Here is a 72,089-nt window from a genome sequence, read left to right on the forward strand (position 1 = left end):
GTCCGTGACATCACAGGCATAATTCAACATCTTTTGGGCAGGAAGGAAGATATTCTTCTTCTCATTATACTGATGGGTAAGCTGAAATGCAAAGCAGTTAATTCAAAGTGAAACAGCGATAAAGTCAATAGTAAAACTCACCACAGTTTTGTTTACCAACCCAAGTCCTTACTATCCCAAAATACTTGAACAGCTGTAAAAGCCTTGTGGTTTCTTAATTTTTTCCTATACCTACATGGGAGGGTAAGGGATAAATGATCCCAAACAATGGTAATCCACAACAAAGCATTCTTGACATCATATTCAGCTTTTGCGTAGTGAGCTCTTCACCTGATCAAGTTATTCCATTGCAATAGTTTGGGGAGTATCTTAGAGGGCTGGCTGTTGTTTGCTTTAAACCATCTTGATCATTCAGGAACCCAGTAGCAATGAGAAAGTTCAAAATAAGATAGTGCTACGCAGTGATTTTCCTATATGACAGACGTATTTCTACAAGACAGAAGGCTGACCTAATGCTTCCCTACAACATGGCTGAAGTGGCATCCTGTTCCCCATAGGTTTTTCCGTTTAATTTTAGCAGCTTTCTTACTAGATTAATGAGCTGAACTAACTCAAAAAGGAATCAGATAAGTGCCAGAGCTTTAAAACAAACAACAACAACAACAACAAAAAAGATGCAAAATGGTGATTTGTGGGTGCGTTTGAAAACAGAAATTTTTTTGTATTTTTCATAGAGACATGGCATTCTCTAGAATGATATTGCTCCAACGGTTTGAGTTTGGTTTTCTTTTTCCCCCTCAATTGTAAATGTTATGCATTCTTTTTGGCCAGTTCAGTAAATAGATTTAAATGCAAACATGCATTTTCCATGTTTTTCCCGGAACTGTTTAAAAAAATAAAATTCTATCTGGATTCTCTCTAGCCCACACTCATCATTATACAAAATCATTTAAATATTATATTTTGACTTTACATGGTGCAATTATATTCAGAAATCCAAGGCTCTATTGTTAGATTGTTTGTATGGTTTTCTGGCAATTCTAACTTCCCACAACCACTCTTGGCAGCTATATATTTTTGCAGCAAGGCATCACAGGGGTCTGTGAGAAGTTTTAATGTGAAGCAGAGCTAACATTAAAATACACGTGACATACTCAAAATATTTCACTTCAGAAAGTTACAGTTTGCTTAGATGGAATGAAATATGAAATAAATGAACCTCACACAACATTTCTAAATCTTGGAAATCTATTACCTGAACTTTGAGTCAGTTTGCAGGACAGGACTCCGTAGAAATGCAAATGTGAAGTCCAAGGAATAGAGCAGAAGGTGTATTGGGCAGGGGTACAGAAGATTGCTCTGAAGGGTGATGTAAGCAAGATTGCATCCTATAAAGATAGCAGCTGCTTCTGCTGGTGCCAACATAGAGAATTTGCGCCACCAGCCTAGTTTTCTGGGGACATTTGACCTGTACACTCTTGAGGGCTTGTAGATGTGAATGAATCTGTCCTTTGAGCTGTTTTTTTCTTTTCAATGTCTATGACCTGACTTGCTATTGTGTACTGTACTGTATCGTTTTATAAACAGACATGTTTCTTCTGTTTGAAAGCTGTAGTTGAAAGTGAGCTTGCAATCATGAGTTGGCTGTCAAAAGAATTAATTTTCTGCTTTAAGCAAAATATCAATCGAAACATTCCATCCACTCCTATGATACAGATTCCTTTTGAATTTACAGGGTAATTTGCATCAGTGAGTATACTGCATGTGCAATAAATACACCTTGCTTGGTTTCTAATGATGATAATAGTCCTCTTTGTATTACTCTAAGGATTGAACTCACCATCATTATTTTCCTGTTCTCATTGAACTGTAAAGGAAAAATAGTTTTGCATTAACCAAGGAGTAAAATGCATGGATTTAGCATCATTCTTGCAAGTAGTCCTCGATTCTGAAAATACCTCTCAGAAGCTGCATCAAATGGGAAAGCTAGACAGATGGCAGAATGCAGAACCTGCCATTTAGGATCAGGTACAAAATAACACCCAAGAAATTCTTCATGGATGCTGCATAAGTACAAAGACGCCGTTATTTAAAAGAGAAAAATAGTCAATGCGAAATGTGTTTGATGAATAAAAAGCTATGCTAATCAAGAGACTACAGTGCCAAGTGTGCTACAAGGCTTTTTTGTAATTCACATCATTCCCCGCATGAAAAAATACTATTTTTATTGTAGATTGCTTAAGAGTGCACAACAGTTTAGAAAAAAGTGCTTTGCTTTTTCTATTCATAGGAACTGTGTATCATGGTAAGAGATACTGTAGACAGGTTTTGGAAAACAATGTTATTTTGAAGATTCATTCCATTCAGAAATACTTCACATGAAAAAATTTGATCTGCTCTCCATCCTGAAGACTCTTAAAGGAAAATGCCTTTGTTGCATTCTCTTCACACTAGTTCAGGAGCTCAGTCTTACCTGCATTCTAATGCTTTTTTGTGTTCCTGATGGCATGGCTTAGACATCCTTGTCTCCATTACCATCATGATTTCCAGATCAAGTGATGAGAATTTTTCTTCAGGATTGGTGAAGTTAAGTGTCATAACATTTTTCTCAAGTCAGTTTGAAGGGTTTTTTTTTGCCAAAGGAATCTCTTCCTTCCTAATGAAAACCATTGGCAATAGCAAACCTACTCAGTTTTTCAGGAAGTCAAATAATACATCTCCACTGTACAAGGTCCTCCCTTTGTTTTTTTTTCACCAGAAGAAAACTGCTGTTTTCTTCTTCTTCTATCACCTTAGACTTACTTTCTTCCAAAATCTTTTTAAACCTTTAGATTTCTCTTTATAGCTAATTACTTTCACAGTGGGCTATAGCATATGTATTTGAAAAGACCATTTGTACATATCCAAATGGCTTACTTCTATTCTATTAAGAAATGGCTGTACTTCTATTAAGGAAACATAAAGGTGCAGTAATATTTTTTCTTCTACAAAATTTAAAAAACCCCAACTATTAAAAATGATACCAGCAAATGATGTCTGTAAGACTGAGGCAGGAGGCTTTTTCCAGAACAATGTGCAGTTCTTCCCAATTCTATTTTTCCCTCCGATTACTTTGAACAAAAATGGTTTTACACAGTCTTCTAATAGTGGCATGTTACTAGTGGGGTAGAGTATTGCCCTGCCAGCATTGGAATTGACTCGACTGTAGTTGTGTTCAAATTGGCTGATGAGACAAGGTTTTTTTGCTGAACGCACTTCAGCAAGCAAGAGAGCTTCTTCGTCTTAAGACGCTATGAGTCCCAGAAGAAGATGAATGAGGTGATGACATGCCTTGTGTTCTGAAGAGAGATCAAAACTTATTTCTGGGGTCACCCCCCCTCTTGGTACAGAAAGAGCACAGAGGGCTTTGAAGCAGCACTTTCACCCTCTTTGCATTCACTAGTAAATCGGAGACAGAGCTTGCCCCAAGGTTTGGGCAAAAATACTCTTTTGATGCAACTCTTCACCAGACAAAATCTCTGGGAAAATTTGCAGTGGCAGAAAGCAAGCCCTTCCTGGGAAATCTACTGAAACGGTTCAGAAGTTACTCCCATTCCCTGTTGCTAACCTCTGCTGTCTAGCTGTCTGATATGTTTGGGACCATGTTGAAATCATTCTAAACAATGTACTGACGCTGCACTGTTGAGTAAACATAGGTCTTTTCCATAGGTGTCAGGGAAAAATATTTCTGTTGGTAAAAATGATAGAAAACAATACCAGCATGGCAGAAAAACAATTACATCAATAGAATGAAGATGCCCAGAATTCTCCTTTTGAAGTTACACACAGTCAATATTTTCTAAAGAAGGTTGTGAAACTTAATAAGGAGTACAGTCCACGTGACTGGTGCACAAGTTCATGTTTCCAACTTACAAAATACATATTATTAAAAGAAAAATGTTCTGCCTTGTAGAAAAGTAACCCATTAGGAATTTGATCAAAGATAGGATTAGATCAAGTATTCCTACAAGACAGTAGTAGTACTAGGAAAAGCCTTTTGGCGTCTATTTAACTACAGGAAACTTGAGAAAGCAGAAGAGTGTCCTTCCCTGCTGCAAGCTGTACTTCCTAGTTGCTAGTGCTGCTTCAACATTGTCTAAAGAAAACTTGCCAAAATAAGACTATTGTATACACGCAACTGTAACTATCCATTCCGCTCCAGCTAATTTTAACTAGCAAGTATGAGTCACACACTCTAATGGAATATTCTAATGCATAGATAGAGTATACCTTCACTAATAAATGGGGACTCTGGAAAAAGGACCAAATGCAGATGAATTTCAGGGAAGGAAATTATTGGAGTGCTAACTGCAGTCCCTCGACTTCACAAGAAATGATGCCTGGTAATCCCAACCAGAAACATATAGAAATCCATTTTCAAATGGGTTGCATCTATGGTCCTCTGTTCTTCCTATATGAAGAAACTGTGGTTTGAATCAATCCTCAAAATAGTATGCCTAAAGACCTTAGAAGCCTCCAATTCTTTTCTTTTTTTTTTTTTTCCAGAAGCAACTGTCTCAAAACCTTTTTAAAGCTGACATTTTCCCTTAAGATGCCATATTTTAAAAGAGCACCTTGTCATTTAACAGGGTATTCCAAACATCATTTACAAGTTTAGACTGAAAGTAACACTTTTCCTAGTAATCTTTCCTTTTTTGCAGCTCAGTGCTAACATAGGCAGCAAAGAAGAGAACAGACCACAGCTCTTTCTGGAGCATCTTGAACAAATGCCCTTGCTTATGTTCTAATCATTCACTTCACCAAAAGACCTAATGATGAAGAAAAGGTTGTGGAAGCATTACTAGTAGTGCTACATGGCAATGTACGGGTGTGATTTCTCAAGTAGAATTTGTATCACATAGATGATACTTGGCAAACAGCAAATGAAGGGGTTTTCTTCAGCTCTCAGACTGATGTTACATGGCAGTAATTTAATAAAAAGATAACAAGAACAAGGTTATTTTTTAACATGTGAATTTAATTACACCCCTGCCATGGACATCTGAATCTTATGAATAGACAGTGTCTGATCTAGAAAAAAATAAAGAATTATCACAGTTTAAAGAAACATAGGATCATAAACCCTTTGCTGATGGAACGTAGCCTATTCATTGGTTGAAATGAAGCAGGTAGACAGGACATAGGAAATATTGTTTTGTGGATCAAACATTTATTTTCGAAAGTGATGCTGACAGATAGTGAACTCACCAACTTAGATATTGCATGGTAGATAAGGGTACATAACTTGCTCCATCAAGTAATCCCTTGGAACCATCATCCAAGGGGATTTTCCCCTGCATCTGTGAAAATATGCCTACCTTTTTCACAATACTTCTGCAGCAGCATTCTTAGGCCTGATCAGCTGCTATGGAGAGTGAATTATCGGCAGCAAGGTGACTGGCCAGGGCAATTTGCTTCAATGGATTTTGATCTCCCAGATATTTTGCAGACCTGCTTCAGCCCTGCTTGTCAAACACAGCCTCTAAAGGGTGCCAAACAATTGTTAGTCTGTACTGGGCCATATGCTCTTTATTCTCTCCCTCAACTTCTCCATCGCCTCTCATCTGTTTCACATGAGCTATGTTCAAGGTCCACAGGCTACTTTTCACAGAATCTTCAGGCCTGATGCAGTAAGAATGATGACTAGAACACAGCTGGGATCAATTTTCCAGTTTGCATAAAATGCATTCTGCACACAAATCCAATGAGAAGGTGTTCCCCCTATGCCCAGAAAAACCTTCACTAGTACCAGTGTTCTACGTAAACTGCAACTTAGTCTGAATGAAAAGCTTTTTTCTGAGAGTGTCTAAGAGCTTTGTACGAAGCACAGATATTTGATAGATGCAATTTTGAATACCAGAGGAAAAAGAAAACGGCACAAAGCTTTTAATGGTACTGGTTTTAATTTTAAATTCCATGCACCTTTTCAAAAAGTGTCAGCTCAAATGCCCATCCACATATTTTAGTCATCTGTAAGTCAGTACTCATATAAAATGTGATTCAAATCAAAAGAATTTCAAACCTTTCCTCAAAGTTTATATGCCTAGATTTAATACTTCTGACACATATTAGATGAAAGGAAGACTTTTTTTACTGTGGGGGTGCTGGAACATTGGAACAGGTTGCCCAGAGAAGTAGTGGGTGTCCCATCCCTGAAAGTATTCAAGGTCGGGTTGGATGGGGCTTTGAGCAGCAACACAGGAGACTCTTGATGGTAGAGAAACAAAGTTTGAATCTAGAAGAAACTCAGATTGAAGTATAGGAGCAAGTTTTCCCTCAGCTCTTGGGGTAAAATCAAAGTGTTACAACATTACCTTGATCTGTGATTTTCACTACTGTAACAGGTTAATGAAAACTATGCAGAAGATAGCAAATTTTAAAAGAGAGAAGAATTACAGCATAAAATACATGGGATGGGTTTCTACACGGGACAAAATCTCTGTATTTCAACACTTCCTCATGTTAGGATTTCATGAAGTGCCAAAGAAGGTGTTCATCATCTGCTATGCTGACCTCTGTGTGGGCCTAGGTGTGTGTGGAAGGGGGGCATGTGAAGGGGAGTGTGTATGTTTGCTTAACACTTGTTGTGGCAGATTCATGCCTCAGCTCCATCATTTCTTTTAGAAACTTCACAGAGAGTGGATATGAAGTTTAATATCAACAAGAGATCAATTCCCAAATCATCCATTTTACCCTACCTTATAAATCATATGCTTTGTTGCATATTTTATCAAATAGACTTTCAAGCCACATGGAGAAATGAGAATGTGGAGAATCCCTCCAATGTCTTGCAACTTTTATGCAAATAGAGTTTCAAGAAAGGATAATTTCTTTTAAAATACATCTGGGACAGGCATGATGGTGGTGTCAAGCTGTTGGGGTTTTTGTTGCTGGGAGAAGTTGTACAAAAGGATTGGTTTTTACATTGACTAGTTACTGAATCAAGTGCATGAATACATTGGAAATTCAACTGGGGGTTCCTTTTTCTAGCAGATTACTTCTAGAACGAGCTTGCAGACTGAAGCTGACTCTTTTGCTCTCTTTTTGTTTCTTACCTATTTTCTTGGCTTCTTTACCACTATCTACACAATTCTGGAACTTTTTTCCCCAACTAAAATAGTTTCATAGTCTGATAATTAGGATACATTTTTTACAAGGAATTTTTAAAAATCTTTGCTTGAGTTAAGAAGGTTAAGGACTAAGGTCTTTTTCTTACCTCATCAATATTGCGATGGAATTGATAAATAAAGACTAACTCTTTCTTTTTATTTTCAACCCAAGTAGATAGTTCCCATACATTAATACATTTTGTGGACCAAAATTTGCCATTCTGATGTAAGTTGTCCCTTCTTAACAATATACATTCTGTGACTATGTTGACAACACTCTTGGTGAAGATCCTAATTGGTCTTAAACACACATAGGGAGAAATTTGCTCAGCCAGTGTCAGTCTTAAGCATGCCTATCAGAAGATCTTTCTATAGCTGGGGAATTTTCCCGTGAAAGGGATTCAGTTATGGAAGAGACACTTATCCCAGAGTTTTGCATTCTTCTTGAGCACTACTTAAGGAACTTAGATCCCATGTCCATTTGGATCTCTCTCTGCACAGATCTTTGTCATGCCAGTGCTTGAAATGCATCTCTAAGAGAATTCACTAGCACAGAATGAACGAGAGTGGAAGGCGTCAGTGGGGCTCACCAGGTCCAACCCCCCTGCTTAAACCAGGATACCTAGAGCCTCTTGCCCAGGATTATATCTGGGTGTACTTTTAATGTCTTCAAAGATCCAGGCTCCACCATCTTTCTGGGCAGTCTGTGCCGTGGTTCAGTCGCCCTCACAGTAAAAAATCATTTGGCCATGTGCACAGGCAATCTCCTGTATTTCAGTGTGTGCCTACTGCCTCTTGTCTTTTCACTGAGCATCCTTGAAAAGACACTGGTTCCCTCCTCTTTGCACACTTCTGGGATGTATGTGTGCTGCCACCTAGATAAATGTCCAAAACCTTCCTGAAGCCCAGGCAGACAATATTCCCTTCATCTACCGGGCAAGTTGATTCATCAGAGGAGTTTAAAAAGTTGTTCAGCATGAAGTTCCCCTGGTAAATCCATGCTGACTAGGTTATTTTGTCCTCCTTCATGTGCCTGGCAATGCTTTCCAGCAATAGCTGCTCCATCAACTTCCTGGGGATAAAAATGACGCTGGCTGGCTGGCTTCTACTTTTCCAAGTCCTCCTAGCTGCCTTTTTCCAAGATGGGTGACATTTGCTTTCATCCAGTCTTTGGGCACTCTCCTCAGTCACTATGATCCATCAAACATCATTAGGAGTGGCCTCAGAATAACATCTGCTAACACCCTTGAGACCTGTGGCTGCATCTCAACAGGGCCTGTGGACTTCATGGAATACATACCAATTCAGTGACTATGCCCATAAAAGTTTGCAAGGGATAACAGAACATATTAACAGCTACCTGAAGAGTGAGTGAAAAACTATGGAAGCAATCCAAAAGGACAAAGACTTGAGTTCCCTTTTCAGACAAAGCATCCTATCGTGGAGCTGAGCAGCTTTAGATCTAGGGAAGCTTCCCCTCTGAAAGGATGCAGAAGACATTCTTGTACCCGTATCCACTAATAAAATGTATTGACCATTCACTTGCAATACAAAAAAACTAAATTCTTTCCAAAATTGTTGCCGCCTAACTAGACAATCATGTACTGGCTGCGTATTCCCCTAACAGATGACAGCACCTGCTTGATGCCTCTTATGCCTACAAACTATTTGAATTAGGTCATTTGAGTGGGGATTACTGGTCTGGGAACTTTCTTTCTGATGAATTTGGAATATTTACTGAAGCAAGGAGCTGGAGATGAAAACTTCATTTCCCATCAGTGCACTTTAACATCCACGGCTGTAATGCCATTGTTTCTCACCAACTGAGTCAAGAATTTATGACTACAAAGTGAATCAGCTCCAAAAGGAAAGATAAAGGCTGGAAAACATTCTCTCTTGGTAAAGCAAATGAAGTGACTAAATTCTAATCACTCGCTGGCCTAAAGCTTCAAGGAGGGGGAGGTGGACCAGGTTTCCTTCCACTGCTGTTCTCTTTGTCACCTCAGTGTTTTATAGGGGTATGCAGACATTCAGAAAGAGAGCTTTGCTGAATTCATAAAATTCAGTCTTAAAAAATAACTTGAGAGCAGCTGAAATGAAAAGAACAAATAAAATGCAATTAATTCCACGGAAGCTTGAAATGATTATTTCTTCATTTTGCATTTGAGGATGTATATTGTGTGAGTTTGTCTTGTATTGTTCTACAGGTTTTCTAACTGGCACACCTTTCTTTATGAATGGACTGTCCTTTCCTAAATACTCTCATATGGAGGAACATGCTTCTGATAAGAAGAGCACTAGGGTGTCTTTACTTGACCTTTTATTTTTACTGATGTTTGCTCCTTGGGAATGAATGGGGTTTTTCAATTGAAATGTCTTACTATTGTTCCCACAGGATAAGCCACAGACTCTTCTGCTCAGAGCTGTCACTAGTCAGCTATTCTCCTAAACGATTCTCTGCAGTTGAACACTACTTATCTTTGCCGTGTTTCTTCAACTCACTTGCAAGTCATTCATGCGCTACCTTATTGTGAGAATTGCTTGGTTTGAAGATGATTTAAAAGGGGATGAGAATACTTTTGTGCCTCTGCTAGAAGGATGCTTTTCAAATCCACACAAACTTCCTGCAAATGCAAAAGCATTCATCCTGTATTGTCCTAGGCTACAATATAAAAATGTTTTCTGCTCCCAACCTCAAGAGCTGCTGAAACCGGGAGGGGCATCGTTTTTTCCTTATCTCCTTATCTCTTAACGGGGCCATCCATGTCTTGCCACATGATTCAGAGATGACTCCCTCCAGGAGCCATTTCTGTTTAAAGGCTAATCAAGGAACCACCGCATGACTCAGAACAATTTGAGCCCATTGCAAGATGCTCTGCCCAGGGGGCAGGAGCTGGATCCCCAGCTGGATTATAATCTGAGTTTTGGGACACCACAAGCAGTCTTTCCACTGGCTTCCTAGAGGAACGGCCACCCTCACCCACTGGTCTTCAGAGGACAAGAGCTACCAGATGGTTTCTACAGGATCACCACTTCAACAAGGCCATTTCATCCGGACTGCTGCCACCACCCTAACTAGCAGGGTGACAGGTTGTATTCTGTCCGTGGCTTTTCTTTTGTATTATTGCATGTATTTGGTTTTTCCCCTTTTCCTAATAAATTGTATTTCTGACTTGGAGTCTTGCTGCCATGCTGGATTTCTTCAGACCGACTAGCTCCTGACACCAACAGCCAGAGTGGGCTGCCCCTAGAAAGCTGTCGAATCCAGGGTGCAGCTGTAGGGCACAGCTGCTCTATGGCACAGGTGGACTGCATTGGGGATAGGACTGCGCCGAGGGCGGGGACAAGGAACAGGGAGAGGTCTTCTGTATGTTTTCCAAAGGAGTTTCTTCCCTGGAGGGTCAGGGACACAAAGACACTGACCCAAATGCATACATCAACTCAGAAATGGGGAGAGGTCCCAGAGGAGGATACAATCTTTAACACACTGGGAGCAACTGGGGGTGGACCACAAGGCGGGGAATACAATGTTTAAACCAATAGGGGACTACAGGGGAGGAGAATAACTCAAACAAACCAATGGGGTTTTGAAGACTATAAAATTGATAGGGAAGTTTCTAGAGAAAGGGGCAGGCTTGGGGAGGGATTGACATTCAGTGGGAGGAGGAAAAGGGAACAAAAGGGCAGGTCTTTGGGGAGATGGACAACTAGGGCAAAAACTAACAACACGGGGGGAAAGGAACAATCCCTTAATAATAAAATATGCTCCAACAGCACAAAGCAGGAAGTATTATCAAACTGACTACTCAAACTGCATTACAATCAAAAACACACACTGCAACAGCGACAGCATCTCTTGCTGGTTTTGCTTTCAAACCAGAAGAGGTGCCAACCAGAAAATTAGCAAACTTAAAAGTTAACTGGCCGCAGTTTTGATTTCCTTCTTAAATATATTACTGCTTCTCTAATTGGCTTAGCAGCATGTCTGTTCTTAGTGCCAAGCAGGGATTCACTTTGCCAGGCATGGAGGAAGCTTCTAGGAGCTTTTCACAAAAGATTCACTTCTGTGGCTGGCTTCTTCCCTCCCCACCAAAAACCAAGCCATGCAAAACCAACACCTTAACTAATCCCTAGTACTTAGTACGCATCCAATAATTCCTTTTAAACTATACTTTACATTTTTTACCAAATGCCCTGAAAAGAAATGGATCCATAATATTGATCAAAATAGTTCCAGTTCAATAGAAATACTGGGTCATGCAACTCTGGTTTACATCACTATTTTTTGTACAATCAACAGGAGCTTTTTTCGCCTCTAAAGAAATGTTTCCCGATGGTTTGGATCAGAAGATCCAGTATTGCCATCGTGAGATTTTTGTTTTGAAGGCCATAGGCTGTGCTCAGTGTTTTGGGTATATTCTTTGTTGTGCCTTGCATGTATTTTGGATAGAAAGCCAGTAGAGATGATGTCCTTGCTGCAGTAGCCATGCTAAATAAGGCAGAGCGTCTGGCTGATGTACTGGAGCTGTAGACTATCCACCAGTCGCCCAGGGCGGTGAGGATCTCTAAAGGAATATAATAGTGGCTATGCTCTGGAAGTTTTACAGAGAGAAAGAGCCTCATAGCTCTAATGATTTGTCTCCTGGAGTTCTGAAGAATATGTTGTAAAGAAGAAGGCTGCTGTCTTTCGCAACAATCTTCCGTGCATTCAAGAGGATAATTTAACTTCTTGTCTGAGAATGAAAGAAATATTAGTAGTAATGAGTTCTTTTTTCTCTGTCGGTGCATCACTGATTGAGTTTGGGTAGGTTACATTGTATTTCTTTTTTTTCTTTAAATATTACATCGTAAGGTGTTCCAAATTCCCAAATTCTGCTTCACTTTATTTTGTAGGCCAGACTGGTTCATCTTCTCTCGGCTCTATTATTGCAGACCATATCTGAATGAATTTTTTTTGTTTTTCATTTTGAACATTATTAGATTTAAACTGTATGAACAGAACACTTTATTTATCATTATTTTACCAGTTTGGAAGGAAATAGAGAATTTTTAAGAAAATGACGCAACTCCACTTGTGGTTTTCAATGGAAGAGAAGAATAACAATGTCCTACATTCACAGCATTGTTTGCAGTCATATTGCAGCTAGTTTCCAGCAACTTAGGTCAGGTTCTGGAAGCAGGCACCCATGATAGTATAGAAGTCTAAGCAGTTTCATTTTGGCGGCTTTTCTTGAACAATAGCTAATATGTCTCAACGTTGTGCTGAATCTTGTTGTACAGACTCTTCTTTTGAGGTCTGAACTCCTTGCTGGACTACTGTATCTCAGAATCAGCTACAGTAAACCTGTGTTTCCTTATAGCTTTAAGAATTTGGTTCTAATCTATAAAAGCAAGAAAAGGTTGCCATATTAATACAAGAGAAAGAAAGTGTTAGGAAAGCAGTTAATGGCATGGGGTTTTTTCCTACAAATTGGAGCAGAGATTTAGTTGTTTGATGGGGTTTTTTTTTGCTTCTCAATGGAATTTTAGAAGTGGTTGGGAAAGAAAGTGTGGATTTTTCAGGTTTGCCTTTAAAGAAGAATAACAGGGGAAACTGTTGAAAAGAATTAATCCAGAACTCTATGCCTTTCATACAGAGTTTCAGAAGTGAAAAGCAGGAAGAGACAGTCCAGACAAGATGATTGAATAGAATGAATTCAAAATAGCTTTCTTTTCCCTCTGAATTCCAGCTCTAAACCTTATTAATATTAAGGTATTAATAGGAAATGCATCTGTCCTAGGGTGACGTTATGATGCATGTATCCCCATTCATGTGTTCTGTGAATGTTGGATATTATGTTCTGTACCTTTAAGACTGGCTCTGAAGAGGGAATGTTTTGTTTTGGTTTTCTTATCAGCCTGGCGGGACACAGAGACTGCAGCTTTTGCTTTTCCTGCTTTTGCTTTTCGCTTTGCTCTCTCTCACTCTTGCTTGCTTCGCTTCTGCTTGCTTTTGCTCATTAGCTAGTTTAGCTAAACTGTCCAAATTTCTTCCTGGACCATTTCTCCTTTCCTTTTACTGACCATTTTGAACCTGCTCTGGACTGGGACCTGGGAAACACCGAGAGTTTGCACCTTGTGGCCTGCAGCAGCTGGCCCAGCTCTGGAGGGACTGAGAAGAGAGTGAGCACCCCCCCAAGAGAGACTTTCTGAATTTGTCATCTTTTTCAGAGCGGTGTCATCCGGAATTGTTCCTTTTGCGTGCTGGGGGGTGCTGTGCCTATTAAATAAACAGGTTCGTTCCACTTCTCTCTGAGGAATCCTTCCCGAACCAGTTGCGGGGAGGGGGCCCTAATTTGGAAATTCTCCTCCAAATTTGCCCTAAACCAGGACAACATCGCAATCTCTAAGATTTAAAAATGGATGATGAAGTTTTATATCCAGTAAAGTGTAAGGCTTCACATTTTAATCTGATTTGCATTTTGGTGAAAGCCGGGCATCCTTTGCAATTTACCAGATAACAAGGGATTTAGAACAGTAAGTATGCAAGTAATCTTTTGGACCCTTCATCTCCCTTCTTATGACAATGAATACATTTATTAAGCTTGTTGTCCTGGCATGTTTTTATTCCATCAGGGGATTTGATCATACAAATGTCTAGTCATTCTTTCCTTGTTTTCAACCACTCTAAGAGCATTCATCAGAACTATTCAGTAGTTCTTGATCTGCAACAGTGACGAGCACTAGACTGGTAAGAGTCAGTGGGCATCAGCAGATCCCCTATGACAGCAGGAGGCGGGCTGTTCTGGCAGGACTGATGTTTGAGAGGCTCGAATTCTGTGAAATAGAACATTCGAGGGATGGGAAACATGGAAACAGATTCTGAGCTTTCAACCCACCACATGAACAAGTAATAAGGCAGGTAATTTTCTGTGGAAATTTCTTTAGCCCCAGTGTTGTGGATGATGATTACTCTTCCTACCTCCTTTGGCCAGCTACCAGCTTTCCCCTCCATTACTCTGCTTCTGGACAGAAAACCAGAAGAAGGGATTTTTGACCAAAACACCTATCAGGACCTTAGAGTGTTTTTTGCTCCAAAATGTTTCAAGGCAGATAGGGAAACAATTCCATTTTCGAGAGTGTGTTGAGAAGACAAGGTTGAAAGTTAAAAACCATGGGTTCTGTTTCTATATAGGTTACTGATTGTGCTTATTATCTTAGTCATGTAATATATATATATATATATATTTGGTAGGGTTTGTTCTTTTTTATTTTTCTTGGGGTTTTTTTCTTTTTTTTTTTTTTGATGCATCCTTGAGATAAAAGGCCAAAAGTACAGAAAAGTTCTGTACGGTTAAAATACTTTTGAGATGCCTCATGCTGAAAAACTTGTAGCTACTGCTAAGGCCCATTGGCCAATTCCTGCTTCATTTCTGAGAAGCTATAAAATTCCCATCTGTATTTTAGTTCTAACAATTTGTTGTTATGGTGGAGATGCAACTTAAGAACAACCATTTTTGAATCTGTAGGGATGTATTTACCATTTCGTAGCTGCCTTTTCAGTTTCTGAGCCACTATTGAAAAAAAGGAGAAGTATCTACACTGTTTTCAACCTGTAGACCATCCACTACTGTCCACATGCTCAGATTCAAAGGCAAACAAGCCTGTCTGGCCTCATTGGGAGGAATTATTTGCATTCAAAAGACTAGACTAGTATTTGATTTCCACCAGCAGAGTCCATTGGGCAGCTCCTGTCATCTGCATTTCAATATTTAATTCTCCTCTATGTTTACTGTGCAAAGCTCTTTCAGAATGATGGTGTGCCCACTGTCTCACCAGCTGTGACGTTTGCAGCGAGTCTCCCACGGAAAGGAGCTGTAAAAAAGGCAAGCCAGGGCAGTGATTTCTGTTGCTCAATACCCACAAATCAAAGCTATTTAGTCTAATTTAAGGCTGAAAAAGAATTCAAAATGCCTTCAAAGGATTCAAAAAATCATCAGACAATACTGCAGTTCAGTATTCAGGACAAGAGCATATCCCACAGTGTGGTGGTTTGACAGGAAATGTGTTTTCTGGGATGCTGTGGTTAGGCCAATAAATGTTCAGATTTTAATATTGGCACCTAAGGTGGCCATTGGGACATTGGATGCGCCTCTGAGAACACAGGGTTAAAAGCAGGGCTCTCCCCTGGGAGGCTCTCTTGGGTTCCGGTCAGGGAAAGGTTCAGATCTCCCCTGCCTGGCTGCGGGCTGGGCGGGGCAGGGGAAGCCACCCGGCCGGGTGAGGTAGGCTGGGGCCCTGGCCAGAAGGGAGGTGAAGGCCCCTGCAGGATGGAAGGGTGGAGGAGCACTGAGAGGCATCGGGCAGCCCCCCCCCGCCCCCCCAGGAGAGATAGAGAGAGAGCTGGTGCCTGTTCTTGGCCGGCTGAGAAGGAGAAGAGGGGAGTGCAAGAAGGTGCCTGGCAGGGCAGCCATGGGAGTTCTGGACAGACAGAGCCTCAGATTTTTAACCCTTTTCTTGGATGATGGAAAAATGCTAATCCTCCTGGAGTTGAATGAGAAGAGAGATATAGAGGAGATACGAGGAAATGGGCCACGAGAGAAATAGAGAAGAACGCAGGTGGAAGAGATGATGGAGTAGCTTATGCTGGACTCTTTGTGTGTAGCCATGGACAGAGCCATGTTTCCTTGTGATACAGGGACTGCATTCTAGGGGGAGGCAATGCCTCAGGACCAAGAGGGTTCGGTGTGGGTACCCCTCGGCCCCAGGGGGTGAAAAATATGGGGGGGACAGATGTCCCAAAGTTGAGACTGTGCCTTTTTGCAGTGGGACGAAGAATCCTTAAAAGTCGACCCTAGAAGCAGCTCTGGTCTGTGTTCAGTGGTGAGAGCAGTGGACATGAAAGGAAGAGGTCACCACTGGCACAAGAAGGACTCCTTCTCCTCTTGATGAACTGAGGATTGAGTATTCTGAAGGGTGGTGCTGGACCGAGAGTCGATGATTTGGGGGATGTATTGTATTGGGAATTTGGGGAGGAGGAGGAGGAGATGTATTTGTGAAGTTTTCATTTTCCTTGTGTGTTTCTTTTTTTTTTTTCTCCTTTCCCTTGTAGTTTAGTTAATTTTTTTTTTTTTTTTTTCCTAAGTGGGAGCCTGCTTTGCTTATTCCTGGTCACATCTCACAGCAGAAACCAGGGAGAGAGTATACTCATGGGGGCAATGGCATTGTCCCAGTGTCAAGCCATGACACACAGGCTGAGAGAATTAGGGCTGTTTAGCCTGGTGAAGAGAAGGTTGCATGGAGACCTCACAACACCTTCCAATATCTGAAGGGAAGCAGGAGAGGGACTCTTCATTAGCAACTCTGGAGACAGGACAATGGGCAATGGCTTCAAAATGAAAGAGGGCAGGTTGAAATTAGATACTCGGAAGAAATTCTTCCCTGTGAGGGTGGTGAAGCACTGGCACAGAGAGCCTGGAGAAGTTATGGACACCCCAACCTGGTGTTCAAGGCCAGGCTGGATGGGGCTCTGAGCAACCTGAGCAAGTAAAAGGTGTCCCCGCCCATGTCAGAGAACTAGATGGCCTTTAAGGTCTTTGTCTACCCCGGCCATTCTATGATCCTGTGATTCTGCTGTGGTAGCGTTCAGGATGGAGCGTGTTCTGCATGTTGGCCATTTCCAATACACCATTGGTTCCAGGTGCCTTACACTAGCTTGCTCCCTGAAAATTCTGTCAGAATGAAGAACATCTCTCTATATATTAGACACATAATAAATGAAGAAATGGGTTTGCACATTTGTCCACTAAGTTGTGGATGAGATTGCTGTGAAGTTTCATTTGGTTTTCTTGTTTGCTCATGAGGCCGACGGTCCTCGTGTCAGCTGCCTCAAAGGCAGCATTTGGCTCCTCCGCCTCCCTTCTCCCTCCTGCCTCTTTCAATTTCTTTCCCTTGACAATTTAATGTCGTTTTCCCTTTCATACCTGAAAATCCCTGCATGCTTCTGGGCTTTCTCCCTTTTCATACAGATCTTCTTCCACCCTTGACAATCCATACTTTTCATACCATAAGGGCCTGCCCTTCAGGCATAAAAGACTTTGATTCCTTATTATATCTATGGGAATTTAATTAATAGCTTCATGCCTTTTCATAGAAAGAGTAGGGAATTGAGAGCTTGTTGCCTGAAGTACAGAAGGAAGAGAATGAAACATGAATCATGTGGAGTGGAAAAGTTGCTATCTATTTTCTTCCAAGAACTACCCCAAAAGATGCAGGGGGTGATGAAGCCTGGCTAGATGAGTTTCCCTTCTAATGGAAGGAAACAACCACGCCACTTCATACAAGTCAGTCCTATAGAAGAGAGAAATTCACTTCTGGGAACATTGCAGGATTTGAATGCAGAGTCACACTCATCCTTTGTTGCTTTGTTGTCTGCTTGGCATGGAACACGCTGCTTTGAAGAGGGAAGTGACTAACAGACAGTCCACTTTACAAACACATCTGCTTCCCTCTTCTTCTGAGACCTCAGCACAGAGCCCTCTTTGGCATGGTACTTCAAGGTAAGAAGGAGCGGGCAGAGGGCACTGGGAACAGACAGCCGTTTGCAGGTTGTATAGGAAAGAGGACTGCCCCTTGAATGTGGTGCAAATACAAACTTCCACCAGTTTCAGGGGTACACTTCAGCCAAGCTTGTTGTCCTGGCACATTTTTTCTCTGTGAAAGGCTTTGCGGTATGATCTGGACGACAAGAGACGCAGAATACGGGGCTACGTAGTGCTGAGAAGGTAAGTGCCTGGCCCCAGGGTCTTTTGGCAGAAGCAGTGCACTAGAGCCGTTGGCTGCTGCCACAATGATCTGTGTGAGAAACAGATGCCTAATCCCCTCCGGGAGAGTAAAAGCAGGATTGGTTACAAGAGTCGAAGAGCACTGGGCTGGTGGCTGCCGCATACCAGCTGTAAAAGGAGCATGACTCCTACTGGCCTACCAACCAAACTCATGGTGGCAGTGGTAAGGATTAAAGTTCAGTGAGAGCTATTTGTGCCGCTACCTATGGCCCTTCTGTGGAAACAAATGTGCCTACCTTTAGGTTCCGAGATCCAGAGAACACAATGGTAGTTGCAGCGGAAAAGGGAAGGACAGAGCACACTGGTGAGCTTGATATGGCTTACACAGGGCAGGCAGAAGGTGCAGCCCCAGTCTCGCTTTTCTTTCTAGAGCCTTTTTCTACGCAAACAGCTGCTGGATGTTTGCAACAAAGATGTGAGTGTGAAAAAGTGAGGGCAGGTCTATGTGGGAAAGAAGATACAAAGCGTTGTGCGCAGTTTAAAAGCTGTTTAGAAAAAAAAGGAGTTACTTTGAGAACATCTTCTGTCTTGACACTTCCACCTGTGTGATCTTTAGCTGCTTTGGACATGGCCACAATGAAAGAATGTGAAAATATTTGCGCTGCCAATGTCAGGTTGCACAGGAAAGAGGGTAGGTTGGCAAATGCCTTCTGTCCTGGCACATCTGTCAGTCAGAAGTGCAGCTGAAAACGCTTGGCTGTAGCGATAGTCTCTGTCACTTTGAGAGAATGTGCTGATGCACGTATATATATCATTGAGAAAGTACGTGAGAATCGCTAGTATGTTTCGTTTGGTTGACAGACTGCAAAGGGACCGTTATGGCCAGCACTGCCTTTTTGTTGTAGGACTTTTTCTTTGAGAGCAGCCGCTGGACATTTTGAAGCTGTTTGGGATCTTCAAGCGTTCGAGTGCAAGATGGTACCTAGATCTTGAGGGAAAGTGCATATCTCCAGGAAGCTGAATGCAGTTCAGTGGGTGCAAGTTACATGTTGAGCAGCTGATGGCCCAGAAAACTTTCTAAAATGAAGAGGCCATGCTGCAATTGCCTTTTATTTTGAAGCTTCTAAACTGTGCAGCCAACAATGAAATGATTCTTTGTAGAGAGCTTTTTGGATAATTGGTTAGCTGAGAAAGGACATTTCGATGTGAACACCGATGGATAAGGATAGGGGATACAAGCTGGGAACTAAGCAACCAGTGTCCAATCACTGACAAAGGTCACAGTGACCTTCTCTGAAACGGGAAGACGGGGGAGAAAATCGCTTGCCAGAAAATGTAGATATCTTAGGTAGAGAAGCTGGAAGAATGCAAACATAGAAGCAAAATAATTATTAGAAGATAGAAGTAGGTGTGGTTGATCCAAGTGTGCTTTAACCAATAATGAACTCAGCTTTTGCAATATGTATAAGCTTCATTAACACCAATATAAATATGTGTGAGTTTTCAATAAACTTCGGGATTTGCCATTCACGCATATGGTGTGTCGCATTTCTCCCGCCGTTCATGACAATTCTTCTTCCTTCTGGGCTACATGCAGGATCCCATTCTGTCAGTACCCGAGAGCCAGGATCCACAGCGGAGCTCTTGTCCCTCCACTGCTCCCACACGAACGGGGCTGGGCTAGAAAAGTGCTTGTCTTTTTCCTGGGCACTGCCAGCGCTCTTCTAAATAACCACACCACAGCACTGTCAACTCACAAAACCAGGACACGCACCGAGCCCAGCTCACAACTACCCCCAGGACCCAGCCAAGTCAGAAACGTCCCTGCTCTCCAATCAACTGTGTCAGGACAAAAAGATGTCACTGATCTTCCCCTTCCAAGTGGATACTCTTCTTTGCCCCACACTCAAAGGCCGACACCAGATCTTCTGCCCTAACAAACTTTTTCTCTCTCACAGAGCCTGGTAACAAACTTGAAAATGTTGGCCGAGCTCGCAAAACTGTTGGTGGAGAAAGCTCTTTGCTGCCTACAATTTCAATTGCACCCATCAAACTATAAACGTGCACCCTGCTATCGCCACTTTCCTTCTCAGCTCTAGGTACCACGGTAAGCCTTCAATCTCTCAGAGTCAGGATCCAAATGGGATGGCACCAGGGACTGCTCACACAGTCCCTAAAGCTACAAGGGACAAAAACCTGTCCTGCAGAGGCCTGGCCTGGCCTCTGCATTGCCACTGACAGTTCAACAACTCTAAGCCAGAGAACTGCCTATTGGGAAAAGCCTTTCAATTCACTGAGACCACCCAAAGTGGCCACCCAAACTTTGCCAAAGGGAGGAGGAACTAGAAGCCCATCTCAAAAGAAATGGCATCCCCTCCTCCAAAATCCAAAGCATCCAGGGCCTGATCCTCTACAAAGGTGTCAGACCACTGTTATTGGGCATTACCTGTGCGGGGCACTAGCTAGGCTGCACACCAAGACCCAGCGCAGCTCTTTACCTTGTCCAAAAGAAGTGTGCTGGCAGAATTTCAAGAAGGCTGCCTTGAGAAAGTGGAAAACACATGCCAAATGGATTCTTGCAGGAAGGAGACTGCCTTCCAAAGATGGATACCGACTCCATGATTGTACAAATTGAGTCAGTGCTTCCAAACCAAATATGCCAGCATAGAAAGTTGCTGCCGCCCTTAAGCTGCACGACACAGCTTCTTATCTGCACCTCCAACACTGGGGCTAAGTTCTTTCCTTCCCATGAGAAAGCATTGCTGTTCTCCTTCAGGAACTTACTGAGCAAAAGTTGCATACCACGTCCGGTACTGACTCTGTCCAACAATGGCTCCTACACAGAAAGGACCAGGACAGAAATGTCTTGCTGTACTATACCTTCCCACGATACCTTATCATCAGCCCTACCAACATTGCCACCATATCTTTTACTTCCCAAGCAAGGAAAGGCACTCCAAGTCACTTGGCTTTGCCTTGCCTCCAGTACCATGCCTAGTTTTCCTAGCCTACCCTACGCTAGCTTTGCTTGCTTGCCTATGTCTGCCTTGCCTAGCCCTTCCAATAACTTCCTGGCTTTGCTTTGCCTTGTCTACCACTCTTTGCCTTGCCTTCCATGCAGGTAAGGCAATGCAAAGCAAGTGTAGGCAATTGTAGGCAAGTCAAGGGACAGGTTGGCAAGACTGAAGCCGTGAGGGGAAAGCAAATGGAGTGGTAGGTGAGACAAGTGCCAGAAGTTAGAGGCAAGGCTGGGCATAGGAGGTAATGGTAACCGGAAGGGCTAGGCAAGGCCAAGCCCTGTAGGAAAACTGCAGGCAGGTCAAATGTGAGGCATGGGTATGCAAGGGAATGCAAAGCAATGGAGAATGAGCAGGGCATGGCAAGGAAACTGGTTGGTTGCCCAATGCAAGGCAAGTGGCAGGTCCATTCAAAGATTGCTGGTACACAAAAGCGGCCCGGACGGACCGCTCTGTCCAGCCTTGATCTTGCATGGGTCATGTCTAATCTGCACCTAAGACACTTGGGTTGCCTGCTTTCCTTTGTATGCAAAAGAACTGTCATTCTGCCCCTGAAGCCCAAGGGTGAAAGATGAACTTTGTGTCCAAAATTCAAGACATGGAAGCATAGATGTCAGAAGAAAGCTGTCAGGACAGATAGGTGTGCTTGCACGTGGCCTCCTCCAGGCTTCTTCTCACAAGCTCCTGAAATGCTGGGCCTTGAGAAAAAATAGCCAGTGGAAGCCTGGAGAATCCTAGGAGAAGCAGGCAGGGCAATGCATGTTGAAGAGATTCCACAAAAAGAGAGGTGGTGAATTCCAGGTGGGGGACTGGTGAGCAAGGTAATGCAAGGCAAGGAAGGGGTTCAAGGACAAGGCCAGACAAGTGGTGGCTTTGCCAGGCAACACAAAAGAGAGGGAGACAAGGCAATAAGAGTCCTAGAAGGAGAAGGAAATGAAAGATTGGAGCTGGACAAATGGGAAGGAAAAGAAGGATAGGTGAGCAAGTCAATACAAGGCACTGGGTTGCTATGAAGGGCAAGGGAAGGACATGCATGGGTCAGGAAGGCAAGGGAAAAGAAAGGAATTGTCAGCAATGACAAGGAAATGCAAGATTGGGTAGGAAAGGCAAGGCAATGTGGGGGAGGGATAGGCAACACAATGGGTATCTTAACAGGAAATGTCCATGCACAGCAAGGCTGAAGGAGAAGTGGTAGAGAGGTCAAGGTGGGAAATAGGTGAGTGTGTGCAGCTAAGAAAGAAAGAAAGAAAGTGCGTAGCTCTCGTGTCTCTGTGTGTGTGTGTGTGTGTGTGTGTGTGTGTGTGTGGGAGTGAAGTTTGCAGGATGTAAAGCAAAGAAAGGTGTCTCTTGATTGTGGAGTGAATGGATGTTTTTGAACGTAAGTGGCAAGGTCCAAGCAACCTTTTCATCCTGGTACATCTGTGTCTGTGAGACATAGTCAGAAACGTCTCCTTTTAGATTCAGACTGCAAGCAGGACATAGAATGTGACTGTGTGAATAGCTGAGCAGGAAAGCACATCACATCAGCATGTTTCAACAGAAGCAGTTAGTGCGAGAAGGAGATGGACGTGTGGGACTCCAGCAATATGGCAATGCACTCAGCTGAGAAGCAAAGTGCAATGCCTCGGTGTGTGCTCTGAAAATAAAAGGCTGCAAGGAAAAAGCAAGGGGACAGGCCAGTGAAATCTTTCTGTCCTGGCACACTGAGCTGTTTGAAGGTGAACCGCTGTTTGGTTTCACTAAGGACTCAGAGACATGGAGAGGATGTGCTTGTCCATGTAGCTGAGAAGGAAAGTGAGAAGCACCGGTACGTTTGGCAGAGTTTGTAGGCTGCGAGGAGAAGGTGACGGCCAGGCCTGGCTTTTGGCTGTGGCACTTGTTGCAAGGAAGAAGCTGCTGGATGGTTAAGCTTTTGGGGATCTGCAAGAGTGAAAGACTACGCTGGTACCTCATCAAACTAATGCTTGTTGATCATCTGGCTGAATCTATGACATAAACCAGAAGTGAAATTTCCCCCCATTTCCCTCAGTTTTTTCACCTTTTCATCCAACAGCCTGGGCCTTTTTGAAGCTGCTGTCAAACGCCTTGCCTTGGAAGCTAGAAGTATCTCAGTTCACCTGCTAAGAAACAGGGAAAAGAGCTCAAGTCAATTTCAGAATTGCCCTGAGCAGAGCTGGTGTTTCGGTACCGTAAATTTCCATTGCGAATACGTGCAAAAATCACCATTTTATTAGGCAAACATTTGAAATACACTAGCAGCTTCATCTTCTTGTCGCTGCAGTCCTTGGAAGTTTTGCTATTTACTGAAACAGGAAACAGGTCAAACACGAGAAGCTTAAGAATCCAAGCTCACTGCCATTGTACAAATAGCACAAACTTGATGAATTCAAGTTACCATTGTAACCTACAGAACGGCTCTATTCAAGAAAATGGATGTGTCGTCCTTCACGGGGGCAGAAAACCTTTCTACCACGTGAACTCTGGGAGTAATCCATCATGCCTCAGTGTGCTGTGGCTGGTCAGAGAGCTACACGATGGGTCTCTTTGCCTATGGCACTCTCAGGGCTCAAAGCTGCACATAAACTCCCCCTCCTTACAGACACGCTAGTAAAGCCCACCGAAAATGCCGTTCTCCAGACAGCTTACTGAAACCAGCTAGGAGTTCCCAGCATCACGCTGGGCACTTCTGTCCACAGATGGCTTTGCTTTTAATGAACCAGAACAGAGCTGCGTTTTTCTAGTCTTTAGCTCTACTAAGGTATTTGATGTAACATGGCGAGAAAAAATCTCTTTCGACAATGATAATAACAGAGGGGATAATGTACCTTTTGCTGCTATCTTCTTTTGCTGCTCCATTTTGCTTGCTTTGTTATTGCTTTCTGTCAAAGAAACGCCAGCAAAATCCCTCATCAAGTCCTGCTGTGAAGACAGACTGCCAGAAAGGTAGAGAAACTTTGAACCTTTCCAAGACCCTTGTAGCACATGTCTTGGTCAATTGGTATGCAGATCCTTTCTTCCAGCAGGACTTTTTTGCACCGTTAGCGCACATTGAACTGAATCCCGTACAAAAGCAGTGAATAGAGGAATTGTTCTCTTTCCATTGGAATGGTGATAAAAATGCATATCAAATAAAAGCATTTTAGAGCAGCAGGAAGATTTTCTATGTAGCTAGCAAATCATAAAAAGATGCATATTTACCGGTGGGGTTCCTCTCGGAATTTCAAAGAATTCCAGACAGAAAACACAGCTTAGTAAACTGCAAATCTAAATCACAGTATCTAGAAAGGTGACATGAAAAAGAGCAAGAGGAAGAAAACCAAAAAGAAAACCAAAGGAAGCCAGAAATAAGGCACAACCTCTCCTCCTTCTCCGCTTACTACAGTACCTTAGAAGTACCTGTGAGTGTCCTAACAGTCACATAAGTAGAAAACTGTGCCAAGAACAATTGTGGAAACTGGAAAACCGTGCTATCCGAACAGAAACATAGGGTTTGCTTTCACGACGATTAAATCTGCATGCAATGCGTACGGTAAGGGTATGTTTTGTATGTTCAAAAACAATTCAAAAATATTTCCAAATTGAAGGGGCTGCTTTTTATTTCTTTTGAATTACTTGGCTAAATATGGTGCACGTTAAAATACTGCAGAGATGTGGTTCATTTTACAGATGCCAACTGCAAAGGAGGCAAGCATTTTGTGTGCTTAAGAAAGTCAAGTATTGGAGAGTGTTTTTGTTACTTCTTTAGAAGGTTAGAATATGCGTAAAAGATGCTAGCTGGGGACTTACAATTAATGAATTATTTACTGTCACTAGGTCAAATGACATTAGCTTTCAAAAAGGAAAAGGAGTCTTATTCCACGTGCCAATGTTAAAGTAGATTAATAAGCCTTCAGCAGAATATGGATATGAAGAGGGATATGACATGAAAGGGTAAGCAACACTGGTGACAGCAAAAGGCTTACCTGCTTCACACAAATACAGGAGATAAACTACTATTTTTACACAAACATTGCTATCCAGAGCTTTCCTTGAAAAGTTTCACTGCCAATCATGACAGTAAAATTCTGAGTGACAGTAAAATTCACTCTATCATGAATAAAATTTACTCAATCATGACAGCAAAATTTGCTCAATGATGAGTAAAATTCTTAGTGTAAGCGAAGTACCTTAAGCAAAGGGTAGCTCAAGCATAACTGGCATTTGATGTCAACAAAGGCAACTTGGCCTGCACGTGTCACATCTACTGCATTCAAAAGCTTACTCTGTCTCAGATTCCTTTTGAGGGATACCAAGGCAAGCCGTTAAACTGCATGAACATGATGACTTAAAGGAGGATATATTAGAAGCATGGAATAATGGTTAATGTTCTTTTCCTTCCAACTGCTTTGTTTGCCCGTTTAAATTTTTTAAGTCCTTCCTGGTATCACCGTGGTAGCAGTGCAGCAAGTGTTTGGTTGTAAGCTGTCCATATTGCCAGCTTCTGGACTGCCTTCAGAAAACTTCCCACTGGTTTTGTCTAGAAATCACAAGCAGTAGAGATGACAAAGACTGCAGAAACCTTCTCATCTCCTTCTAGAGCAGGAGCGTGTCTTTGACCCACTCTTAACTAGACAACTTTCATCAGTCATGAGAGAGTCTCATGTTCAAGAGCTAAGCAATGACAGCTGTAAATGACAAAAAGCACACTGATATTTTCTTGGGACTCCAGCACAGAGCAATGAAGGAGCTTGAATTCACCTTCTTGGAAAGTTTTAAAATGCACATGAAGTTTAGGAGAGGAGCTAAGCCATGGTAACTTTTGTTGAGTATGTCTGCCTAGACAGAGTTTCCATCACCGCAGAAGGAAGGAATGTCATTTAACTCACATAATCATCTCTAGCTGCTAAGCTGCGCTTACTGCAGATTATCCGCAACATATTTTACGGGGTGAGCTTTTATGTGTAATCCCTGAGTAACATTCCAGAGAGAAGTATTTTGGAGGGGGGGAAAGCCCAACTCTTAACTGTTTCAAATAATGGTTACATTTGAAAGTCAAAAAAGATGTAAAACCTTTCTTTCCTAGACCTATTACCAGCACAAACTGTACCAGAATTTACGACGCTTTTATTATGGCAGCATAACTCTAACGTGGACGCTCTCGCTCTGGACTATTCCTTAAGAAACAAAGTCCCCGAGAGAACTAAAACAAAATTAGCCAAAAATATTGGGCTGGATGATTTCAAAGGCTATGTACTAAAGGCCAAACACTTGTAATAATAGTAATGAGCGGACTAAAAGTTAAAGCATTACTCAGTTCAAAGATATCTTGTTCTCACAGAAGACTCTAAAAAAACTCTATTTTTCTGGGTCTGTTTTGTGCATTTAGATGTACCTTCTACTCCTTTCCACTGTCTGCGAATGTTTATGACAAGGTTGGAGGACCTCATGTAACCTTCTAGAAGTAAAGAAAGACAAGCCAGTCAAGAAAGGCAAAATTGTTAATGGCAGGTGGAAAGAGGGAGGCCAAGAATAGAAAACAAAAGAACAATAATAATTGAACGCCCTCCCTGTCTTCTGTGAAAAGAAAAGGCGCAGACAAGAAAGAACAACTGCAAAATTCTCACGAGAAAAACGCACTTGATCTGGCTCAAGTATTTTGTGCTACATTTCTTGCTGTTTTCTCATGCCAAACATCTTAACCATTGAAGGTGTCCCTTTTCTCTTTCTGGAATACAGCTAGGAAGATGGCTGTGTCATTGCTGTCAAGCTGTTATTCTCAGAGGTGTCCAGTTGAAAGTCCTAGATGAACTGCTTTGCTCTGTCTCTTTAATATGGCATGACTTAACCACTTACAGTTTCAGCAGCTGAACTTGCCCAGCCCTACAATTCTTTAATCTTTGAATGGTTATATTAGCTCCTTGGCAACTGGCATTTGTAAGTCCATGCAACTGTGCAGAATTTGCACGATGAGATGATGCCAAATGAGTCATGGCAGTAGATTAACTAGGACATGCAAAGCAGAGAGGAGGGAATGAGAGCACAAGAAGAGGGTACAATCTCCTTTTTTTCTGCAACAGGGCTAACACCGTAGAAATCAAAAGGAACACAAATCCTCCTAGGGGTAGTTCTTGCAAAAAACAAAGACTTCTTTTTGTGTTCACAGATCACAGCAAAATGCGGATGACAAAACCAGGCCATTAAGTCACATCCAGTATGAAGCAGTATGAAAGAGGAAAGCAGCTGAGAGCGTCAACCCTGCTGAGTAGTCTCAGTATTCTTCTCGACATTAGCAGAAATTTGAAATGAGTCTCTGAAAATTACAAGGGAGGCAGAAGAAAAGGGAGCAATGACCTCTCTGGCATAGTGTTTCCTAACAGGGATCTTCAAAATGTAAAGATTGTATCATCCTTTCAACTGAAGGAAGGTATTAAAACAACAGGAAGGAAATGGCATCACATGCTAGAAAGACTCTGGGCAGTGTACTTCTAGACAGAAAGGCCACTGATGGAAAACCGACTAAACTGGCCCCAATGCAGCAGCATTGTATTAAAGCCCAAAAATACCCACCGCTTCACTCTTTGCCATTCCATTCATATGGACACAGCAGCTCTGCAACATTCCTACTGATCATCTCCTTGGCAAACTGGGAGTGAGGGTCCCTAGTGATGCAGAGTCCCCAGGCAAGTGCAGAGGGGAGCTGCTTTTTTGCAAAAACCAGGCTTTTGAAGCACTCAGGCCTTTATCAGTTCCATAGCTTTAAGCCATAACAAAATTCATTCAACCAACCATCATACGCCACGCTGTGAACACGTGACGATTCTAGAACTTGTTGATCTACCTCTGATTCAGCGGCCTCACCTTCCCATAGTCCTTTTCTACTTAGCCAAAGTATTGGGCCTCAGCCCAAGGCCTTCCTTTTGTAAGCTTCTACCTATATGCAGCAGCAAACCACTATTTTCTTCCGTGCCAAGAGTTTAAGTAGATGATTTGCATCTGCCCTTCCGGTGAAACATAATGGGGAGAGAAAATTCTGTCGGAAATGTTCAGTCATTCAGTTTTCTAGACAGGCCAAATCAAAAGAAAAGCAAGCTATAGGATTGTGTACTTGCTCTTACAAAGCACCTGCTGCCCTCTGACAATGAACTAGCAGAAAACCAGCAAAAATAAGACTTGAGGCAAACAAGCCTTTGAAGGGAATTATGACATGATAAAGAAAGACAACACATTTCCAGCTTGTCGAGATACTTGAAATGTCAGCAAAGGCTTGAGGGCAAAGGCTGAACGAATGGGGAAAGGTTACAAGAATCCCAAGAAAAACATGACCATGGATTAAAAGAATCCCAACAGGTCAACTGACCTGTTGAAGTTTTCAGGAAATCAGTGGCTGCTGATTTAGATAGGCCATTCAAGTTAATTTCCCCGTGCACCTTCCACTCCTTTTTCACCTGTCACCATCACAGGGTGAATTGGGACCATGGAATCACAATTCTTTGGATTCTGTTCTTAGCTTTAGGAGACAACTACAGCAGCTGAAGTAGCTGTTACTGATGTGATACCCAGGAACACAGAGTTGACATATTTCATTCATGTCCAATCACAACTAGCCATATCTAAGAGGATAGGATTGGCCTCTTTTCATGATGCTTTTCTTATTTTACAGCCTGCTATGATTCTGCTGAAACTTTTTCATTAGTTTCTCTCTAAAAAGGAGAAAGTCCAATGTCCCTGCCTACTGGTGCAGGTTTACCATTCGGTTTGTCGAGTCTAAAAATGGAATTGGAACTAGCAGGAATTACTGTGTTTAAAGCATCCGGTCCGTTCAGACAGTCTCAGGTCAATAAAAGCCTAGATGTTATTGGCTAAATACTCTGTTTCCCCCAAGAGCGGACGCACGCAATTTAATCCAACTTTTTATAACAAACGCCAATAATACAGAATCCAGTCATACAAAAGAGTCACAAAGAAGCAGGAAGAATTATCGGACCATTTATGGTAGCAAACTTCTCACCTTCTTTTGGAGTGAGCATAATCTGCTGGCTGAAGTAACAAACTTGAGGACAGAAATCGCCCTACTATTGAGAAGTTGTTGACAAGAGAACCACCTAAGCTGTGTGACTTTCCCTTTTCTATTCATTGGTCAAGCCTAGTAGCCTAAAATTTACGGGCTCAATCAAAGACAAATGCAAATCTAGTCAGAGGTCTATGAAAAGTCCAAAACTAATCAGAATTCTTCTTAGACAATGGAAATGGAAGCAGAGCTACCAATTTCCTTGCCACATATCCCTAAAACTCATTCCTTTCTAGTCATAACTAATGTATAGCCACCAGTACAATCAGGAAAAGATGAAACTTACAGATGTCAGCAAGGGAAGGATTTGAAAGAACTATTCCCATTATTCATCGTCTAGACAGCAACTATCATTAAAATCAGAGCCCTTTTAGAAGGGCTTTCCTTGTGGGAAATTCAGGACTCCAGGACAAGGGAGCAAGAGGATTAAGCAGAAGCCGTTGATTGTTGACAGGATGCACTTACACATTCTAAATCTCTGCACACGCCAGGCCCGCATTTTTATCTTGGTGCCTTTGTTATGTCCACACATTCTGTGTGTACCTCTCAGAAGATACGTTTGGTTACAGTCCAGGCGCTTTGCTGCCCCCCGTTATCGAGTTCTTGTAGTCTTGGAACTTGGTTTCTCAACTTCTCTTTCTTCTTTTAGCACGGCTTATGCCTTAGTAACCTTGATGAATTCCAGAGGGCTCTGAGAAAATTCTGAGAAGAACATATTCCAGCTGGATGGCTGGTGCACCCTGTAGTCTAAGAGGTTCAGATACATTGCTACAATTTCCCCCTTCTTCATCTTGCACCAGCTAAACCCTTTTCACTGTATTTACTTCCAAGAGGCTCACCAGTTTCATGATGCATGGAATAACAAGAAGCAATATAATAATGACTACTAGTAACAACAAAGTTCCCTTTACAAGATCTTCCAACCATCGAGTTGTTTCCCATCTCTCAAACCATTCATGCGTAACCCTCTCATTCCCAATCAATTTCTTCATGTTATCTTGTCCTTGTTTGAGTTTCCAGTGAATGACTGCAGAATGGTTAGAGAGGTTCAAAACACACATTCCTTCAAAATCCTCACACTCGTGCCCATGTGCTAACAAGAAAGCTAGAGCAGCATTATTTTGCAGTGTGCAATGACTAATGGTATCTACACCAGTGAGAAGCTGATTTAAAATCGCTGATCTTACCTTGAGTTGGTTGACCACCCAGCATCGCAACTTATTAAGCATACTCAAAGCTTGACCAACAGCGACACCTGCTGTCAGGAATGGCACAATTAATCGAGAGGAGTGCCCAAACCTGTACACAACTGAGGCGAGGGCGTCTTAAGTTTATGCTTCTTCTTTCAGATCCCGGGAGGCGAAGAATCGAGTTCTTCGCGCACAGAGCATTGTGCCGGTGGCGGTACGCTCCGGTGCAGCGCTTGTGCCGAAAGACGCCCGGGACACAATGCCGGTGGTGTTAATATTTGTTTGTCGCGTTTCGGAAGCTGCTGCTAGCCGAGTCCCCCGGAGACGAAGAATCGGCTTCTTCGCACACAGAGCATTGGGCCGGTCGCGGTGAGCGCTGGAGAGCGGCTTGTGCCGAAAGACGCCGCGGACCGGCACTTAGCATCGGAGAGCTCCGTATCTGCGTCTTCTGCGTGTCTTGCCGCTCAACACTCAGCAAAAAGCTTTTCCACCATATCTTGCAAAGAGAAACACTGCCAGTATAGAAAACATCCAAAATCATGATCTAAAGCTTGCACAGAGGTCTGAAAAGAGTTTTGCAATACGGAAAAGATAGTTGTGCAGAACTCGTTCTTTCCGAATATAATAACAATGGAAAAGGCAGGAGAGTGGTAAAATACTGTTTTCTCTAAGTCTGAATGCTGCCCACACTGTTCCTGTGTGGTGCGGCTTGCATCTTCGCCTTTGGGAAGATGCCGGTCTCTCCGTCTCCCGGAGGTGAAGAAGCGGCTTCTTCGCACACAGAGCATTGTGCCGAGCGCAGGGAGCTCCTGAGAGCGGTTTGCGCCGAAAGAAGCCGGGGACCGGCACTTAGCTTCGGAGAGCTGCGTATCTGCGTCTTCTGCGTGTCTTGCCGCTCAACACTCAGCAAAAAGCTTTTCCACCATATCTTGCAAAGAGAAACTCTGCCAGTATAGAAAACATCCAAAATAATTTTCTAAACTTGCACGGAGGTCTGCAAAGAGTTTTGCAAGAAGGAAAGCTAGTTGTCCAAAACTCGTTCTTTTCGAATATAACATCAGTGGAAAAGGCAGGAGAGTGGTAAAATACTGTTTTCTCTAAGTCTGAATGCTGCCCACACTGTTCTTGTGTGGTGCGGCTTGCATCTTCGCCTTTGGGAAGATGCCGGTCTCTCCGTCTCCCGGAGGCGAAGAAGCGGCTTCTTCGCACACAGAGCATTGTGCCGAGCGCAGGGAGCTCCTGAGAGCGGTTTGCGCCGAAAGAAGCCGGGGACCGGCACTTAGCTTCGGAGAGCTGCGTATCTGCGTCTTCTGCGTGTCTTGCCGCTCAACACTCAGCAAAAAGCTTTTCCACCATATCTTGCAAAGAGAAACTCTGCCAGTATAGAAAACATCCAAAATCATGTTCTAAACTTGCACGGAGGTCTGCAAAGAGTTTTGCACGAAGGAAAGCTAGTTGACCAAAACTCGTTCTTTTCGAATATAATATCAGTGGAAAAGGCAGGAGAGTGGTAAAATGCTGTTTTCTCTAGGTCTGAATGCTGCCCACACTGTTCCTGTGTGGTGCGGCTTGCATCTTCGCCTTTGGGAAGATGCCGTTCTCTCCGTCTCCCGGAGGCGAAGAAGCGGCTTCTTCGTACACAGAGCATTGGGTCGGTCGCGGTGAGCACCTAAGAGCGGTTTGTGTCGAAAGAAGCCGTGGACCGGCACTTGGCTTCGGAGAGCTGCGTATCTGCGTCTTCTGCGTGTCTTGTCGCTCAACACTCAGCAAAAAGCTTTTCCACCATATCTTGCAAAGAGAAACTCTGCCAGTATAGAAAACATCCAAAATAATTTTCTAAACGTGCACGGAGGTCTGCAAAGAGTTTTGCAGGAAGGAGAAGATAGTTGACCGAAACTCGTTCTTTTCGAATATAACATCAGTGGAAAAGGCAGGAGAGTGGTAAAATACTGTTTTCTCTAAGTCTGAATGCTGCCCACAATGTGCTTGTGTGGTGCGGCTTGCATCTTCGCCTTTGGGAAGCTGCCGCTCTCTCCGTGTCCGGGAGGCGAAGAAGCGGCTTCTTCGCACACAGAGCATTGGGTCGGTCGCGGTGAGCACCTAAGAGCGGTTTGTGTCGAAAGAATCCGGGGACCGGCACTTAGCTTCGGAGAGCTCCGTATCTGCGTCCTCTGCGTGTCTTCCAGCTTAACATTCAGCAAAAATCTTTTCCACCATATCTTGCAAAGAGAAACTGTGCCAGTATAGAAAACATCACCGATATTGTTCCAGAAGTTGCACGGAGGTCTGCAAAGAGTTTTGCAGGAAGGAAAAGATAGTTGTCCAAAACTCGTTCTTTTCGAATATACTAACAATGGAACAGGGAGGAAAGCAGTAAAGTACTGTTTTCTCTAAGTCTGAATGCTGCCCACACTGTTCCTGTGTGGTGCGGCTTGCATCTTCGCTTTTGGGAAGATGCTGGTCTCTCCGTCTCCCGGAGGCGAAGAAGCGGCTTCTTCGCACACAGAGCATTGTGCCGAGCGCAGGGAGCACCTAAGAGCGATTTGTGTCGAAAGAATCCGTGGACCGGCACTTGGCTTCGGAGAGCTGCGTATCTGCGTCTTCTGCGTGTCTTGCCGCTCAACACTCAGCAAAAAGCTTTTCCACCATATCTTGCAAAGAGAAACTCTGCCAGTATAGAAAACATCCAAAATAATTTTCTAAACGTGCACGGAGGTCTGCAAAGAGTTTTGCAGGAAGGAGAAGATAGTTGACCGAAACTCGTTCTTTTCGAATATAATAACAATGGAAAAGGCAGGAGAGTGGTAAAATACTGTTTTCTCTAAGTCTGAATGCTGCCCACACTGTTCCTGTGTGGTGCGGCTTGCATCTTCGCCTTTGGGTAGCTGCCGCTCTCTCCGTGTCCGGGAGGCGAAGAAGCGGCTTCTTCGCACACAGAGCATTGGGTCGGTCGCCGTGAGCACCTAAGAGCGGTTTGCGCCGAAAGAAGCCGGGGACCGGCACTTAGCTTCGGAGAGCTCCGTATCTGCGTCCTCTGCGTGTCTTCCAGCTTAACATTCAACAAAAATCTTTTCCACCATATCTTGCAAAGAGAAACTGTGCCAGTATAGAAAATATCACCGATATTGTTCCAGAAGTTGCACGGAGGTCTGCAAAGAGTTTTGCAGGAAGGAAAAGATAGTTGTCCAAAACTCGTTCTTTTCGAATATACTAACAATGGAACAGGGAGGAAAGCAGTAAAGTACTGTTTTCTCTAAGTCTGAATGCTGCCCACACTGTTCCTGTGTGGTGCGGCTTGCATCTTCGCCTTTGGGAAGATGTCGTTCTCTCCGTCTCCCGGAGGCGAAGAAGCGGCTTCTTCGCACACAGAGCATTGGGTCGGTCGCGGTGAGCACCTAAGAGCGGTTTGTGCCGAAAGAAGCCGTGGACCGGCACTTAGCATCGGAGAGCTGCGTATCTGCCTCTTCTGCGTGTCTTGCCGCTCAACACTCAGCAAAAAGCTTTTCCACCATATCTTGCAAAGAGAAACTCTGCCAGTATAGAAAACATCCAAAATAATTTTCTAAACTTGCACGGAGGTCTGCAAAGAGTTTTGCAAGAAGGAAAGCTAGTTGTCCAAAACTCGTTCTTTTCGAATATAACATCAGTGGAAAAGGCAGGAGAGTTGTAAAGTACTGTTTTCTCTAAGTCTGAATGCTGCCCACAATGTGCTTGTGTGGTGCAGCTTGCATCTTCGCCTTTGGGAAGCTGCCACTCGCCGAGTCTCCCGGAGGCGAAGAAGCAGCTTCTTTTCGCACAGAGCATTGTTTGGGTCGCGGTGCATTTAGGAGAGCGGCTTGTGCCGAAAGATGCCGGGACCGGCACCTAGCTTCGGAGAATCCGTATCTGCGTCTTCTGCGTGTCTTCCAGCTTAACATTCAGCAAAAAGCTTTTCCACCATATCTTGCAAGGAGAAATTGTGCCAGTACACAAAACATCCCAGATCTTTTTCTAAAAGATGCACAGAGGTATTCGAACTGTTTAATTAGAAGGAAAAGATAGTTGTCGAAAACTTTTTTTATTCGATTATATTGTGAATGGAAAAGTCAGAAGAGTGGTAAAGTAGTCTTTTCTATTTGTTTGAAAGTTGCTCAGGTTATCCTTGTATTAGGCAGCTTGGTTCTTAGCCTTTCGGAGGGTGCCGCTCTCTCCGTCTCCCGGAGGCGAAGAAGCGACTTCTTTGCGCACAGAGCATTTTGCAGACCGCCGGGAGCACCTGAGAGCGGTTTTTGCCGAAAGACGCCGGGGACCGGCACTTACCTTCGGAGAGCTGCGTATCTCTGTCTTCTTAGGTTCTTGTCGTTAAACACTCAGCAAAAATCTTTTCCACCATATCTTGCAAGGAGAAACTGTGCCAGTACACAAAACATCCCCGATCTTCTTCTAAAAGTTGCACAGAGGACTGCAGAGTGTTTATCAAGAAGAAAAACATAGTGTCCCAAAACTCCTTTTATTCGAATATAATGTGAATGAAAGGGCAGGAGAATGCTAAAGTACTCGTTTCTATCAATTTGAAAGCTGCACACGCTATATCGGTGTGCTGCGGCTTGCATCTTCGCCTTTGGGAAGTTGCTGTTCTCTCCATCTCCCGGAGGCGAAGAAGCGGCTTCTTTGCGCACAGAGCATTGTGCCGGTGGCGGTGTTCTCCAGAGAGCGGCTTCTGACGAAAGACGCCCTGGCAGGGGGCTTCGTTTCGGAGAATTCTTTACTCTGCCTTCTGTCTCTCTCGTCGCATAAAACTGAGCCAAAAGCTTTTTTACTATGTCTTGCCAGGACAAACTGTGCCCGTACGGAAAGCATCTCCGCTCTTGTTCTAGAAGTTGCACGGAGGTCTGCAGAGTGTTTAGCAAGAAGCAAAAGAAAGTTGTCCAAAACTCCTTCTTTTTGAATGGTAATGTGAATGGAAAAGGCAGGAGAGTGCTAAGGTACCGTTTTCTTTAGGTTTGACAACTGCACACACACTCCCCATGTTGTGCGACTTTTTTCTTGGCTTTTAAAGACGCGGCCCCGGTCTCCGTCTCCCGGAGGCGAAGAAGCCGCTTCTTTGCACACAGAGCATTGTGCCGGTCGCGGTGCGATCCCGAGCACGGCTTCTGCGGAAAGACGCCCGGGAGCGGCCCCTACCTTCGGAGAGCTCCGTATCTCTGAATCTGCGTCTCTTGTCGCCTACATCTTAGCAAAAAGCTTTTCTACTATGTCTCGCAAGGAGAAACTCTCCCAGTACAAAAAGCATCCTTGATCTTTTTCTGGAAGTTGCACGGAGTGTCAGCAGAGTGTTTAGGAAGAAGCCAAAGAACGTTGTCCAAAACCCCTTTTCTTGCAATGTTAATGTGAATAGAAAAGGCAGGAGAATGAGGAAGTGCTGTTTTCTGTACGTTTGAAAGCTGTCACAAGGAGAAACTCTATCAGCACCTCAGGTTTTCCTCCATTTTACTCCCGAGATTTCTTTTGCTGTGCAGTCAAGAAGCACCCTTCGTTCTTAGTTCTGCTGCAGGTTGTCTTCAAATGGCTTTGCTTTCTGTCCCCTCCTCCCCATTTCTAACAGGCACAAGCACATTCCCTTCCCGGAACAAAATCCTGGTAATAGAGCCAGGAAGACTACGCTTTGACTTTGAGAGCCACAACTTATTTAAGAGAAAATAGTCCATTCTTTGAGACCCAATATCACACATCTGTGTGCAGGAGGAAGAGGGGTGCGTGCGTGCGTGAATGGGAAGTGTACTCGCCAACAAACTAGAGCCAATATTAGTAACCAACATGTAACAAGTGTGGACGTATATAATTCCCTGCTCTTTTTTGGATCTTTTTTCTTCAAGGTTATTTTGCTTTTAAAAATTTTCTAGTCATTTGAGAGATTCTTCTTTGTTTGTGTGAGAATAGAAATCTCCATAAAGCTTACTACGTAAAAGCAGGGTAATCTTTTGGACTTGATGATGACTATTTGGGAGATGATATTTTCATCTGCATAAATCAATTTCCTTGTTTTGGAAATATTTTTGTCACGGAAAGTAGTAAGTTTCAAGATGTGTTTTTAGAAGGTGCAAAAATTGAGATCCTCATTTGTATCAAAGCCATACAAAGAATATCCCTTAAAACCATCCACTCCATCATTTCATTTTTGTATTTTTGTCTTTTCAATAGCTAGTTCTCACTTTCAGATGGCTTTTAAATGCCATGTTTTGACACAATTTTGGTATTCATTTCTAAGCTTCAAAATGATATTTAAAGAAGAGTAATTTCCTGTAACTACTTGACAGTTTGCAAATTAACATCAAAGTGGAGGGAGGGAGGGAAGGAAGTGGCAGAAGGACTTGGCAGAAAGAAGGACATAGTGGGAGGAAGGCAGTGAGGGAAGGAAGTGGGGGAAGGAAAGAAAAAGAAAGAAAGAGAGAAAGAAAGAAAGAAAGAAAGAAAGAAAGAAAGAAAGAAAGAAAGAAAGAAAGAAAGAAAGAAAGAAGAAAGAAAGAGAAGGAAGGGAAAAAGAGGGAAAGAGGGAAAGAAGGGACGAGGGAAAGAAAGAAAGGAAGAAAGAAAGAAAGGAAGAAAAAAAGAGAAGGAAAGAAAATTCCCAAATGTCAGAAACGTTAAAGATGATAAAATACTTGTGAGTAATTTCCTGTAACTATTTGACAGTTTGCAAATTAACATCAAAGTGGACGGAGGGAGGGAAGGAAGTGGCAGAAGGACGTGGCAGAAAGAAGGACATAGTGGAAGGAAGGCAATGAAGGAAGGAAGTGGGAGAAAGAAACAAAAGAAAGAAGGAACGAGAGAAAGAGAAAAAAAAAAAAGAAAGAAAGAAAGAAAGAAAGAAAGAAAGAAAGAAAGAAAGAAAGAAAGAAAGAGAGAGAAGGGAAGAAAATTCCCAAATGTCAGAAACGTTAAAGATGATAAAATACTTGCGTGTATGATAAAGAGCGAGGAGTAGATATTAGATATAGTATTGCTAAATGGCCCATAAATGTGAGACCCAAACAGTTCAACTCCTTGGATAGCAGTTTCTCAGCATGAATATGTTATTTCTAGCTTCAACTTCTTACTGCTACTGTACAGAATGGTTACCATAGAATAATGGAATGGTTGGCTTTGGAAGGGACCTTAAATTCACCTACGTCCTCCCCAGCATGTCATTGTCAGGGACACCTTCCACTAGACCGCCTTAAGCTCAAAGACCCATTCAAGCTGGCCTTGATCACTTCCAGGAATTGGTCACCCACAACATGTTCTAGTGTCTCACAACCATCTTGGCAAGGAATTTCTTCCCAATAGCCAAAGGAAACCTATCCTCTTCAGGTTTTAAAGCCATCCACACTTTTCCTATCGCTCCGTGCCCTTGTGTAGCTCACCTGCCTCCTTCTGGTAGGCTGTCTTCAGCTACTGGAGAGCTGCTCTGACAATTTGCCCGGAGTCTGCTCTTCTCCAGGCTGAGAAAACGCCTGCGGGACTCCGGCTTGATGACAGACTTCTTGTGCTGCACTGGGGGCTCAGACCATTCTTCTTCTTGGAATTGTTGTAGGATGCCCAGCCACTCTTGACTGTGGTACAGGTACACAGTTCATTGTGGTACAGGTAATAAATAGATGATTGTTTTAATAAAGACCCAGTTGAAATGATAAGAGCTAAATTTTAACGCAAAATTAATTGGAGAAAGATTCCTAAACCTGTGGCCCGTTACCCCAGCCCATCCATTGATTGTAAATGACATTCCTTGCAGATGTTATGATACATGAACCAAAGCCAAGTGATGGATACTGCTTAAGATAGATGTTCTACCTGCTTACTGCAATATGTTCTTATCAGTCTAAAACAATCCCCCGAACATGAAGAACAAGAGATTACATCATGAAGTAATGAAGTGCTTGGGTTGAAAGTAAAAGGCATTTGAAAGAAATGGGTTTGGGGGCTAACACAGCAAGATCTCAGAAATGGAGTGCCAGCTTAGGTCTCTGCTTCAGAGACAAGTGAAGCAATTCAGAAGCGTCTTCCTGTGAAAAAGGTTGACAGATCTTTCTGCACAACAGTTAACAGCCGGCAAATAACATACTAGCCACTACAAGTTTATCATCCTGGAGTGGAAGGGCCACTCAGACTCATAGCAGTGGTCTTGCTGCTGTGCCTGTTCAAATAGACAGAAAAGAATGAGGAAAACAAATTTTTCCATCTAGTTTGTTTCAGTATTGGTACAAAGACTATTTTCCCGCCCTCAGGAGACAGCAAAAACAGTCAACAACTGAAATGCTTCAGAAATGGAAATGATCTGAATCACAAATATTTCTTTTCACATCAAAATTAAAGCCCAAGTCATAACTGTCAAACAGATAGAACTATTTAAAGATGAATGTACTATACATACTAAAATATTCCCAGAGATAACTATTGTGTCCTTAGTCTGTTTAAAAGTCTAGACTTCCTGGTAAAAAAACTTGTACAGAGCTGAGGTAGCTCCACGACATTCTCTTTTCAGATTAATTAAACTCTTCAGTCTCACCACCGTTACCAATGGATTTCCGTAAGTCCTTGAAAACCAGTAATTTCCCTTTTTTCCTTCTATGAAAAAAAGACAGTGACAAGAGTTATTTGCACTCCCTATTTTCTGAAAAGCCTGAACATCAAGCCTTAAGAACTTTATCATCAGTTTTACTTCAAACTAAATTGGAAGAGAATGGCAGAAAGAATGGGAGCCTCAAGCAAAAGAATTTAGGCTTCTAATTCTTGGGTTGTCTTCTTACTTACCTAAGACAAGAAGCGGAAAGAGAATAGATTAGAGTTAGCAGCTGTTGAAGATTTGCACGTACTCTTCCACTCTTCCAAGAGGTCAAGGATGCTTTTCTGGCCCTCTCTCCCTCCACAAGCTGCAGCTTCCTTCAAGGCACAGTCACCTGCTGTGGCATGGAGCTCCCCACGAGCTCCATTGTGTTCCTCCACGGTTCTCCAGGGACTGCTGGGAGACAACCTGCTTGATGATGATGTCCTCCAGGGACTGTGGGGGATTCTTTGCTCTGTCACCTGGAGCACCTTCTCCTCCTTCTTGTCTCACTTTAGGATCATGCAGCTGCTTCTCATACTCCTTTTTTCCCTCACTTGTCACTGCCTATTCATATGTTTTGGACTTCTGACAATATCTTTTCACAAAGACTGATGGGCTCAGTTGCAGAAATGTGTCTTGCTAGAAAATTGGATACTATAGAAAACCATGATTTTACAGAAAAGAATAGTGGAAGTACAAATATACTGCTAAAGAACCGGAAAACTGACAATCATTCATTGTAATACATCCCCTCATTTTGCCTTCTTTCTCCTTAAGATCTGGAAAGACTACTGGGCAGTGAAAAACACTACAGTATTGTTTCAAAGAAAAGACTTTTTTCGGATTCTAAGGCGTATGTTCCTATTGCTTGAGAAAATTGAGAAAAGGCACTTTGTCTTTTGTGATAAATATCATTAGCCACTAGGGACAAAGTCTGACCAACAACAAGAGCAGATCAAAATCTGATGAGACCAAGCAATATACCTTGAGTGGCCAGGACAGAACCATTGAGTCGTTGAATCTGTTGAATTGGAAGGACCCCATCAGGATCATCATCAGTCCAACTCCTGGCCCTGCCTGGGGCCATCCTTGAACTCCCAAACTCAGACAGTTGTGATGGTGTGACCACTCCCTGGAGAGACTCTTCCAGTGCCCAGCCATTCTCGGGTTAAAAACTTTTTCCTGATACCCGACCTAAACCTCCCCTGACTCAGCTGCATGCCATTTCATTGAGTCCTGTCTTTGTAGACCTCATTTGAGGACTTTCTAATACCAAGGTGATTCCGCCCCAGAGCAGAGAAGAGAAGAGAAGAGAAGAGAAGAGAAGAGAAGAGAAGAGAAGAGCAGAGCAGTGCAGAGCAGAGCAAGACAATCCCCTCCCTTGCCCAGCTGGTGATGCTGTGCCTGATGCACCCCAGGACAGGCTTGGCCCTCCTGGCTGCCAGGGCACTGCTGATGCACATTCAGCTTGCCATTGGCCAGGAGCCTGGGTCCCTTTCTGCAGTGCTTCTCCCAGCCTCTTGCTCCCTCCCCAGTCTATACACCCACCAGGATTGCCCAGTTGCAGGTGCTGAATCCAGCACTTGCCCTTGTTCCACTCCATCTGGTTGGTGATTGCCTGTGGGAATCCTCAAAAACAGAGGGGTTTGGGAAAGCTGCAAAAGGAAGGCCTCAGAGACAGCAGAACTGTCATTGGAGCTAAGCAGTAGTCATAAGGTTTGTCAGCAGAAAAATTAGATGAGAAGTAGAAAAGTAAGGACAAATGGAACAATGGTCTGTGTATTAATGCTTGTCTAGAATAACTCCCTAAGCTACAGCAAAGTATATCTAGCGCGATGTTAGGTAGTTCTAAGCTTAATAACGGAGCTCTGTGCACTGTATCTTAAGGCTTACAAGCAGGTCTTTTATTCGAAAGAAGCGAGCATTGTTCTAAGCCCAGGTACATGTCTTTATAGTGATTGGATAGAAGTACTGTCAATATGCTTTTGCTTTGTGTGATTGGTCAAAAAACTTTTCAAGTCAGTTGTAACATTAAGTTCTTTGTCTGCTGCTGGGGACGTGAGCTGCTGGCAGCTTCCCATTGTCATCACCATGTAATGAGACTGATGCTGGAAAAAACCCAGCTTGAGACGCCGTCCCCAGCAGTCCCGCCCCTTTTGTGATTTGTGCATAGACTCCCGGCCAGCAAGAATTGCCCATCTCTCCTATTTGGCAAGATCTCTCTGCAAGGTCTCTGTGCCCTCAAGGGAGTTAGTTCACAGCTCCTCCCAATTTAGTGTCTTTGGCAAACTTTCTTAATATTCCTTCAAGTGCTGTGTCCAGGTTGTTCAAAAGATGTTGAAGAGAACTGGCCCAATGATGATACTGTCTTAGCCACTGAAATAAGTGCTTCATACTTCCTCTTGTGCAGAAGTCACAACAATTTTCTTTTCTATCCATGTTTTCTTATGCTCATGCTTTTTATCCCAACAGCAGCTGACACGACATTTACAGGCACAGCAACAGCACACTTTTCCTGCTCTTACTAGACTTAACAATTTTGCAACCGGTCAATCAGTGGCCTTTGCAACTAAAGTCAGACCTTCAGCATTTCTCATTAAATGAATGTCTTCAGAAGAAAACTTTGCTGCCTACTCTGTACGACTGGAGAATAGATGATAATGAGTTAGCATCACAATCAGTTAAGTACAGAGCCTATCCTTTAGCAGGGAAAAAATTAAAAGAAGAGCTCTTTTATGCAACAACTATCTGAGAAACAAAACAACTAGGATCTTCCACAGGGTTCCCTGCAGTAGAAATGTACTTGGATGAATGCAGAAGATAAAAGATGTGGTTTTGAAAGGCTATGTCCTTGCTAAGCTAAATTGGATCTCATCCTGTAGATGAAAGATCAAGGAGCTCAAAGCGGAGCTAGAGAGACATGTCCAGATAATGAGATAGAGCAAAGCATTTTCCAAGATAATTAAGCATTCTGGTGGACTGGCCAGTTAGGTTAAATCTGCCACACCCATTCACTTTTGGGGACTGAACTGTGGAGTGCTAAACCGTATCTGCTGCTGTGCAAAGTAAAAGAGATCCATCCAAATTGTACGGTTAGTGTGAACACTCTCACTCTCAATTGTAAAACACTTCATTAGCTATTAATCAGTCTTAGGAACAAAATGAAATAAAGTTGTTATGCCATCTGGGAATGGGAAAACATCTTCAAAATATTTTTTTTCTCTATGTTTTCTTCTTTTTTCTTTTTTTCTTTTTTTTTTTTTTAAATCCCACATTATGTGATTGATAATTTCAACCATTCTGGAATGCTTTTAACAGATGAACCCAGCATAGTAGTTTTATTACCGGCTCTTGTCCCTTACATGCTTCAGTACAGGTTTGGAATATACTCCACAGTCAATTAGTGGTTTTTTATCTCTTTTCCCAGAGACAACTTTTAAAGGACTACTTAACCCCTAAAAATCATAATTTCTCTGGTTTCTCCAAGCTTTTTGAGAAAGCTGTTTCGGTTTTGTTTTGGTTTGTTGCTTGTTTTGTTTTATTGCATCATTCCTAATGTCTTCAGACCTACTACAAGAAGAAGTTAAAAATAGATCTTATTTGAAGAGACTGTTAAAGCTAATGAACTGCCAGTCTTGGTATTTGTATGTTTCTAAATCCTTTAAATTCCAAGCTTGCCTTCCTGAATCCTCAGTTACTTAGAAAACATTGTGTTTAGAAAACAGACCCAGTTCAATTGCTTCTGCAAACTCACCTTCATTGTATAGGATTGTACTTCAAGAAATCTTGCTTCATTCAAACATTGGAAGTACAGATTTGACATCATCTGTGACCCTTCCATCTGTCTGAACTGTATTTCATTGTGTGAGTTCCTCAGTTGCTTCAAATAAGGACAGAATCTTTTCAATTTGCATAGCATGTTATGTGAAGATCTCCTGTCTGCTTTCTTCACTTGCTTTAATGGGAAGACAAGGGAAATACATTTTGAATGTTATCTTTTAGAGTCTACTTTTACCTACCAGTGTGCTTCTATGGACTAGAACCAATTTCAGCTTGAAAGACGGTATTGTCACGATCTGCTCATACCAACGGGTTGGTTAACTGGTTGGTTGGTTAACTGATCTGGGAGTGCAACAGACAACCTGGAAAGGGGATTGCAGTATCAATCTAAACAAATGCACCTTTATAGAATGACCACAGCAAATGCCTGAAAGGAATCAGGGAGAGGAAAAGAATAAAAAAGAGGGGGAGAAAGAAAGAGGAGTATAGCTACCAAACATGGAGAGACTAAGTCCTCTTAGTCCAGCCGATAGAGTTTGCCTAGTCACGTTGGGAAGGTCTCAAAGTCCTGGTGAACTCAAGGTTCTATTATAGTCCATTGCTGAGGGGGGAAACAGAATCTTGAAATGGCTGAGGGGCAATAGATACAATCAAGAAGAAGAAGTCTATTGAAATTGCTGAGGGGGAAAAAGGTATTGAAGACGGGTACAGACAGTCCATGTTCTCAGCAGGATAAGTCAGTATCAGCAGTGAGTGGGACCCACTGTTTCAGGACTGCTTTCTGGGGGAAACCAGTCTAGGTCCTGTAGGCACATCTGTAGGCAACACTCAGCAGGCATCCTGCTTCAGTCAGGCCAGCACCCCTGCATCAGAATTACAGGTGTCTCAGTCTCAGTCCTTGGTAGGGGGGCTTCAACCTCGGTGCCTCATGGTGGTAGTGGAGCAGAGGAAGGATTTTCCATGGGGGGGCTACCAAGTTGCCCCAGCAAGTTCATCTGGCCAAGAGGTGGGAAAATTCCTGGTCTATTGTCGTGAAGCAGGTGCAAGCATATAGGCTGGGTCGCCCTTTGGCAGGCCCTGCTAGAAGCAGTCACTGAAGACACAGCTGTGAACAATCCCTTGGCAGGCCAGAATTCTGCTCAGGGGCCTCAGGATTTTTGGTGTTCATCCATTACTGGCAGGCCAGAGGTCCCATCGGGGTCCTCAGGGTCCTGATATCGGTCCTGTGGACGGTCGTGAGACAAATGGGGGGAACCTCAGACCGTCTTTCACAGCACCTGGTGACTCACGACAGGCTTCAAAGGGTCTTCATCAGCAGTGTTCTGTACTATTGTTGTATACTTGTCGCACATTGGTAGCATATCCCGGAAAGCAGAGACAATACGTCAGACAGAGAGAGAGGAGGGAAGGACAAGAAAAGATAAAAAAAGGCGGGGGCAAGGACACAAGAAACAAATATAATAACAGTAATTTAAACCATATTATTTTGAAACATTTTTTTCAAATATCTGAAACTAATCACAAATAATCAAAGGCAATAAAGCAATAAACAAATCAACAACAGTTCATTTAAAATATTTTTTTTTCAAAACAATTCACCAAAAATCAAAAGTAATTTTCTTATAATCTTCAAAGAAAATTGAAGACAATTTCAAAACACATCCTCTCATTTGTAGTCGCCTTGTGTCAATAGTCTTGGAGATGGCCACAGTGAAAAGGACATCAGCCCAGTTGTGTGCATTAATTACAGACATCAATTTTGTTAACTCTTTCATCATTCTCCAATTCATAATGAGTAAGATTGCTGATTAAAAAACCCCAATCAAAACGAAACGCAAAAGGGCAATGATGGGATGACACATACTGTTCAGGACTCTTGTGGCAGTAGGTGACCACCCAAAAAGAGTATCCTACCACCTGTGTTCAGCATCTTTTCTTACTCTCTCTATGACATGGTGTATTTCTTTCACATTGTGATGAACAGTTACCAGTGCTTTCTGTCTATTCTTCTTGATCTTCTCCAATATTTCAATGAAGTCCTGATGAAGCAAAGATTGCTTTACCAAAGTAATGTTCATCCCAATGGGAGTAGGTAAATGTCCTGGTTTAGGGCAAATTTGGGAGAAAACCTCCAAAAGGTGGACCCTCCAGAAAACAAACCCACACGGCCCCTCCCCCCAACCGGGTCGGGAAGGATTCCTTGGAAAGAAGTGGAAAGAACCTGTTTCTGTAACAGGCAAAGCACCCCGCAGCACACAAAAGGAACAATACCAGATGGCACCACTCTTTCACCGCTCTGAAAAAGTAGACAACTTCAGAAAGTCTCTCTTGGGAGTGCTCGCTCTGTTATCAGTCTGTCCTGTGCTGGGGTAGCTGCTGCACCTTGGCCACAAGGTGCAAACTCTCGGTGTTTCCCAGGTCCCAGTCCGGAGCAGGTCCGAGTAGGTCCAAAGAAGGGAAAGGAGAAACAGTCCAGGGAAAATTTGGACTGCTTAGCTAAACTAACTAATGAGCAGGAGCAAAACAGCAAGAGCAAAGCAGGAGCAAAGCCGAAGCAAGAGCAAAGCGAAAAGCAAAGCAAAAAGCAAAAGCAGCACCCATGTACTGCCCTGTCTCTGTGTCGCGCCAGCTGTGGGGGAGCGGCTGATAGCAAAACCAAAACAAAACATTCGCTCTTCACAGCCAGTCTTGAAGGCACAGAACATGATAGCCAGCATCAACAGAACACACGGATGGGGATACAAGCATCATAACGTCACCCTAGGACAGTAATAGTTTGTGAATCAGTCTTTAATTGGATTGAAAAAGGTAATGGGAGGTAACTGGAGCTTCTGAAGAAAAATCACATCCCTCAATTTTGTAAAGTTACAAGCGCAACAATTTGAATGATTTTTACTATCCACTACTGCATTTTCTACAAATACCGTATCACAAGCAGTTCTAAAGCACCCACACCCATTGCCTATATATTTAAGGCCTGTTTCGAAAGTCTCGTTAGGATGAATTTCAAAATGACAGATATTTTGTTCTGTGTCCAAACAAACATCCTGAGCTGTAATTGCATTACTTTCACAGATGAAGCCTAGTTCTCGGACAATAGAAGATTCCAAATTAACATGTTGCCATTTTTTACCAGTTTGATGGGCCCATTGTCTATGTTCAGAAAGATTGGGAATAGCTCCATCATGATTTAGCCCTAATGCAATAATAGGAAATCTCAAATGCACTGAGGCATTGCGTACGGTTAACACAAGAGCTGTGGCTGTGTTTGTAATGGGGTGATAAGTAAAATTCACCAAGTTCCACCAGGACTGGAATTCTCTTTCAAAATCAGTGGCACTGTCCCAAATTCTTTTCTGAATTTCAGCAGGAAAATTGCCTTCACCTTCTCTTATCATTGAGGCAGCAACTGACTGCATCGACAATTGTGCCTGGATACAGCTAAGAGCCAAAGAAAGGTTGTTTTGTGTAGCACCGAGTGCATCAGTCTACCAATTTGCGATCACTTACATTTACCTTTTCCCAAGCTGGTAATATGTTTGATAGCAAGCCCTGCTGTGTTCCCAAAGCCAATAAGGATGATTGCAGTGGTTGTTTTAATTTGGTCAAATCTCTAACCATCTTGTGGCAGCCAATTTATCCATTAGTGTACTTCAGAATCAATACTATTTAGAATTCCAAAACCTGTTCCCAAAACACCGGTTATGTCTCTTAGTGTCTGTTTTTAAAGAAAAAACGGACTTTCTGGTTTTGCAGCCAGGTGGTCCAACCCTCAAAGGAAGTCCACAAAAAAGGCAAACAGGCCGGCTGAATTTCTGAGACATTGTTTTGCATCATCAGCACTTTGACTTGTTTAAGAGACCGTGCCAGATTGAACAATATGTGTTGTTGACCAGTTTTCCTGATTATATATGGTCCAATTTCAAAACTTCTCAGGCTAAGCATAAGCGGTGCTTGGGCTGGAGTGGTGGTAGTAGAAGGTTGGTTCATACCATTTCTTATCAACTTAAAAGAAAAGCCTTCACTAGTTTTGGACCAAAGACAAACTACTTCTGCAGTTTGTGTTAATGTAAAATTGTGCCAACAGTCTTGTACGCTTGGGGGCGTACAAACCTGTTCACGCTTATTTGTCTGATCTGTCAAAACACTGATTGAGATTGCTTTGCTATAAGCAGTTTCACAAATCCTTCGGCTAATTCCTTCTCCCACTCCCCCTTGAAGCTGCCAGGCTTTTTGTTTTTCCCATACCTGCCAAGTGAACAAAAGCTTGGGACCAAGGCCACATTGACTAAGGGGACTCTCAGTCCCTTCTGCCCACTCGGATGTAACTACTGTACTCAATGTCAGCTTTGTGCTCTCAGTCCCTTCTACCCATTGGGGTGTAACTATGGTGCTCAGTGTGGGCTTCATGCTCTCAGTCCCGTCTATTCCACTGGGATGTAACTACGGTACTCAGCGTGGGTTTTGTTATAGCGTCTATCTTAAATTTATGAGCTAAGCCTTTTCAACCTAACAGGTTGGTCAAGTTATTTTGCCAGCGGCATGTCACTTAAGTCGGTTTAGTTAACGTCAAATTATGCCAGCAATCAATTGGTTCATTTTTACAATCCTTTGTACTTGCAACATTGTTCGTTTTGCGACCTAGAGTGTAATTACCAACATACTCCTGGCAGCAACACAGAGTAAGGGGAATTTGTTTGGCACACTCCCACTTGTTTGTAGGACACAGTCTCGCTGAAGGGATATCCAAATCATTTTTCCCATCTGGTTCCATAAAATTTCCGGCAACTGTGATGGAGGTGGATTTCTCATAGAGAGATCCTTCCATTTTTCTGCATGCTTCCACAATCGACTCACCAATTGTTCCAGTTAGGGCTCTAGTCCAGTCCTTCTGATCCCATCCCCACTCACTTGGACCATATACCTGGGGGTCATGCAGCACTATAGGCTCTAGGTTTGGGTGGCCACCCTTGGGATACGCTCCTAGAACATTAGTGGGATGGAGGGTAGCTTCAGACCACAACCACTCAGCAGGATCCTGTCCATGGAATTGTGGTAGGATGCAGAAAAGCATCACCAGTGTTATCATGGTTCAGATGATTTTCATGTTCCTCAGGGTTCTTCTGTAAAAGTAAAAACAACAGAAATCCTTCCACTGAGGCCAGAAAAGAGTTAAAATGGATAGGATTATCCAGCATGTATTTATCCAATGCTCTTTCCCTAGAGCATCAGAGGCTACCCATGCCTATTTCTTCAGAGGGGTTTTCAGCACTAGTGCTACTTCCCCTACAGTAGGGAAGTCCACCAGAACAGGTTGTCCAGGGTAATGTGCTGGACTTTTTGAATCGTCAGGTCGCCGTAGTAAGGGAACGATGCTTGGAGCTGTTGGGCAAAAGGCAGTGATTTTGGGACATCCATTCCCCCCCATCTACTGTTCATTCTTTTAACAGCTTCCCATAACCGAACGTCCCAATTTCCCTCCCGGGGCTTCAGAAGTCCTTTCAAAAAACCCTTGGTCCTTTCTAAGATCCCCTTAGCTTGAGGGTAGTGGAAAGGGCTGTGGAAAGACCGCTTAATTCCTTCACCTTTTGCCCAATGCTGTACACCTCTAGCAGTGAAGTGGGACCTGTGATCAGATTGAATTTCCTGTGGCTTTGGGAAAGTTCCAAACCACCCCTTCAAAGCTTTAACCGCATTATCACCTGTAGCTCTTTTCAAAGCATCAGCTTGAACCAACCCAGATACAATTTCTACTCCTACTAGCACAAAGTGTTTACCTCCTGACTTCTTAAAGGGGCCAATATAGTCTACCTGCCACGCGTCCCATAAGCCTTTACCCTTTCTTAAATGCAGAGGGTCATCTTCTCAAGGATGTCTCTCCAGTCACCTGTGACATTGCTCACAGGCTGATACGCATGTTTTACACATTTCCCTGGTAACCAGCCAACCACAAGCATGAGCTTCTTTGTACAAATCTTTCGCACCTGTGTGCTGTCTTTTTCCATGCAGCCATTCTAATAGTTGATCCCAGTCCTCAGGAATGAGTTCCTTTTTCAGGGGGCTGAGCCTTGCTAGTTCATCAGCTCTATTCTTCCACTCTCCTGCTGGATTTCCATCTGTTTGCTGAGAAGCTACCCAACCAATAGCAATATTTCCTTGGCTTGCAACATCTAAAATTTCTTGCCCCTTTTCCTTTTGCCACACTGGACTTCTGTGAACTTCCCAATCATTTTGCTGCCAGAAAGGAAGCCACTCGGTACAACCTTTGTACACTGTGTAAGAGTCGGTGTAAATGCAGGCAAGAGAAATGTTCTGTGCCTCACATCGGAAAACACTCCAAACAGCTATGAGTTCCCCAGCCTGGGCGCTGCCTTCCCCTTCGGTAATGATTCTTTCACCAAATGAATTGTGTAAGACAGCTGTTCTAGATCTCCATACCTTCCCTTCCCGTTTTGCAGAGGCATCTGTGAACCAAGAACTTGCTGCTTGTTCGGGGGAGAAAGGAAGGGCAGCTTTGATTACAGAGGCAGATTTATCTTGGCTGCTAACCAGGCTCTCAGTGCCTTGGCTTGTTAGATTTTTAGCAGCATCTTCCGTTCTTGAGACGGTATTACAATAGCCTTCCATCTGAGCATACCATTTCCTAACTGAGGCCCTTTGGGCTACCCCGTCAGGTGGGGGGGAAGGGGTGGGGCTCCCATTAGTGACGATTTTGATAACTTTGAAAGGGCTTCTTAATACAATAAGCTCTTGTCATGCAATTTTTTCCTCTTCTAGGAGAGCTAAGCTAACTACAAACAACCCCTTTTCCCAGGTAGTGTATCTTTTCTCAGCATCTTTGAAACCACAGGAATAAAAACCAAGAGGCCCCGTTGGACCCTCGGGACCCCACTGCCAAATGTGTACTGATAGCCCTGAGGAGGCAAATCCCCATTCCACCTGAAAGGGATCTGTGGGATGGATAGGGCCTAGTGCTTGGTGAGCTGTTGCCTCAAAAATCAGTAATTGCAATGCTTCTTCCTGAGAAGGAGTCCAATCCCATTTCATCCTTTTCCTCAGCAAGTCAAAAAGCGGCCTAGCAATTATTGAGAAATCTGGGAAGTGTTTTCTCCAGAACACTAATAGTCCTAGAGCTTGCTGGAGATCTTTCCTCAATTCAGGCCTTTGAAACTGATCTACTAAAGAGGTTAGGGTATCGGGTGGAATACATGTCATGCCTCCTTTCCACCAAATTCTCAAAATCTTCACTTCCTGAGAAGGTTTCTGAATTTTCTCGGCGGGTATCTGCAAATCAAGACTTTTTAAGTGAGAGATTATTTTCTGCTGATGTTTCCCTACTACCTCTATTTCATCCTTCCCCCCCTCCCCACCACCCCCCCCCCCCCCCCCCCCGCCACCCCCCCCCCCCCCCAGAGTGTCTTAAATGTATTGATTATCAGCTACAGGATCAGCAGGATCAGGTTTGGGTATTTTTTCTAATTCCTGAACTAAAGCATGGTGGGCCAAAGTGGAGGAGTGTTTGTAGCCTTGGGGAAGCCTAGTGCAAGTGTATTGCCGTCCTTTCCCATGTGAAGGCAAAATGGTCCCTATATCTTCTGGCTGTATAGGTATCATAAGGAAGATGTCTTTGACATCCATAGTTGCCATTGCCATGATTGAGTGAGCCTTTTCTTGAATTGATGTTATTCATTCAGCTAAGTTTGGGACCAGTGCTGTAAGAGGGTCTGTGTTGGCTTTAAGCCTGCGAAAATCTACTGTTAATCTCCACTTTCCACTGGCTTTTCAGACTGGCCATACCGGTGAATTAAAATGAGAATGTGTGTGAATTATTACCCCTTGGTTTCTCAAGTCCTGTAGAACCGCTTTGATACCTTCTCTGGCACCAGAAGGTAGAGGGTATTGTTTTACATGAGTTGTTTGATTATAGGGTAGGGAGGGTGCGGTTTGAAGCAGCCTAATGTTAAGTGGCAGTGTGCCAAAAGACCACAGAAATCCCTCAGAGTCTTCCCACTGCCTCCCAGCAAGGACACCCATTCCTAATCAATTATTTGGAATGTTCCCAATTACCATTTTGATGACTAGTTGATGCTCATTTCCAGGGAGCCTCAGTTTGGCTAAGGCAACATTCATAGATTCTGTAGTTCCCAGAGCATTAAGAACACAGCATTGTCTCTTAGTTGGAACAATTCCACACCTCTGGGCATCCTTTTTTGTTAGTGCAGAGATTTGAGCCCCAATGTCAATCAAAAAGGTTACTAGTAGCCTGTGGAGGCCCGTGATAGCTGGGCTTGATATATATCCTGATTTATTTTTAGTGAGCATTCTTAAATAAACCCACGCTCCGCCCCTTTGCCCACCTGTAAGCGGCAGAGAGATTTGTTTCCCGAAAACCCTGTTGGTTTTGGTTCACTGCCTGTGTTCTGTGGGAGAGGCTGGGGGAGGGTTAGTTTTTGTCCCTGAGAAGGGAGGGGTGCACTGGGTTGAGCCAATGGATTCGGTTTTCGCTGGTGCCAATTATTTATTATTTTCCGCAATTTATCAAGGGGCAAACCATCCATCACCTCTTTGGGGACCCACTTTTGAATTCCCAACAACCACCAACGGTGGCAGTTAGAGATCTGTTTTCCTTTCTCTATATTTTCACTGTGAGGAGCCCCAATAAACCAAACACCTTTGTTATTTTCTGATTTCTATGCCGGGGTTTTTATAGGTCCATATTGTCTACAATAATTAATCAGATCTACTGCAACTTCAGCTCATGTCCAAACTTTATGGCTACTGGCAGGTGAATCAGATTGAGAAGCTGAGGGCTGTGAGGGGGAAGAGTAGGGAGTGAAGCCAGGTCCACTTTGGTCAGGGGAATTCCTGAGGAATTTTATCTAGTCTTTCTACAGGATTCAAAGCCATTATGGTTTTCTGTAGAGTCATTGCTGTATGTTTAAGTGTTTCTGGAAGCCCACGAGTTCAATCGGTCATTAGTTCTGGCTTCACAGGTAATTGCATTGGGCCTTCAAAACCAGGAACTAATTTCTTTTCATGAATCTTTTGCAGGCAGGCGGCTTTGTGGACACTTTCTAAGAGCTGGTCGGTGGTGTCAACGATTGCCAGGGGGTCACCCCTTTCCAAAGGATTCATTCTCCCGGCCCAGAAAGACGCACCCTGTGTCAGGGACCATGCATCACGCTTACCTCCTTATCTCCTGTTGTGAAGAAGGCTCCATGTCCCCAGTACCCACTGGCCTCCGGTTAATTTAATTTGATCTCCACCCTCGAGGGACACTAGGAGGACATATTTGTCTCTGATTCTTGTGGGAGGCGCCCAAATTCTTTTGACAGCTTAGCTAATTCGGTAGCACTGAAGGGTATTTGTTTAGTTGTGATAGGTGGGTCAAGATCCTCTTTCGGCAATGCAGAGAGACAGGGAGACCCACTCGGTAATCAGAATCCAATTTGATTGCGGGATACAAGCACTTACATACCATTGCAGGGAGACTAGTAATGTGTACTACAATGATTAGGTTAAAATCACATACACAAACTTACGCATATAACAACATCTCTTGCTTGCAGAGTTTCATGGGATTTTCGTTTTCCAGTAAACCCGTTTGATTTAATCTTCTTGCAATCCAGGTCGAATTTTCAAAGTTCCATTTGTTTATGCCAAGGCATCCTGTTTTCAAATCTCTTATGTTAACCAGGTCCAAAGTGCATCATCTGTCTTATGTCCCCCAACATTCCAACAATCCTCATCATTAAGATAGTTCTATTCTGTTTGAACCAAGGGTCTCAAGCGAGGACAGCAGTAGTCTCTCCAATTTTTTACTGCCTCAAGTTCCTGACGGGGATAGATTTGTTTCATGTCAGGAGTTTCCTTTTCCTCTGGCTCTGTAGAGGAATCAGTAGGATGTGAATTCTTAGCAAGTTCCTCTCTAAGGGCAGCTCACAACATATAGATCTCATTTCTCTCTTCCTTTAATTCTTTCTGCAAAATTTCAACTAGGTTTTGAAGGGAATCTATTCTTACTATTTCCTCGTTTCTTTGCTTAAAAAGGGTTTCTATGGCTGCTGTGAGACAAGCTGCCAAAACTGAGCAGAGGATGGTTTTATTTTTGCCCAGTTTAACTTCTGCTTCATGTTGTAAAGAACAAATTCTATCTATGACATTTTCTAAATTAAACCAGCTGTTCTCTGCCCAAACCTCCCCCCTTGGAGAAGGCTTGGCATTCTATTTAGCAAGCAGAGCAGAAAATTCAGAAATTTAACTTTTGTGCTAGAGTTTTCAGTCATTTTATGAAGGGACCAAAACCATGACAGGGAGGTGCAAACTTAAGTTAGACAATCTCACAGCCTTTGCTGTGCTCCCCTTTGCTTCCCTGGCTGGGTGAAGAGACCAAATCTCCCTGGGAGGCCCTGCTTAGTTCCTTCAAGTTGTCCCTTCCTTCCCAGACAGTCCAAATTCACACATAAACAAAAACAGTTTCCCCTTTTGCGCTAAGAGATTTTTTGGGAAATTCTAAAGACAGAACCCTCAATAGAGTATGGGGGCGTATTTCACCTGGGCGTGCGCAGTTTGTGGGAAATTCAAAGAGCTTTCCTTGCTTTCCAGCTTCGTTCAACCCTTTCGCGATGAGGGGCTAGGTGTGGCTGAAGCAAATCGTCCTTCCCCTGTTCCAGACTACAAACAGCCTTGCAGACCCTTCTGTCGATCAGAATCCTGTCCATGATGCCAATTTAATGTCACGATCCGCTCATACCAATGGGGGTGGTGATGGTTGGTTAACTGATCTGGGAGTGCAACAGACAACACGGAAAGGGGATTGCAGTATCAATCCAAACAAATGCACCTTTATAGAATGACCACAGCAAATGCATGAAAGGAATTAGGGAGAGGAAAAGAATAGAAAAGAGGGGGAGAAAGAGAGAGGGAGTTGTCCTAAGCTGATTATATGATGCTTTTAACCCCAATCATCTTGTTCTGTTTATGCTGCATCATAAGTTTTGCACCTTTAAGACTTGTTGCAGAGAGTGAAGGGGGGAGAGAAGAAGCAGCAGTTTGTTTTCAGACACTGCACTCACTCCTCCACATTCCTGCTCCTGGACTGTGTTGTCTGCGGATGAACAGACAGTGGGACAGAGCTCTCCTTTGCTTTTAGTTAGTTTTAGCTTGCTGAGGCAAGGAAGTTCCCTGGACTGTGGTTTCTTTTCTTTTTTCCCTTTTCTTTGGACCTCTTGAAACCTGCTCTGGACTGAACACCCAGAAGAGCACCGGCAGCTAGCACCTGTGGCCCACCAGGCCGGGCCCGGCCCGCAACATTTCCAGCACCGGAGGGACTGATAAGAGCCTGTGTGAGCTGAACTGCAACCCAGGGAGGGGACTTTCTCAGTTTGTCATGTCTTTTGGAGCAACAAGGGGTTTTATTGTTCAATATTGTTTAGGTTTTATTGTTTAATAAACAGGTTTTTTCCACCTCTTTCCAAGGAGCTATTTTCTCCTGGACCGGTTGGGGGGAGTGTTGCAGTGTGACGCCATTTCCTGTTTCAGGAAACAGGAAAATCCCTCAGGTGTTGGGATAGGTGAAACCTGTCCTTTCCCCTCCCCCTTTGCCCTCCTGCTAAGTGCTGTCCATCAATCTTAACATTCCAGCAGGGTCATGGTGTGGTTGGCAGAAGTTCAAAAGATGCCCCTCAGGTCCGGGCTCATTGGCCTGTCCAAGTGTCTTTATCCTTTGAGCCTTCCCCTCCTCCCACCTGGTTGGTGGCTCACCTGTGCCTTCCCCTGCCCCTGTCCCCGGGCTTAAAAGGAGACGGGACCATGCGGTCTGGATTCTCTTGGGAGCTGTTACAAGATTCAGAGGTCTGTCATCCTGGAATAAACTCTGGATTAAAACTCTACAGCAGAATCCTCTCCTTTTTCTCTTCACCGTCCCCTGAACCTTTTCCACCAGAGGTCAACTGAGTTTCTACTATGCCTGGATTTGTTGCGAGTGCCTAGCTGCAGGATGCAGCCGGCCAAATGTATCTCTGAGGTGAAACATCACAGCTGCCGCCTTTGGCCCAGCAGCAAGGGTCAGACGAGCCCAGGCACGTCCCACCCGGTAATATTGGGATTAATATTTCATAGGGGAGGGGCCAAATGAATCTGCTTTCCTAGAGGAGCCCCTTTGGGGGTTCTCCCCAAAATTTGCCCTGAACCAAGACAGGAGTATAGCTACCAAATGTGGAGAGACTAAGTCCTCATAGTCCAGCCAACAGAGTTTGCCTAGTCACGTTGGGAAGATAATGGCCCTGCCTGGTTAACTCAAGGTTAAGTCCTGGTGAACTCAAGGTTCTATTATAGTCCATTGCTGAGGGGGGAAACAGAATCTTGAAATGGCTGAGGGGGAACAGATACAATCAAGAAGAAGAAGTCTATTGAAATTGCTGAGGGGGAAAAAGGTATTGAAGACGGGTACAGACAATCCATGTTCTCAGCAGGATAAGTCAGTATCAGCAGTGAGTGGGACCCACTGTTTCAGGACTGCTTTCTGGGGGAAACCAGTCTAGGTCCTGTAGGCACATCTGTAGGCAACACTCAGCAGGCATCCTGCTTCAGTCAGGCCAGCACCCCTGCATCAGAATTACAGGTGTCTCAGTCTCAGTCCTTGGTAGGGGGGCTTCAACCTCGGTGCCTCACGGTGGTAGTGGAGCAGAGGAAGGATTTTCCATGGGGGGGCTACCAAGTTGCCCCAGCAAGTTCATCTGGCCAAGAGGTGGGAAAATTCCTGGTCTATTGTCGTGAAGCAGGTGCAAGCATATAGGCTGGGTCGCCCTTTGGCAGGCCCTGCTAGAAGCAGTCACTGAAGACACAGCTGTGAACAATCCCTTGGCAGGCCAGAATTCTGCTCAGGGGCCTCAGGATTTTTGGTGTTCATCCATTACTGGCAGGCCAGAATTCCCATCGGTGTCTTTAGGGTCCAAGTGTCTGTCCTGGGAATGGTCGTGAGGCAAATGAGGGGAACTTTAGACTGTCTTTCACACGTATCAGAAAATCTATTTACTGAAATAGCCAAAAAGAATGCATAACATTTACAATTGAGGGGGAAAAAGAAAACCAAACTCAAACCGTTGGAGCAATATCATTCTAGAGAATGCCATGTCTCTATGAAAAATACAAAAAAATTTCTGTTTTCAAACGCACCCACAAATCACCATTTTGCATCTTTTTTGTTGTTGTTGTTGTTTGTTTTAAAGCTCTGGCACTTATCTGATTCCTTTTTGAGTTAGTGCAGCTCATTAATCTAGTAAGAAAGCTGCTAAAATTAAACAGAAAAACCTATGGGGAACAGGATGCCACTCCAGCCATGTTGTAGGGAAGCATTAGGTCAGCCTTCTGTCTTGTAGAAATACATCTGTCATATAGGAAAATCAATGCGTAGCACTATCTTATTTTGAACTTTCTCATTGCTACTGGGTTCCTGAATGATCAAGATGGTTTAAACCAAACAACAGCCAGCCCTCTAAGATACTCCCCAAACTATTGCAATGGAATAACTTGATCAGGTGAAGAGCTCACTATGCAAAAGCTGAATATGATGTCAAGAATGCTTTGTTGTGGATTACCATTGTTTGGGATCATTTATCCCTTACCCTCCCATGTAGGTATAGGAAAAAATGAAGAAACCACAAGGCTTTTACAGCTGTTCTTGTATTTTGGGATCGTAAGGACTTGGCTTGGTAAACAAAACTGTGGTGAGTTTTACTATTGACTTTATCGCTGTTTCACTTTGAATTAACTGCTTTGCATTTCAGCTTACCCATCAGTATAATGAGAAGAAGAAGATCTTCCTTCCTGCCCAAAAGATGTTGAATTATGCCTGTGATGTCACGGATTTAAAGACGAAAACCATTGTGATTGAAAGGAAGTATTGGCATGCCACAAGGTAACTGGAGTGAGCTGTCTTTCCTCCTCAGCTTCACTGTGATAGTAGAATTTTAATTAGCAGTTCCAAAACTTTGTCTTAGCATAGTCTGGTGACATATCTCAGTAGAGCAGTGTCCCAGGGTGACTTTATGATGCTTGTATCCCCAGCCATCTGTTCTGTTAATGCTGGATATTCTATTCTCTGCCTTCAAGACTGGTTCTGAGAGCAAAGGTGGGGAGAAGAAGAAGCACGGAGTTTGTTATCACAGGCTGCACTCACTCTTCTAAAAGCAACACTGCTCCACATTCTGTGCTGCACTGTGTTGTCTGGGCACTGACGGAACAGAACAGAGTGTTCTTTGCTTTTCAGTTGGTTTAGCTGGCTGAGGCAGAGTTTTCCCTGGACTGTCTTTTTTTCTTTCCCTTTTCTTGGAACTGTTCAAACCTGCTCCAGACTGGGACCTGGAGAGCACTGAGAGCTTGCACTTTGTGGCCTATGGGGGCCTACTCTGGGCAGCAGCCTTTCCTAGTGCCGGAGGGATTGATAACAGAGCAAGCATCCACAGGAGAGACTTTCTGAATTTGTTGTCTCTTCAGAGCGGCGACTGAGTTTTGTCATCTGGTATTGTTCATTTTTTGTGCTGGGGGGTGCTTTCCCTGTTAAATAAACAGATTTTTTCCACTTCTCTCAGAGGAAATGTTTCCCAGACCAGTTGAGGGGAGGGGCCGTGTAGGTGGGCTTTCTGGGGGGGGCCCCCTGAGACATGAACTTTAAAGAAATTTAGGGTTTTTAGAGGAGCTGAGGTTTTAGTCAGAGATAAGCCTTATTAGAGTTTATCAAAATAAATAGGTAGGCCTTGATGAAGTTAAGAGTTAGTAGTTAACTAATAATTGATTGCTTGTCAACATCATGTTTGCTTAGCTGGGTTTATCATGAAGAATATAGAAACTCATAAATAGCTTTTAGGAACATAAGACAATTGTAGGCCACCTCTGTTCTGAAACCAATTGAAGATGGGGAATGGGAGTTCTACCAATGGGTTCATTTGTCATATTTGCATTGAAAATGTAGAAAGTTCAGAACCAGGAAGACTTCATTTATTTCCTCATTTTGGAACCCCTCCCCATGAAAGGGACCACCGATTCATTTTGAGCAACAAACTACGCGTGCTTAATAGCTTTTGAACTAATTACCATACGAAGTGAGGAATGATGGGATGTACCTAAATTATGAAGATGTATTTGTCTTTTGGGTATTCAATACTTGTATAGATAAAAAGACTCTGTTATCACCTCTAAATCACAGTGTGTATTTGGGAGCTATCCCGCACGCTGCCCAGCGTTGCAATAAACATACACTTTCTAATTTTGAACTGTTAGGGAGCCTTTGTCCGTCACAGTTGGATATCAGTACTAGATCAATATTTTTAATAAATCACCCCTTCTTGAGGATTGCTGCCAAATTTGCCCTAAACCAAGACAAGCAGGGTCTGCGATTTAGAGAATGATGGAATCACTTTGGTTGGAAAAGACCTTTAAGAACATTGAGTCTAAATGTAATTAGCAAACACAACCATCAAGAAATGTTTTGCTGTCTGAAGAGAACATGGTTTATCTGGTAAGCTTTGCAAGTATTTGTGTCATCCCAAGCATGCATGTCCAATGCATTAGATGGGTATATAATAAGAAACCTGTGCAAATCAACAGAATGATTCTCAGGGTAGGATATTGGCATGTTTCATCCTTCTTCCCGACTTCTTCCAATGAATTACTTTTACAAAGTAAGGATTGGAATTGTTACTCTTTTGACGGTTCTTGTTGTATTACTGACATTTTTGGCATAGGAATGCCAAATAGGTTAATTCACCTAGTTTTTCCGATAAAGACCAAGATTTAGTGTTGCTTAAGCTGGAGGCAGAAATATTTAAATCTTCCAGCCTCCTTCTTAGTACCTAATTTCTCTTACAATATCAGTGCACAATCTTGTCCCTTAAGGTCCAGCTAGCTCAGTTTATACCAACAGGGTGACTTTAGTAGGGCTCACGTCATGCTGCACACAGAAGCCCTCAGGGTGCACCTCTAGCAGACAGTAATTCATGCAGTTGGACCATCCCAGTGCTGACTTTGGATCACCAGAAAAGTAGAACTAGAGAGATTTGATGGAGAGCTCTCTGGAGGAAGTGGCCTGAAGAAGACAGCAGAAATCCCATCTGTGTGTTTGTACAAATAACGTGAATACCATTTACAGGAAAAGATCTTCAAATCGATCTAGCTTTTTCTGCAGATTATTTGTCAACTATCTGCATTACATGGACAGTTCCACTGAGCATCTGAAATACAGCTGCGTTTAAGTGGATTGATTCAGGGTTGGAAAGCAGTGAAATAAAGCTTTTCAGGAATAGCTGACATCCAAGTCCCGCAGAAATTTACCTATTTTTAATGTCCAGATGCTTTTTAAAATAATGGGTGACCATTTAGCTACCTAATAGCTTTAATCAGAAATACAAAGAAAATTTTAAACACCCATCTTTCATAGCTTGAATATTTTTCTTCGTTTATTTCCTGGTTTCCAATTCAGGTCTACAAATCATATGATTAGGTAATGAGAACTCATGCTGTATAAAAATATTTCCTGCTATACTTCCAAGTCAAGGCCATGTTTTTCCCAGAACTGTTTAAAAAAATAAAATTCTATCTGGATTCTCTCTAGCCCACACTCATCATTATACAAAATCATTTAAATATTATATTTTGACTTTACATGGTGCAATTACATTCAGAAATCCAAGGCTCTATTGTTAGATTGTTTGTATGGTTTTCTGGCAATTCTAACTTCCCACAACCACTCTTGGCAGCTATATATTTTTGCAGCAAGGCATCACAGGGGTCTGTGAGAAGTTTTAATGTGAAGCAGAGCTAACATTAAAATACACGTGACATACTCAAAATATTTCACTTCAGAAAGTTACAGTTTGCTTAGATGGAATGAAATATGAAATAAATGAACCTCACACAACATTTCTAAATCTTGGAAATCTACTACCTGAACTTTGAGTCAGTTTGCAGGACAGGACTCTGTAGAAATGCAAATGTGAAGTCCAAGGAATAGAGCAGAAGGTGTATTGGGCAGGGGTACAGAAGATTGCTCTGAAGGGTGATGTAAGCAAGATTGCATCCTATAAAGATAGCAGCTGCTTCTGCTGGTGCCAACATAGAGAATTTGCGCCACCAGCCTAGTTTTCTGGGGACATTTGACCTGTACACTCTTGAGGGCTTGTAGATGTGAATGAATCTGTCCTTTGATCTGTTTTTTTCTTTTCAATGTCTATGACCTGACTTGCTATTGTGTACTGTACTGTATCGTTTTATGAACAGACATGTTTCATCTGTTTGAAAGCTGTAGTTGAAAGTGAGCTTGCAATCATGAGTTGGCTGTCAAAAGAATTAATTTTCTGCTTTAAGCAAAATATCAATCGAAACAGTCCATCCACTCCTATGATACAGATTCCTTTTGAATTTACAGGTTAATTTGCATCAGTGAGTATAATGCATGTGCAATAAATACACCTTGCTTGGTTTCTAATGATGATAATAGTCCTCTTTGTATTACTCTAAGGATTGAACTCACCATCATTATTTTCCTGTTCTCATTGAACTGTAAAGGAAAAATAGTTTTGCATTAACCAAGGAGTAAAATGCATGGATTTAGCATCATTCTTGCAAGTAGACCTCGATTCTGAAAATACCTCTCAGAAGCTGCATCAAATGGGAAAGCTAGACAGATGGCAGAATGCAGAACCTGCCATTTAGGATCAGGTACAAAATAACACCCAAGAAATTCTTCATGGATGCTGCATAAGTACAAAGACGCCGTTATTTAAAAGAGAAAAATAGTCAATGTGAAACGTGTTTGATGAATAAAAAGCTATGCTAATCAAGAGACTACAGTGCCAAGTGTGCTACAAGGCTTTTTTGTAATTCACATCATTCCCAGCATGAAAAAATACTATTTTTATTGTAGATTGCTTAAGAGTGCACAACAGTTTGGAAAAAAGTGCTTTGCTTTTTCTATTCATAGGAACTGTGTATCATGGTAAGAGATACTGTAGACAGGTTTTGGAAAACAATGTTATTTTGAAGATTCATTCCATTCAGAAATACTTCACATGAAAAAATTTGATCTGCTCTCCATCCTGAAGACTCTTAAAGGAAAATGTCTTTCTTGCAGTCTCTTCACACTAGTTCAGGAGCTCAGTCTTACCTGCATTCTAATGCTTTTTTATGTTCCTGATGGCATGGCTTAGACATCCTTGTCTCCATTACCATCATGATTTCCAGATCAAGTGATGAGAATTTCTCTTCAGGATTGGTGAAGTTAAGTGTCATAACATTTTTCTCAAGTCAGTTTGAAGGGGTTTTTTTTGCCAAAGGAATCTCTTCCTTCCTAATGAAAACCATTGGCAATAGCAAACCTACTCAGTTTTTCAGGAAGTCAAATAATACATCTCCACTGTACAAGGTCCTCCCTTTGTTTTTTTTTCACCAGAAGAAAACTGCTGTTTTCTTCTTCTTCTATCACCTTAGACTTACTTTCTTCCAAAATCTTTTTAAACCTTTAGATTTCTCTTTATAGCTAATTACTTTCACAGTGGGCTATAGCATATGTATTTGAAAAGACCATTTGTACATATCCAAATGGCTTACTTCTATTCTATTAAGAAATGGCTGCACTTCTATTAAGGAAACATAAAGGTGCAGTAATATTTTTTCTTCTACAAAATTTAAAAAACCCCAACTATTAAAAATGATACCAGCAAATGATGTCTGTAAGACTGAGGCAGGAGGCTTTTTCCAGAACAATGTGCAGTTCTTCCCAATTCTATTTTTCCCTCCAATTACTTTGTACAAAAATAGTTTTACACAGTCTTCTAATAGTGGCATGTTACTAGTGGGGTAGAGTATTGCCCTGCCAGCATTGGAATTGACTCAACTGTAGTTGCGTTCAAATCTGCTGATGAGACAAGGTTTTTTTGCTGAACGCACTTCAGCAAGCAAGAGAGCTTCTTAGTCTTAAGACGCTATGAGTCCCAGAAGAAGATGAATGAGGTGATGATATGCCTTGTGTTCTGAAGAGAGATCAAAACTTATTTCTGGGGTCACCCCCCCTCTTGGTACAGAAAGCGCACAGAGGGCTTTGAAGCAGCACTTTCACCCTCTTTGCATTCACTAGTAAATCGGAGACAGAGCTTGCCCCAAGGTTTGGGCAAAAATACTCTTTTGATGCAACTCTTCACCAGACAAAATCTCTGGGAAAATTTGCAGTGGCAGAAAGCAAGCCCTTCCTGGGAAATCTACTGAAACGGTTCAGAAGTTACTCCCATTCCCTGTTGCTAACCTCTGCTGTCTAGCTGTCTGATATGTTTGGGACCATGTTGAAATCATTCTAAACAATGTACTGACGCTGCACTGTTGAGTAAACATAGGTCTTTTCCATAGGTGTCAGGGAAAAATATTTCTGTTGGTAAAAATGATAGAAAACAATACCAGCATGGCAGAAAAACAATTACATCAATAGAATGAAGATGCCCAGAATTCTCCTTTTGAAGTTACACACAGTCAATATTTTCTAAAGAAGGTTGTGAAACTTAATAAGGAGTACAGTCCACGTGACTGGTGCACAAGTTCATGTTTCCAACTTACAAAATACATATTATTAAAAGAAAAATGTTCTGCCTTGTAGAAAAGTAACCCATTAGGAATTTGATCAAAGATAGGATTAGATCAAGTATTCCTACAAGACAGTAGTAGTACTAGGAAAAGCCTTTTGGCGTCTATTTAACTACAGGAAACTTGAGAAAGCAGAAGAGTGTCCTTCCCTGCTGCAAGCTGTACTTCCTAGTTGCTAGTGCTGCTTCAACATTGTCTAAAGAAAACTTGCCAAAATAAGACTATTGTATACACGCAACTGTAACTATCCATTCCGCTCCAGCTCATTTTAACTAGCAAGTATGAGTCACACACTCTAATGGAATATTCTAATGCACAGATAGAGTATACCTTCACTAATAAATGGGGACTCTGGAAAAAGGACCAAATGCAGATGAATTTCAGGGAAGGAAATTATTGGAGTGCTAACTGCAGTCCCTCGACTTCACAAGAAATGATGCCTGGTAATCCCAACCAGAAACATATAGAAATCCATTTTCAAATGGGTTGCATCTATGGTCCTCTGTTCTTCCTATATGAAGAAACTGTGTTTTGAATCAATCTTCAAAATAGTATGCCTAAAGACCTTAGAAGCCTCCAATTCTTTTCTTTTTTTTTTTTTTTTTTCCAGAAGCAACTGTCTCAAAACCTTTTTAAAGCTGACATTTTCCCTGAAGATGCCATATTTTAAAAGAGCACCTTGTCATTTAACAGGGTATTCCAAACATCATTTACAAGTTTAGACTGAAAGTAACACTTTTCCTAGTAATCTTTCCTTTTTTGCAGCTCAGTGCTAACATAGGCAGCAAAGAAGAGAACAGACCACAGCTCTTTCTGGAGCATCTTGAACAAATGCCCTTGCTTATGTTCTAATCATTCACTTCACCAAAAGACCTAATGATGAAGAAAAGGTTGTGAAAGCATTACTAGTAGTGCTACATGGCAATGTACGGGTGTGATTTCTCAACTAGAATTTGTATCACATAGATGATACTTGGCAAACAGCAAATGAAGGGGTTTTCTTCAGCTCGCAGACTGATGTTACATGTCAGTAATTTAATAAAAAGATAACAAGAACAAGGTTATTTTTTAACATGTGAATTTAATTACACCCCTGCCATGGACATCTGAATCTTATGAATAGACAGTGTCTGATCTAGAAAAAAATAAAGAATTATCACAGTTTAAAGAAACATTTGCTGATGGAACGTAGCCTATTCCTTGGTTGAAATGAAGCAGGTAGACAGGACATATGAAATATTGTTTTGTGGATCAAACATTTATTTTCGAAAGTGATGCTGACAGATAGTGAACTCACCAACTTAGATATTGCACGGTAGATAAGGGTACATAACTTGCTCCATCAAGTAATCCCTTGGAACCATCATCCAAGGGGATTTTCCCCTGCATCTGTGAAAATATGCCTACCTTTTTCACAATACTTCTGCAGCAGCATTGTTAGGCCTGATCAGCTGCTATGGAGAGTGAATTATCGGCAGCAAGGTGACTGGCCAGGGCAATTTGCTTCAATGGATTTTGATCTCCCAGATATTTTGCAGACCTGCTTCAGCCCTGCTTGTCAAACACAGCCTTTAAAGGGTGCCAAACAATTGTTAGTCTGTACTGGGCCATATGCTCTTTATTCTCTCCCTCAACTTCTCCATCGCCTCTCATCTGTTTCACATGAGCTATGTTCAAGGTCCACAGGCTACTTTTCACAGAATCTTCAGGCCTGATGCAGTAAGAATGATGACTAGAACACAGCTGGGATCAATTTTCCAGTTTGCATAAAATGCATTCTGCACACAAATCCAATGAGAAGGTGTTCCCCCTATGCCCAGAAAAACCTTCACTCGTACTAGTGTTCTACGTAAACTGCAACTTAGTCTGAAAGAAAAGCTTTTTTCTGAGAGTGTCTAAGAGCTTTGTACGAAGCACAGATATTTGATATATGCAATTTTGAATACCAGAGGAAAAACAAAACCGCACAAAGCTTTTAATGGTACTGGCTTTAATTTTAAATTCCATGCACCTTTTCAAAAAGTGTCAGCTCAAATGCCCATCCACATATTTTAGTCATCTGTAAGTCAGTATTCATAGAAAATGTGATTCAAATCAAAAGAATTTCAAACCTTTCCTCAAAGTTTATATGCCTAGATTTAATACTTCTGACACATATTAGATGAAAGGAAGACTTTTTTTACTGTGGGGGTGCTGGAACACTGGAACAGGTTGCCCAGAGAAGTAGTGGGTGTCCCATCCCTGAAAGTATTCAAGGTCAGGTTGGATGGGGCTTTGAGCAGCAACACAGGAGACTCTTGATGGTAGAGAAACAAAGTTGGAATCTAGAAGAAACTCAGATTGAAGTATAGGAGCAAGTTTTCCCTCAGCTCTTGGGGTAAAATCAAAGTGTTACAAAATTACCTTGATCTGTGATTTTCACTACTGTAACAGGTTAATGAAAACTATGCAGAAGATAGCAAATTTTAAAAGAGAGAAGAATTACAGCATAAAATACATGGGATGGGTTTCTACACGGGACAAAATCTCTGTATTTCAACACTTCCTCATGTCAGGATTTCATGAAGTGCCAAAGAAGGTGTTCATCATCTGCTATGCTGACCTCTGTGTGGGCCTAGGTGTGTGTGGAAGGGGGGCATGTGAAGGGGAGTGTGTATGTTTGCTTAACACTTGTTGTGGCAGATTCATGCCTCAGCTCCATCATTTCTTTTAGAAACTTCACAGAGAGTGGATATGAAGTTTAATATCAACAAGAGATCAATTCCCAAATCATCCATTTTACCCTACCTTATAAATCATATGCTTTGTTGCATATTTTATCAAATAGACTTTCAAGCCACATGGAGAAATGAGAATGTGGAGAATCCCTCCAATGTCTTGCAACTTTTATGCAAATAGAGTTTCAAGAAAGCATAATTTCTTTTAAAATACATCTGGGACAGGCATGATGGTGGTGTCAAGCTGTTGGGGTTTTTGTTGCTGGGAGAAGTTGTACAAAAGGATTGGTTTTTACATTGACTAGTTACTGAATCAAGTGCATGAATCCATTGGAAATTCAACTGGGGGTTCCTTTTTCTAGCAGATTACTTCTAGAACGAGCTTGCAGACTGAAGCTGACTCTTTTGCTCTCTTTTTGTTTCTTACCTATTTTCTTGGCTTCTTTACCACTATCTACACAATTTTGGATCTTTTTTCCCAACTAAAATTGTTTCATAGTCTGATAATTAGGATACATTTTTTACAAGGAATTTTTAAAAATCTTTGCTTGAGTTAAGAAGGTTAAGGACTAAGGTCTTTTTCTTACCTCATCAATATTGCGATGGAATTGATAAATAAAGACTAACTCTTTCTTTTTATTTTCAACCCAAGTAGATAGTTCCCATACATTAATACATTTTGTGGACCAATATTTGCCATTCTGATGTAAGTTGTCCCTTCTTAACAATATACATTCTGTGACTATGTTGACAACACTCTTGGTGAAGATCCTAATTGGTCTTAAACACACATAGGGAGAAATTTGCTCAGCCAGTGTCAGTCTTAAGCATGCCTATCAGAAGATCTTTCTATAGCTGGGGAATTTTCCCGTGAAAGGGATTCAGTTATGGAAGAGACACTTATCCCAGAGTTTTGCATTCTTCTTGAGCACTACTTAAGGAACTTAGATCCCATGTCCATTTGGATCTCTCTCTGCACAGATCTTTGTCATGCCAGTGCTTGAAATGCATCTCTAAGAGAATTCACTAGCACAGAATGAACGAGAGTGGAAGGCGTCAGTGGGGCTCACCAGGTCCAACCCCCCTGCTTAAACCAGGATACCTAGAGCCTCTTGCCCAGGATTATATCTGGGTGTACTTTTAATGTCTTCAAAGATCCAGGCTCCACCATCTTTCTGGGCAGTCTGTGCCGTGGTTCAGTCGCCCTCACAGTAAAAAATCATTTGGTGATGTGCACAGGCAATCTCCTGTATTTCAGTGTGTGCCTACTGCCTCTTGTCTTTTCACTGAGCATCCTTGAAAAGACACTGGTTCCCTCCTCTTTGCACACTTCTGGGATGTATGTGTGCTGCCACGTAGATAAATGTCCAAAACCTTCCTGAAGCCCAGGCAGACAATATTCCCTTCATCTACCAGGCAAGTTGATTCATCAGAGGAGTTTAAAAAGTTGTTCAGCATCAAGTTCCCCTGGTAAATCCATGCTGACTAGGTTATTTTGTCCTCCTTCATGTGCCTGGCAATGCTTTCCAGCAATAGCTGCTCCATCAACTTCCTGGGGATAAAAATGACGCTGGCTGGCTGGCTGGCTTGTACTTTTCCAAGTCCTCCTAGTTGCCTTTTTCCAAGATGGGTGACATTTGCTTTCATCCAGTCTTTGGGCACTCTCCTCAGTCACTATGATCCATCAAACATCATTAGGAGTGGCCTCAGAATAACATCTGCTAACACCCTTGAGACCTGTGGCTGCATCTCAACAGGGCCTGTCGACTTCATGGAATACATACCAATTCAGTGACTATGCCCATAAAAGTTTGCAAGGGATAACAGAACATATTAACAGGTACCTGAAGAGTGAGTGAAAAACTATGGAAGCAATCCAAAAGGACAAAGACTTGAGTTCCCTTTTCAGACAAAGCATCCTATCGTGGAGCTGAGCAGCTTTAGATCTAGGGAAGCTTCCCCTCTGAAAGGATGCAGAAGACATTCTTTTACCCGTATCCACTAATAAAATGTATTGACCATTCACTTGCAATACAAAAAAACTAAATTCTTTCCAAAATTGTTGCCGCCTAACTAGACAATCATGTACTGGCTGGCTATTCCCCTAACAGATGACAGCACCTGCTTGATGCCTCTTATGCCTACAAACTATTTGAATTAGGTCATTTGAGTGGGGATTACTGGTTGGGAACTTTCTTTCTGATGAATTTGGAAGATTTACTGAAGCAAGGACCTGAAGATGAAAACTTCATTGCCCATCAGTGCACTTTAACATCCACGGCTGTAATGCCATTGTTTCTCACCAACTGAGTCAAGAATTTATGACTACAAAGTGAATCAGCTCCAAAAGGAAAGATAAAGGCTGGAAAACATTCTCTCTTGGTAAAGCAAATGAAGTGACTAAATTCTAATCACTCGCTGGCCTAAAGCTTCAAGGAGGGGGAGGTGGACCAGGTTTCCTTCCACTGCCGTTCTCTTTGTCACCTCAGTGTTTTATAGGGGTATGCAGACATTCAGAAAGAGAGCTTTGCTGAATTCATAAAATTCAGTCTTAAAAAATAACTTGAGAGCAGCTGAAATGAAAAGAACAAATAAAATGCAATTAATTCCACGGAAGCTTGAAATGATTATTTCTTCATTTTGCATTTGAGGATGTATATTGTGTGAGTTTGTCTTGTATTGTTCTACAGGTTTTCTAACTGGCACACCTTTCTTTATGAATGGACTGTCCTTTCCTAAATACTCTCATATGGAGGAACATGCTTCTGATAAGAAGAGCACTAGGGTGTCTTTACTTGACCTTTTATTTTTACTGATGTTTGCTCCTTGGAAATGAATGGGGTTTTTCAATTGAAATGTCTTACTATTGGTCCCACAGGATAAGCCACAGACTCTTCTGCTCAGAGCTGTCACTAGTCAGCTATTCTCCTATCTGCCTTGAGGTAGTTGAATGTTCTGGTCTCAAAGTAGCACCTTCTATGTAGCCATGCTCTTAGCTGCCAGTGTCATCTTGAATCCAAACACCCTCCCGCAAGGGACCGCTGGTTCTGTAGTCAACTAAGGGGAAAAAAACGGTCCATCCATGCTTCCTGATTTAAAATATAAAGGTATATAAAGGTATGGTGTCCCTACACGATTCTCTGCAGTTGAACACTACTTATCTTTGCCGTGTTTCTTCAACTCACTTGCAAGTCATTCATGCGCTACCTTATTGTGAGAATTGCTTGGTTTGAAGATGATTTAAAAGGGTAGGAGAATACTTTTGTGCCTCTGCTATAGGGATGCTTTTCAAATCCACACAAACTTCCTGCAAATGCAAAAGCATTCATCCTGTATTGTCCTAGGCTACAATATAAAAATGTTTTCTGCTCCCAACCTCAAGAGCTGCTGAAACCGGGAGGGGCATCGTTTTTTTCCTTATCTCCTTATCTCTTAACGGGGCCATCCATGTCTTGCCACATGATTCAGAGATGACTCCCTCCAGGAGCCATTTCTGTTTAAAGGCTAATCAAGGAACCACCGCATGACTCAGAACAATTTGAGCCCATTGCAAGATGCTCTGCCCAGGGGGCAGGAGCTAAGCATCCCCAGCTGGATATAATCTGAGTTTTGGGACACCACAAGCAGTCTTTCCACTGGCTTCCTAGAGGAACGGCCACCCTCACCCACTGGTCTTCGGAGGACAAGAGCTACCAGATGGTTTCTACAGGATCACCACTTCAACAAGGCCATTTCATCCGGACTGCTGCCACCACCCTAACTAGCAGGGTGACAGGTTGTATTCTGTCCGTGGCTTTTCTTTTGTATTATTGCATGTATTTGGTTTTTCCCCTTTTCCTAATAAATTGTATTTCTGACTTGGAGTCTTGCTGCCATGCTGGATTTCTTCAGACCGACTAGCTCCTGACACCAACAGCCAGAGTGGGCTGCCCCCAGAAAGCTGGCGAATCCAGGGTGCAGCTGTAGGGCACAGCTGCTCTATGGCACAGGTGGACTGCATTGGGGATAGGACTGCGCCGAGGGCAGGGACAAGGAACAGGGAGAGGTCTTCTGTATGTTTTCCAAAGGAGTTTCTTCCCTGGAGGGTCAGGGACACAAAGACACTGACCCAAATGCATACATCAACTTAGAAATGGGGAGAGGTCCCAGAGGAGGATACAATCTTGAACACACTGGGAGCAACTGGGGGTGGACCACAAGGCGGGGAATACAATGTTTAAACCAATAGGGGACTACAGGGGAGGAGAATAACTTAAACAAACCAATGGGGTTTTGAAGACTATAAAATTGATAGGGAAGTTTCTAGAGAAAGGGGCAGGCTTGGGGAGGGATTGACATTCAGTGGGAGGAGGAAAAGGGAACAAAAGGGCAGGTCTTTGGGGAGATGGACAACTAGGGCAAAAACTAACAACATGGGGGGGAAAGGAACAATCCCTTAATAATAAAATATGCTCCAACAGCACAAAGCAGGAAGTATTATCAAACTGACTACTCAAACTGCATTACAATCAAAAACACACACTGCAACAGCGACAGCATCTCTTGCTGGTTTTGCTTTCAAACCAGAAGAGGTGCCAACCAAAAAATTAGCAAACTTAAAAGTTAATTGGCCGCAGTTTTGATTTCCTTCTTAAATATATTACTGCTTGTCTAATTGGCTTAGCAGCATGTCTGTTCTTAGTGCCAAGCAGGGATTCACTTTGCCAGGCATGGAGGAAGCTTCTAGGAGCTTTTCACAAAAGATTCACTTCTGTGGCTGGCTTCTTCCCTCCCCACCAAAAACCAAGCCATGCAAAACCAACACCTTAACTAATCCCTAGTACTTAGTACGCATCCAATAATTCCTTTTAAACTATACTTTACATTTTTTACCAAATGCCCTGAAAAGAAATGGATCCATAATATTGATCAAAATAGTTCCAGTTCAATAGAAATACTGGGTCATGCAACTCTGGTTTACATCACTATTTTTTGTACAATCAACAGGAGCTTTTTTCGCCTCTAAAGAAATGTTTCCCGATGGTTTGGATCAGAAGATCCAGTATTGCCATCGTGAGATTTTTGTTTTGAAGGCCATAGGCTGTGCTCAGTGTTTTGGGTATATTCTTTGTTGTGCCTTGCATATATTTTGGATAGAAAGCCAGTAGAGATGATGTCCTTGCTGCAGTAGCCATGCTAAATAAGGCAGAGCGTCTGGCTGATGTACTGGAGCTGTAGACTATCCACCAGTCGCCCAGGGCAGTGAGGATCTCTAAAGGAATATAATAGTGGCTATGCTCTGGAAGTTTTACAGAGAGAAAGAGCCTCATAGCTCTAATGATTTGTCTCCTGGAGTTCTGAAGAATATGTTGTAAAGAAGAAGGCTGCTGTCTTTCGCAACAATCTTCCGTGCATTCAAGAGGATAATTTAACTTCTTGTCTGAGAATGAAAGAAATATTAGTAGTAATGAGTTCTTTTTTCTCTGGCGGTGCATCACTGATTGAGTTTGGGTAGGTTACATTTTATTTCTTTTTTTTCTTTAAATATTACATCGTAAGGTGTTCCAAATTCCCAAATTCTGCTTCACTTTATTTTGTAGGCCAGACTGGTTCATCTTGTCTCGGCTGTATTATTGCAGACCATATCTGAATGAATTTTTTTTTTTTTTTCATTTTGAACATTATTAGATTTAAACTGTATGAACAGAACACTTTATTTATCATTATTTTACCAGTTTGGAAGGAAATAGAGAATTTTTAAGAAAATGACGCAACTCCACTTGTGGTTTTCAATGGAAGAGAAGAATAACAATGTCCTACATTCACAGCATTGTTTGCAGTCATATTGCAGCTAGTTTCCAGCAACTTAGGTCAGGTTCTGGAAGCAGGCACCCATGATAGTATAGAAGTCTAAGCAGTTTCATTTTGGCGGCTTTTCTTGAACAATAGCTAATATGTCTCAACGTTGTGCTGAATCTTGTGGTACAGACTCTTCTTTTGAGGTCTGAACTCCTTGCTGGACTACTGTATCTCAGAATCAGCTACAGTAAACCTGTGTTTCCTTATAGCTTTAAGAATTTGGTTCTAATCTATAAAAGCAAGAAAAGGTTGCCATATTAATACAAGAGAAAGAAAATGTTAGGAAAGCAGTTAATGGCATGGGGTTTTTTCCTACAAATTGGAGCAGAGATTTAGTTGTTTGATGGGGTTTTTTTTTGCTTCTCAATGGAATTTTAGAAGTGGTTGGGAAAGAAAGTGTGGACTTTTCAGGTTTGCCTTTAAAGAAGAATAACAGGGGAAACTGTTGAAAAGAATTAATCCAGAACTCTATGCCTTTCATACAGAGTTTCAGAAGTGAAAAGCAGGAAGAGACAGTCCAGACAAGATGATTGAAAAGAATGAATTCAAAATAGCTTTCTTTTCCCTCTGAATTCCAGCTCTAAAGCTTATTAATATTAAGGTATTAATAGGAAATACATCTGTCCTAGGGTGACGTTATGATGCATGTATCCCCATTCATGTGTTCTGTGAATGTTGGATATTATGTTCTGTACCTTTAAGACTGGCTCTGAAGAGGGAATGTTTTGTTTTGGTTTTCTTATCAGCCTGGCGGGACACAGAGACTGCAGCTTTTGCTTTTCCTGCTTTTGCTTTTCGCTTTGCTCTCTCTCACTCTTGCTTGCTTCGCTTCTGCTTGCTTTTGCTCATTAGCTAGTTTAGCTAAACTGTCCAAATTTCTTCCTGGACCATTTCTCCTTTCCTTTTACTGACCATTTTGAACCTGCTCCGGACTGGGACCTGGGAAACACCGAGAGTTTGCACCTTGTGGCCTGCAGCAGCTGGCGCAGCGCTGGAGGGACTGAGAAGAGAGTGAGCACCCCCCCAAGAGAGACTTTCTGAATTTGTCATCTTTTTCAGAGCGGTGTCATCCGGAATTGTTCCTTTTGCGTGCTGGGGGGTGCTGTGCCTATTAAATAAACAGGTTCGTTCCACTTCTCTCTGAGGAATCCTTCCCGAACCAGTTGCGGGGAGGGGCCCTAATTTGGAAATTCTCCTCCAAATTTGCCCTAAACCAGGACAACATCGCAATCTCTAAGATTTAAAAATGGATGATGAAGTTTTATATCCAGTAAAGTGTAAGGCTTCACATTTTAATCTGATTTGCATTTTGGTGAAAGCCGGGCATCCTTTGCAATTTACCAGATAACAAGGGATTTAGAACAGTAAGTATGCAAGTAATCTTTTGGACCCTTCATCTC

Source organism: Agelaius tricolor, unplaced genomic scaffold, assembly GCF_023055355.1.
Source record: "Agelaius tricolor isolate 1412-34295 unplaced genomic scaffold, bAgeTri1.0.p SCAF_76, whole genome shotgun sequence".
Classification (NCBI taxonomy): Eukaryota; Metazoa; Chordata; class Aves; order Passeriformes; family Icteridae; genus Agelaius; species Agelaius tricolor.